A 63173-nucleotide genomic window follows, 5' to 3' on the forward strand; every position below is an offset into this window, starting at 1 on the left:
GTGACACAATAAATTACTAGTTTTAATTACACATTATTTATTTAAGATGAAGACAGACCTGCCTAGTCGATAAATATAGGGGTAGTTCCATTAATTAAGGAGAAAATGCTAAGATTAACAAGATTATTGTCTTTCGTCACGTGCTTATTCTGAGCAGTGTAACCCCCAAACTTTTAACCATATTTTTAGTCCTCTTGTGTTCATGGTCTCGAAGTTAACCTTGTTACATGTACAGCCAGGAGGTAAACGTTGATCATCTGTTGAACTTATATAATACTTTTGTTTCCCGTCATATGCATCATGAAACATGGTTGCTCCCCAGTGGAAAAGCACACGCTCCAGATCCTGTGCCCTCATCCTGTCATCCACAAGGACCACAATATCTCATCTCGCTGAGTTAATTTAAGAGTAAAACCCACAACTTCAAGGAAGTTATGTCATCGATACAATTTACCAGATTTAAGTGTGTCATGATTTACCCAATTTAGGAATTATAATTACTAGATTAAGGATGAAGAGGGATCCTAAGTAAGCCACTCCACGCGTCAGGCCGATGTGGCAAGGAATGCCAGCCTGCAGAGCACGTTGGACATGCACTCTCTCGCCTATCTTTGATGTGGTGGACACGACCCGAGCCGGTAGAATGTAACCCTCATCAACACTATCTCAACTTGTCATCGCCTGCTGTGATGAACCCTATCTCACGGGAACAAGGATAGAGTGGACAAGGGATAAAAAGAGGTTGGGGTTAGACTCCAGTCGCTCGGGTTGGGTCCACCGTGCCAGGGACGGTGTCATACTAGTGGCCCACGGGGTTCCATTGATACGGGACGCGTGAGTCGCGAGTGACAAAATCCCGCCAGGTTGGCCTCCCGGGGATGACAGGCCCGGGAAGCCTGTCCCAAGAAGACGGTCGTCGGCGAAGACGAAGCCAAGAGCAGGAACATGAGAAGCATCCGCTTCGGTGGGTACCTGGGAACTCTGGTTCCGGAAAGTGGAAGTAACGCTACACCAGCAACTGGCCGGGTGCGCTAGCCGGGAAGGGGCTCCCCAGCAACCCGCGCTCGGGCATGCACGTGGGCCCGCAGAACAGTGAAGACAGGACGAGACAGCGGACGCAGTGCATTTAATGCACCGACAGGAGTCACGTCGGCAGGGCTAGTCTTGCGCAGCAAGGGTAGAGCGTCTACCCTATAATACACTTTTTCTACCGTGTACAGTGGCCTGGGCGCTGCATGGCGCCCAGCGTGGATCAACAGTAATGTAATTCCTGCGGCGATGACACGCGTGTAGGAAACGTGTCGCGCTGCATGCATCGGTGACGAGGGGCTACCTCGGCATACCCAAACTAGAGGGTTTTCGACTAGGGAGAGCACGGGTGTGTGTTGGCGATCTCGTCGGCTAACAAGGACACAGGGGACACGATTTACCCAGATTCAGTGCCCTCGAAAGGTAATACCCTATGTCCTGCTTATCTGATCTGTATTTATGGAGAGATTACAAAATTGCCATGGAGGCGTGTATGAGAGATGAGATCTGTGGATCCGTCTAACAGAGAATAGGATGTCCTCCCCGGCTCCCCCTCCTAGTCCTTTATATAGAAGGCTAGGTCTCGAGCGTAGAGTCCGGGTCGGTTACAATTAGAGATAAACCCTGATTTGATTTCCTTAATTATCTGTTCTTATCTTGAGCCGCAAGCCAAGGTAGTTGGGCTTCACGGATTCTAGTGGTCCTTCGAGTGGACCCTCTGTTAGGCTGTAGCAGGTATACCAAAGGTGAGGACCCGAAGGATCATTCCCTCGTCAGTTAGCCCCCGAGTGCCTGGTCGAGTCGTAGACTCGAGTAGGGACTCAAGAAAAAGAAGCTGCAGACTCGGCAATGTGTCAAGCTGAAACCAGTTTGCTTGACTCGGAAGTGCGTCGAGCTATGTCTTAGAGACACAGGATAATTTCGGCGGAATTCAGAAAAGTTTTGTGGGATGGTTGCGTAACACGCCTGGAATACTTGACTGGTCGAGTCCAGTTAATTGCACCGGGGCAAAAACTTTGTTAGCATACATCAGCACTCGAGTCCCCAGGCTTGAGCCTGGATAATTGGCAGTATTCGAGTCAAACCTGTCGGGGGCTTTACAGACTCGAAATCCAGTACTGTAGGGCGATCAACCAACGTGTCCGTTTGGATCTTTCTTCATGCAATGGCATGGATAAACCAGAAATGCCTGAAGGTGCTAATTTTCAGGCCGAATGGAAACCATCGGGTCTTACCTTCACGTTATGAACGTGGCTTCGAGTGTGTTCCGCGGTCTGTGCGACCCGAGAAAACTGTAAAATGCCCACTGTTGTGTATGATTCTGAATTTGTATCGGCGAGTGAGGCTTACCAAGGAGCGGACTCGACTTGGGCTCTGCCGACTGTTGGCGTAGATAATCCTGGTCGACTCTGTTGAGGACCCGAAGGATGGTGAAGCCGGCGGACCCGAAGGGTGGAGGGGTCGACGGACCCGAAGGGCGATGCAGCCGAAGTAACCGGGTGCGTGGCCAGTGCTCCCGGTGGGAGTAGCCCCTGAGTGTCTAGCCGAGTCGCAGACTCGGGTAGAGACTCGAAGTCGCGGGCCACATATCGTGTAGTCGTAGTTGGCGTGTCGGCGGAGTCGCGTCGGACGTAGCCGTGCACCAGATGGCGTCGATGAGCGGCGAGTTGACAAATCAGCGAGTCGAACAGACGCGATGAGCACTCCCGGTGGGAGTAGCCCCTGAGGCTATGGTTGACTGCTGGTAGTCAAGCATAGGCTCAAATCTTCATGACCTTCGTGCCTGCCTTGATGTAAGCTGCAATAATTACAAAACAATTTAAAGTATACAGTCCCGGTAAAATGTCTCATTAGCTTATATTTATTATCTTAACAATTATTTTGTTGTTTGATCGAACTCGACGTGCTATCTCGTACGCAGGCCCTTTCGTTAGTGTGACGCCCGCCGTCTCTGTCCTATGCCAACCTGTCGGTTGGGCTGCAACTAGGTTGGAGTTCATGGGTTCGACTTCGTAGGCAGAATCAGCTACTCAGGTGGCATGTTCGGTAGCACGTGGAGTCGAAGGTGTTTCGACTACGAGGACTCGGAAGTGCATCAAGTCGTCGTAGCCGAAGAGGATCGACTATTCGTAGTCGATGGAGTTTTAGCTGTTTGATCGGAACGTGTCATGTTCGAAATTAGCAAATAAATAACAATACTTATCTGTAGGGTGTAGCCGTAGCTGTGTAGTTTTGCACGGTGCAGCCCCCGAGTGTCGGGTGCGTCGGAAGTCGTTTCGCCCGCGGGACGAAACCTCCGAGTGTCGGGTGCGGCCAAGACGATGTTGCCTGCCCCCGAGTATCGGGCGCAGCTGACAGAGTCGATGAGGCGCGGACGGTGACGGACTGAATCGGCGCGGCGAAGTCACGTGGGACGCTCGGTCGGACGGACTCGACGCGACGGATGGCGTCGACGCGGCAGACGGAGTCGACGGGCACAGGGAGTCGACGTGGTGTTGAGAATCGATGAGACGCACGGAGTCGACGCGGCGGCGTAGTCGGCGTGGCGTAGTAGTCGATGCCGGGTCGGACGAGTCGTCATGGCAGCGGACTAGCGTCGGACACCGGGTCGTGCGGCGGACGGCGTCATGCTGTTTTGTGTGCTCTGCGTATGCAAAACAATAACAAAGAATATTAGTACGTGAAGAAATTAGAGATCGAGCGAGCGAGAGCCAGAAGTTTTTGGTGTTGACGGGATGCGTCTAATTTTCCTGTTGCGCTCTGACGTGAAATCGATGTATTTTCTGTCGTAGACGATCTCAATGCCGTTTGGTACGGAGTATTTGATTGATGTAGAAGTACGGCACGTCGCAGCGTGGGCGGTGATGTAGAGAGACGTGTACGTGCATGCTTGATACGGTCTCAGGCTGGAGCTTTTCGCTTGAATTGGACCTGCACGTATATGGTATGATCGATTAGTTTTTATCTTGATTAGCTGCTAGCCGTGATTCCCTTTTTCTAGCTTGTAGATTTCTGATTGTGTCGAGGCTGTTGGCCGCCTTGGGATCTTTTCCTGCACACAACAAACTAATTAGCCTGTGCATCTTTAATTGATTTCTTTCCCTTCGATGGATCGATCCAATCCCCGACTCTCACGAACTGATTGATTCGGTGGGGCCTTGGTTGCGCATGCGTGCAGGTGTTTGTCATGCTGACTTTTGGGCCCGCTTTTGGCTGCACCTCTGTTCCTGCGTGTAGGCAAACGTGTGCTGTAGATTAACTATAATCAAATCTAAATTAATTTGAAGGCATACTTGTGCATGTCAGATTAAAAAAAAAATCAACAAAGGATAGAGATTTTTCCCTTTTCTGGTTATTGGGACCGAGCGTGAAGCGCAGGCGCCGGTTTGGGGTTGGGCGCACGGGCCGACTTGGTCCTCGAGCAGAACGGACGCTGGGTGATTGGTAGATCTTCGGCTTCCGTTCCGTCTATGGAGATCGCTGGAGGCCGGAGGCAGCGGATCGATCCAGATTTTCTGCCGCAGGTGACCGGGTGAGAGCATGAATCGGGGACAGCAACACGGATCTTCGTCTTGCGCCGCCGCCGACGATGGAGCAGTCGAAATCGTGAATCCAACACACGTTCCCCCACGGTCGGCGTAAATGACAAGGGGCTACCTCGGCATACCCAAACTAGAAGACCAATGTCACCGGTCAAAGGGTTCGAGTTTCAGTTGGAGTCGTTGTAAGTAGTAGCAACGAGTGTTGCTCCTGTACACAGAAAACTCTCTTAGGAGAACAAGTAGCTCTCTCGGGAAGCCCTCGGGACAACCTGTAAGGACACACACATTTTCGTGAATACAACTCCAAACAGGACGTAGGATATTGCACCTCCGGGTGGCCCGAACCTGGGTAAACTCATGCGTCGACACTTCGTGTCTTTCGTCACGCCGGCGATCGCCGGAGCAATAGCCTCGCCCTCCACCGAACCAAAAAAGGGGTGTTCAACATCCCCGGTGCCGGAGTTCCGTGCTCCGACGTCTGGCGCGCCAGGTAGGGGGGCGTGCAGAGAGCTTCGGATGACCGCCGGCGTCACCGTCTTCATCATCGGCCTCGCCATCGTCTTCACCGCCGGCTTCTTCGTCAGCGACATCGTCCACGACTAGCTCGCCATGCCACCCAAGAAGGCATACGAGCCCCGGGTCGACTTGCGCGACACCCTCGCCATGCGCACTCGATCCGACGACGCCGCACGTGCGTCACAAGTTCAAGGGGACCAGGGGTCCCCTCAACGGCAGCAACAACAACCGCAGCTGCCACCCCCACCTCCTCGGACGTCGACGGACAACCGTCCGAGGGGGCCTGCGGCGCCTAGCGCCGGAGCCAGCCGCGCGAGCGACCTCAAAGTCGCACCCGCCAGCCAGCGAGCCCACTCGCGGGCTGAGGACGCGCAGCAATAGCTGCGCTACGACCACAACGCGTCGCGTGCAACGCCAACGGAGTCTCGGCCCTCACATCCGAGGGCACCGGGCGACCTAGCGGAAGGCAGCCGGTCGGAGAACCGACAGCCTCCCGCCCAAACTCCGGCGGAAGCTATCATCGCTGCACGTGTCATGGTGCGCTATGAACCACCGCAAGGCACACCAGCGCATGATGCGTTGAGCGTGGAGCTAGACGCGCTCCTTGCGCTCGTGGCCCAACAGCCGCAAGGTGAGGGCGGCCCGGCCGGTTCGGGCCGGGGACAAAACCCGGGACGCGGAGACGCGCCCCGCGTCTCGGGGCATGGAGAGCACCCTCCACCATCAGGAGGACAAGGTGACGAGGATCCCGAGGGCTACTCAGACTCGTCACCGACCATCACGCCAGGTGACACGCGAGGCGTCCTGAACGCCCGCCAGCAGGAAGATCTCCGCCAATGCTTGCAGCGCCGGCACCGGCGAGAGGTGGAGCGCCAGCGTCCAGAGGAGCAGGAAGACGCTCCCATGGGCGCCGATGACGGCTGCGCCACGTTCACTCACGAGCTGCGACGGATGACATGGCCCCGCATGTCCCAAGCGCCAGCGTTCGGGACGTACGACGTGACCGTGAATACCAAGGACTTCCTCCTGACCTACACGTTGCGCATGCATGCTAGCGGTGCCGAGGACAAGGTCAGGGCCAACTGGTTCCCGATGGTACTAAAAGGATCAGCGAGAACTTGGTTGCTCAACCTGCCCGCCGGGTCCATTGTCTCCTGGGCTGACCCGCGCGAGCAGTTTGTGAACGCGTTTCAGGGCGGCTACAAGCGTCTCGGAACCATGGCGGAACTGCACACGGTAATGCAGAAACCGGGGGAGACGTTGCAGGACTTCACCAACAGGTTCTCCAACCTCTGCTACTCCATCGCAGAGGCGGAAGCGGCCGCCATCATTAACACTTACGCCATCAACGTTCGTGACCCGAAGATGCGTGAGAAGTTGAACACTCACCGGATCCGGACCACAAGGGATCTTTACGCTCTCGAGCACAAGTGCGCGATGGCCGAGGAAGGGCGCTTAGCACCTGAGCTTGCCGCCAAGGTGGCGGCAAGCCCACCCGAGGGCTTTGGGAAGAAGGGCTCCCGAAAGCGCGGAGGGAAGCAAGTGGTTGCCGCGGAACCGGTGGCTCCCCAGAGGCCCACCAAGAAGGCGGTGTCGGTGGTGGCATCGGGTAGCAAGCCGGCGGCAGCCGCGCGCAGTCCCATCCACACCAACGCCACCCACGATGCGCAATACTGCCGCACTCTCCAACTATTAAGGAGAAGCGCGAGCAGCACCACGAGGAGCGCCGCGCTGCCGGGGCCTGCTTTAACTGCTGGGATATTTGGCACCTCTCCCGAGATTGTCTGAACAACCCCTGCAACGGAGCGGGCTGGGGTGCAGCCAGCGGCGACAAGGAAGAACCCGCGGGGGGTCGCGGTCAAGCCCGCAGTGGCAAGGACCGGCCTCCCCGGGGACGCGACAAGCCTCGCGCCGAGCAACGTGAGGACGACTGTAGTGACGACGCCGACGAGCCCGGCTTCCAGCAGCCCCGCGACGTCGCCTGCATCCACGGGGGAGCATACGCTCTCACGTCTCACGCTGCCGTGAAGCGGCTCACGCATGAGGTTTGTGCTCTCCTCCCTAGCGTGGAGGCGCAGCAGCCGTTGAGGTGGTCGCATGTGCCGATCACCTTCAACTCGAACGATCACCCGATTCGTCCCTTGGGATCAGGGGTACTTCCCCTCGTGGTGTCACCGATCGTAAACAATGTGACAGTGACCAAGGTTCTGGTGGACAACAGGGCGAGCCTTAACCTCCTGTCCGCCAAGCTGGTGGAGAAGCTTCAGCTGCCTCTAGAGCAGATGAAGTCCACCGATCCATTCCGGGGAATCGACCCCGGAGTGGTGCAGCCCATGGGGCGAATCACGCTCCCGGTGACCTTCGGGTCTCGGGAGGCGTTTCGGACTGAGCACGTCGTTTTCGACGTAGCTAACACCCCGTTGCCGTCGAATGGGATTATTGGTCGGCCGGCACTGATCAAGTTCATGGCGGCAATCCATTGCGCCTACAGCGTGATGAAGATGCCGTCAACGTTTGGTGTACTCCGCATCAAGTGCGACTTGAAGGACGCTGCTTGGTGCGTGGGCGAGGTCGTAAAGGCCTTCGCAGTGGCGGATCCCGGCGACTACGACGTTGACGGGAGCGAGGATCCTCTTGCAGGTGAACAACCCACACAGAAGAAGGCACGAGCCGCTCCCAGACAGGACACCGGGGGCAGCTCCAGCTCCAACCCACGCGTTAGCAAGGGCACGAAGCTGAAGGAGGAGGGCACCAAGGTCAAGAAGGTGCCCCTGCGGGCCGGCAACGAGGCATGTACCGTTTCCATCGGTGCGAGCCTCGGCGACAAATAGGAAAGCGCCCTCGTCGCCTTCCTCCAACAGAACTCTGACGTGTTCGCTTGGGACCCGTCAGATCTTTCCGAAGTCCCCAGGGAGGTGATCGAGCATCGGCTGGCGGTGCGGCCAGATGCGCGGCCCGTCAAGCAGAAGGTTCGCCGGCAAGCACATGAACGCAAGGACTTCATCCAGCAAGAAGTGGAGAAGCTCAAGAACGCTGGGGCAATCAGGGAAGTGTTGTATCCTACTTGGTTAGCAAATCCTGTTGTAGTCCCTAAGGCTGGAAATAAATTGCGCATGTGTGTAGATTTCACTGATCTCAATCGTGCATGTCCTAAGGACCCCTTCCCTGTACCCCGGATCGATCAAATAGTAGATTTTACAGCAGGTTGTGAGACTTTGTGCTTTCTGGATGCCTTCTCCGGCTACCATCAGATTAAGATGGCGGTCGAAGATGAGGACAAAACAACGTTTATCACCCCGGTTGGCTGCTACTGTTATACGTGCATGCCTTTCGGGCTGAAGAACGCGGGCTCGACATTTCAGCGCGCTTTGCACGAGTGTCTCGGACCCCAGCTAGGCCAGAATATCGAGGCCTACATGGACGATACCGTCATCAAGTCGCGGCGCAGGGACTCGCTCGTCGGCGACCTGCAGGAGACATTCAGCAACCTCCGCAGGATCAAGCTCAAGCTTAACCCTGAGAAGTGCACGTTCGGCGTGGACTCGGGGCACTTGCTGGGCTTCTTGGTGTCTCACCGGGGAATCGAAGCCAATCCATAGAAGATCGAGGCGATCAAGAAGATGGAGGCACCCCGCAAGGTCAGCGACGTCCAGCGCCTCAACGGTTGTGTTGCGGCGCTCGGGCGTTTCATCCAAGGCTGGGCGAGCCCTGCCTTTCTTCAAGGTGATGAAGAAGAAGGGCCCAATCAGTTGGACCTCCTGAGGCGGAAGCGGCGTTCCAGGACTTGAAGCAGTACCTGGAGTCGCCGCCAGTCCTCATCGCCCCCAAGCCGGGCGAGCCGTTGCTGCTATACTTGGCAGCGACGGACTAGGTGGTGAGCTCCGTGCTCGTTGCCGAGAGGGAAGAACAAGTCCTGGGGGATGAGACAGGGGGCCCGGGGGCTCCTGGCGGACCGAAGGAACCCCCGGCTACCACCTCTGCCCCTGGAGCCGAGGGACAGCCCACGCAGGTTGCCCCCCACCGCAAGCGGCTAGTGCAGCATCCCGTGTAGTTCATCAGCACGGTGTTGCGCGACGCCCGGGTACGGTACCTGTAGGTCCATAAGCTTTTGCTTGGGATCCTGCTCGCTTCACGGAAGCTGCGCGATTACTTTCAGGCGCACCACATCACGGTAGTGTCGGGGTTCTGGCTAGAGTGGGCCCTCGTCAACCGTGAAGCCACCGGGAGGGTGGCCGAGTGGAGAATGGAGCTAGCAGAGTTCGGGCTGTGTTTCGCGAATACCAAAAGCATCAAGAGCGCCGCTCTCGCCGACTTTGTCGCGGAGTGGACATCGACAGGGATAGAGGAAGAGGAGCCGAAAGCAAGCCTTCCCGACAGATTTGACGAAGGGTACTGGGTCATGTACTTAGACGGCATCTTTTGCCTGCAGGGCGCCGATGCCAGAGTGGTGATCGAGTCGCCCACTGGAGATCAACTCAAGTTCGTAATACAGCTCGACTTCGCCAACTCCACCAACAACGCAGCAGAATACGAGGGGATGTTGGCCGGGCTACGCGCGACGATCGCCCTCGACATCAAGCGCCTGGTTGTTCGTGGGGACTCACAGCTCATGATAAACCAGGTAAACAAGGACTACAACTGCCCCCAAATGGCAGCATACGTGGAGGAAGTGCGAAAACGGGAGTCCAAGTTCAAGGGACTTCGGTTTGAGCACGTGAAGCGCAAGGACAACTTTGTTGCGGATGAACTGTCCAAGTGGGCAGCGGAACGCAGCAAGGTGCCTCCTGGGGTGTTCGTACAGAGGCAGTCAAAGCCCTTTGTCGATCCCAAGACGGTTGCCGGGGAAGCCCCTCCAGCAACTTAAGGAGACCCCGCAGCTGCGGGGCACCATGCCACCAAGCTTGTGGCATGCACGAGGCGGGAACCGCCACCCTGGGGGGCGGATATTATTCGCTACCTCAGGGACGGGACCCTCCCGGAGAAAGACGTTGCCGCGGAGCGAGTAGCCCGGCAAGCTACAATGTACGCTCTGGTGGACGGGGAACTCTACCGGAGGCGTCCTAACGGAGTTATGCTCCTCTGCGTGCTCCAGGAAGAAGGGCTCATGCTGCTGGAGGATATACATCGAGGCACATGCTCGCACCATGTGGCCTTCAGGGCGCTAGCTAGGAAAGCATTCCAGCACGGCTTCTCCTGGCCAACAGCGTTAGCTGATGCCGAACAACTAGTCAAGACCTGTGAAGCATGCTAGTTTCATGCCAAGAAGAACAACCAGCCAGCGCAAGCCCTGCAAGTCAGCTGTTCGCGGTCTGGGGACTGGACATCGTTGGGAAATTGCCGAGAGCAGTTGGCTGCTACGAGTACTTGCGCGTGGCCATCGACAAGCTCTTAAAGTGGATCGAGGTGGAGCCTGTCCGAGCCGTCACGGCACAGGCGTCCATCAAGTTTTTCAAGAGCATTGTGTGCCGGTTTGGTGTGCCTAACGGCATCATCACCAATAATGGCACACAATTCACTAGTGTGGTGTTCCAAGCTTACTACGAGGACATGGGCACTAAAATCCACTTTGTCTCAGGAGCTCATCCGAGGAGCAACGGGCAAGTGGAGCGAGCCAACGCGGAAGTGCCGCGGGGGCTCAAAACGAGAACCTTTGACAAGCTCAAGGGCCACGGGAAACACTGGGTTGAAGAACTCCAGCCCGTACTGTGGTCACTGCGGACCACACCAAGTCGGGTGACGGGCCAAACTCCGTTTGCCCTCGTCTACGGGGCAGAAGCTGTGTTGCCCCTCGAGCTCAAGCATGGGTCGCCTCGGGTCGCGTACGGCGACAAGAGCCAACACGTGTAGATGATTGATGACCTTACCTTCATCGAGGAGATTCGATGCCGGGCTGCTGTGCGAGCTGCAGGCTAACAGCAGGGATTCTGTCGTTATCATGACAGGAGAGTCCGTCCCTGGGGACTCGACGTTGGAGACCTCGTCCTGCGCCGGATACAAGGAACGAGGCCAGGAACAAGTTGACTCCAATCTGGGAAGGCCCTTTCCGGGTAGTGCAGGTGACCAGACCGGGGGCTGTCCGTCTGGAAACCGAAGAAGGCTTGCCGGTGCCCAATAGCTGGAACATTGAGCACCTGCGCAAGTTCTACCCGTGAAACGATGGGGCCTTACCCACGGGTGACGCTGCTGCAGCGTGTCTGTTTAAGCTAGTGTAGTCGGGCGAGACTCGATTGTAATCCACTATCACAAAGTTGAATAAAGATAAGTGTTGCTTCAGTAATTATTGTGCTTTACTATTAATGTTGCTTCTGTCTCCTGCTCTAGGTGCACAGAATTGACTCCTCATCCATGGCTATGAGCAGGGGGCTGCCTCCTCATCCATGGCTGTGAGCAGGGGGCTGCCGGAACCCTGAAAACCAAGCTCGTTGCCGGGACGCCTCGGAACTAGGCCTAGCAGTTATCGGACCCGTCCGCAACGTGCTACGTGCCAGCAAGGCACCATGAAAATATGAAAATTCTCACACCCAAGTCTGAGGTCGACTCTTCTATGCCCGGGGGCTGGGAGGCAGGAGGTTATCCAGTTTGTGCTGTTTTTCGTGCATTTCGAAAAAAAATTGCTATGCACCTTGGGCATTGCAAGAATCTGACATGAAGGGTAAATATGGGGACGAAGGCACACTGTAATGCTCGTGGGGCGGTCACGGGTGTCGTCGTCTTGCGAGTAAGTTGTACATATATGGCAATTACTTCGAGGCTTGATGCAGGAAACTAAGACAAGGCCAGTGCCTCCACGCGTCCGATGGTGGTACCGCGTGCGCGGCGGCAAGGGCAGCACTTCGGCTATTTAAAGACTGGAGCAAGTGCACCACCAGCAACGGGCAAGAAGGCAAGAGATGTCATAGAGAGGCGATGGTGGTGCATCCCTCTGCGCTTGTTGCTGAGAGTGTTCCCACCATCGCGATCCTGCCACACCTCTTATGAAAGGACACCAGAAATGGCGATGCAAGAAGCGAGAGGCGTCGGAAGATGCGGTGGGGGTGCATGCCTCCGCGTGTGCCGCTGGAGGGTGCACTGCCACCGCGTCCTTGCCATGGCTCTCAACAAGGTGCTCCAAGAGCAAAGAGAACGGAAAGCTAAGTACTTTGTTTTGAGTCCTTGGTTCTTCCTTTAGTAACACTGGTTTGCCGAGGTAAGCTCAGTCCCCGTGTAGCCGGAGTGTAGGAAGGACACTTGCGGGGGGAGGACGCCCCCCACACATGGCTCGCGGGTCTGTCCCGGAGGCATGCACGTTGGGGTATTTAACCTGCGGGCGGAGTGGCTAGCCGCTGTTGTTTGGCCCTAGGTCGGCACCGCGGGTCCGTCCCGGGTCCCTAGTCTGGCTAAGCACGTAGTTGGTGAGCCCCCGGATACACAAGGTTAAAGCACGGGAAGGACAGAGCCTATCCCCGACAAGCTGGTCATAAGCGGAAAAGCAAATAAAATGGCATTGGATAAAATAAAATTTGAACAAATGAGTTCACAAATAGCATTCGAAATGAAAAAAAAAGGCTAACACAAAGAAGTTCTAAGGCGCCTTGCGCCACTTGCAGGAAAGTAAAAACAAAAAACGAGCAGATAACTATGCAGGAGGTGCTCCCGGGGCAGCTACGTCGGCGTCAGGTGCCCCCTCAACGCCGGGGGCTTCTCTTGCGGCCTCCTCATCGACAGCTTCAGCTTCATCGACCTTGCCCTGCATCCGCGCCACCATCTCGTCCACCACGCCCTGCACCGCTTCCCGGTGGGTCTTGACCTCTTCCTCGTCTAACCAGGCGTCGAAGACCGACTCGAACGGGAAGTCAGGATCGGCGGAGTGGACCCGGGTAAGAATTTGCCCGGTGACCTGCTCGGCTGCGAGGCCGACCTGCCGGTCCCCGAAAGCCGTGATGCAGTTCTGCAGGCCGTGCAACCGGCCGACGAAGTCTGCAAAAAAGGAGGTGAAGCTGCCCATGTTCGCCCCGTCGAAGGAGGTCACCGGGATGTCGAACCCCTGCAGCGCCTCCACCGCCGAGTCCGCCAGCTTCTTTAGCCTGGCTACCTCCCCCGTCCTGCGGGCCCGCCGCTCGGTGCACGCGCCACCAGCCTCCTGGGCCTGCAGCTTGTGCTCGCGGCATTCGGACTTCAGCTTGCCGATCTCGGACGCCTTCTTGGTGTTGTCCTCGTCGACGAGCCGAAGCTCCTGCCGCGCCATGTCAAGCTCGCCCTGAAGGGACGAGCTGGCATCCTGGGCGGCTTTGAGCTGCCCCGCAAGCTCGTGCTCCCGGGAGCGAGCCTAGTCTTGCAGCTCCTTCTCCCGGCGCGCCGAGGCTTCGGCTGCCGTCGCAGCCGCCGTCTCCAGCTCTCCGACGTCGCGGCGGAGGCACTGGATCTCCAGGGAGTAAGTCAGTCTTCTCCCGGAGACGCCCCTGGAATGAGTCCAGGGCCTCCTGGTGCTCCTCCTCCCTCTTGGCGTGCGCGGCCTTCACCAGCTCGAGTTCCCGCTGGTGCTCTTGCTGAAGGTCCCACAGTTGCTGGAGGACTTCGGCCTCCGGCACTCCTTGCACAGCGGGCGCCGCCCTATCTTGCTGCGCCTGCTGGAGCTCCCCCCGGAACCGTTGCAGCTCAGTGCGCTGCTCCTCCGCCTCCCGTCGCGCGGTGCCCAATTCCGCCACCACGCGAGCGTGGTGCTGCTGCGCGTCATTGAAAAAATCGACGAATATCCGCTGTTGCTGCTCGATGTTGTCGGTCACCTGGTGCCCCTGCTAGAACACGCCGGGGTCGAAAGTGATCTGACCCCATGACCGCCCGGCGAGCTCCCCTGCTCCCAGGATGAAGGCGGCTCCAGCAGAGGAGGAGGACCCCATCGCAACCGTTTGCGACCCCGAGGCCGCGTCAAGGTTCGATGACGCGCCTCCGCCTTGGGCGAGCTCCGCCGCTCCTTGCCCATCCAAAGGGGCGGGCTGGGGGCTCGAGGGCTTCTCCAGGGCGCCGCTGCTTGCCTCGGTTGGCAGAGGCTGCCCCATGTCACTTGCCACAGATGGCGCCGTCTGTGTGACGTCACCTGCCGCAGTAGTCGCGACCCCGACAGGCGACGAGGCAGGTTGTTGAAGGGCTCCGGCGGAGGCAACCTCCTCTGGAGCATCCTCGTCGACCTCGCCGGTGAGGTCGATTACCCGCACCTCGGCGGGCACCGCTGGAGCATCCACGACAACTGCACGATGAGCATCTGCGTCAGTCTAGGAGATGGCGCAAATGAGTGAAAGAAGTGTTCGAGCTTGCGCGTACCTGCTGCCGGGCCGGTTCCCTGCAAGCTCGAATCGAGGATCCTTGTGTCCCCAGTGGCAGCTGCCACCGCAGTAACAGCCGCATCAGCGGCGTCCTGGTCACGGCCGCCCGACGCCGGGCGGGGCTTCTTGGTCGGGGCCGCCGGCGAAGTGCTGGCCTGCCCCCTCTTCCTCGAAGGCCTGGGAAATGTAAAAGTAAGCTAACAAGATATGTAAAATTCGTGAAAACCAAAATGTTTAGAGCAATGTCAAACTCACCCCGGCGGGTTGAGCTTGAGCACCCTGTCCGCCAGGATGCTCCTCGCCGGGGGGTCGCTTCGTACGGGGAAACTGGCGGAGCCGCCGAGGTAGCCCGCACCGCTGCCGGCGGAGGCCACAGTCCCCGCATCGGCGTGAGGCTCCTGAGGCTGCGGGCTGGCCTCCTGCCTGCTCGCCCGCTCCGCCGCAGACCGCCTCACCAGGGGGACGTCATCTTCATCGTCGTCCTCCTCCGGCGCGACCCTGCTGCCTTCCGGGGGAGCGCTGCCGTCGTCGGAGTCTCCTCCGACGCCCAGCGCGAAATCGTCGGAGTCCGAGTCCTCCGGCCTGGCGGAGCCCTGGTCTTGGCCCCCCTTCCCCGAATCGGCAGTCGGCTCCTTGCCCTTCCGGGGCCTGGGTTGCGGGGGGGGGGGGGGGGGGGCAGGGCGGCGCCAAGGGGTCTTCCACGATCCACCACTCGTCGCAGAGTGGGAGATCCTGGGCTCCTGGGTTCGGGATCTCGACGTGGAGCGGGCGCGCTCCGAGCGGCGGTGACCAGAAGGCTTTGTCCTCGCCGATGATGCCCTTCACCCAGAACCGCACCTCGTCCGGCAAGAGCTCTGTGCACTGCAGCCGGGTTCAGTCGCCCGGCCTAGTGTACATCCATGCCGGATGTGAGCGCCGCTGCAGGGGAGCCACGCGCCTCCTGATGAAGTGGCACGCCACGTCCGTGCCCGTGAGCCCAGTCTCGTGGAGCGCCTTGATCTTGGCGCAGATCGGGGCCAGCTCCTCGTCCTTCTGGTCGCGGAGTGTCCAGTCGTCAGAGCCCTTTGGGGGTCCAAGGGGCTCCTCGTGGAAATCTTGGAGCTCTTCGGTGTGCACCCAGCACCATTCGCGGCGCCACTCGCTCTCAATTTTCCTGTTCCCCAGCCGGATGAACTCCGACTTGAGCTTGTCGCGGAACCGGAACACTACTCCCGAAGACAGGGGAGCCTTCGCCTCCACCCTCGGGTAGTAGTAGTGGCGAAACAGAACCACCGACGGCATCACCCCCACGAATGCTTCACAGAGGTGTTGGAAGACGGCCAATGTGAAGAACGACGTGGGGTGAATTTGAGCCATGATGAGCCCGTAGGTCTCCATGATAGCAGAAAGGAAAAAAGAATGCGGCGGCACGAACCCGGCTAGGATGAACCTTCCGAAAATCCGGAAGTACTGTCGGTCGCACTCTGCGCCGACGGGGAGAACCCGCGTCGGCCCGTGCTCGTTATGCTTGGTGGCGAGCGTCAAGACCAGCTTCTCCACCCCCTCGCCTTTGTACCCGGGGGAGAAGAAGGCGAACTTGGCCCGCATCTCTTCATCCTTCCGAGCTCGGTCCGACAGCTCCTTCTTGCTGGCCTTCTCGCGCTTCTCTCCCTTGCTGGTGCTCCCCTTGGGTCGGTTCTGGCCCTTGGAAGACATCGGCGGGTGTGGGGGAGTGATTTGGCTGGGGTTGGTGCGCAGAGAGCTTGGGAGGCAATGGCGGAAGCAGGAAGTAGTGGGGAGTGCCCGCCACCAGCCACGGGTATTTATCAGGGCTGGCGGGCTGCAACAGACACCCCCACGATCGGCAATAAAGTGCCCTAAAGAATCGGGAATTAAGATGGGGGTGCGCGACGTGGCCTTAACTCTCTGGTGATTATGGGGGATAAGGCACGAAATCGTGCGCCCGACCGTTTCGCTCGGGAGAGTGGACTGTAAATGCGGCCCACAAGGCCGGGTGCCGGGATACTCTCCTCGGGACCCACGCGTCGGATAGGGCGTAGCCCGGCAACCGACCAAGGATAGCACTCACCGGGGGCTCAAGACTGCCAGCCCACGCCCGGGGGCTACTGTCGTACCAGTGGCCCACGGGGTCCCACTGATAGGGACGCGTGGGTCGCGAGTGACAAAGCCCCGCCAGGCTGGCCTCCCGGGGACGATAGGCCCGGGAAAGCCCGCCACAAGGAGACGGTCGTCGATGAAGACGAAGCCAAGGGCCGGAACAGGAGAAGCACCCGCTTCGGTGGGTACCCGGGAACTCTGGTCCCGGGAAGTGGAAGGAACGTTGCACCGGCAACTGGCCGGGTGCGCTAGCCGGGAAGGGGCTCCCTAGCAACCCACGCTCGGGCATGCAGGCGGGGCCTGCAGAACAGAGAAGACAGGACGAGACAGCGGACGCAGTGCATTTAATGCACCGACAGGAGTCACGTCGGCAGGGCTAGTCTTGCACAGCAAGGCTAGGGCGTCTATCCTATAATACACTTTTTCTACCATGTACAGTGGTCTGGGCGATGTGGCGCCCAGCGTGGATCAACAGTGATGTAATTCCTGGGGCGATGACACGCGGGTAGGAAACGTGTCGCGCTGCATGCACCAGCACCTGTGGCATCCCCTTGTCTATAAAAGGAGAACCAGTGCCACCGGTCAAAGGGTTCCAGTTCCAGTTAGAGTCATAGTCAGTAGTAGCAAGGATTGTTTCTCCTGTACACAGAAAACTCTCTTAGGAGAACAAGTAGCTCCCTCGGGACCCCACCGGGCAACCTGTAAGGACACACATTTTCGTGAATACAACTCCAAACAGGACATAGGGTATTGCATCTCCGGGTGGCCCAAACCTAGGTAAACTCAGGTGTCGACACTTCGTGTCTTTCGTCACGCCGGCGATCGCCAGAGCAATCGCCTCGCCTTCCACCGAACCAAAAAGGGGTTGTCCAACATCCCCGGTGCCGGAGTTCCGTGCTCCGACAGACGGACGCAGATTCAGTGAAGTACTGCCCCTGACTTTGGCTGGCTGACATGGGGGCCAACGTGCCGTGGGACTCACGTGTCAGCCTCCCAAAGTCACGTGCAGTTACGTCACTGAATCCTTCTCCGCCAGGGACAATACGTGCACGTGCCACGTCGACTGGAATACGTTGTGGCTTGACATGCAGGACAACCTCGTCAAGATCCCTCCGTGTCCTTAAATCTTATAAATTGAGGAGCCATTGCCCCTAAATGTGGTATGTTGTGAAATATTTCACCGCGACACAAATGGAATTTCCTCTTAATTTAATTATATTCTATAGTAAGTAGTATGGAGTATTCTACAAGGAAATTCAAAGGGTCATGTTCGTACTACTATGGGTTAATTTGATATATGCCACTACAATTCTTGTGTATCCGAAAAATACCAGTGCCATTTTTTTCTTTCCAAAAATGCCACTATAAATTTGCTGCTGCCTTGAAAAATGTCACCACAGTCGGAAGTCGAAAGATGAGAACCGCGGTGGTATTTTTGGAATCAATCCTACTATCATAAGTGAGCCCCCCCTGGCGCCAGTGTTGACTGATCAGCTTGGCCAGGGCTTTGGTGTTTTCTCTATCTTTTTCCTCTTGTTTTTAAGTTGAGCAAAGTCAAGGCCATGGTCCTAAATGAGTGTTTAATCGGCACAGGTTTTTGTCAAATCAATTTAAGGATGCAGATTTGCATCTGTCCAACAGGTGAGTTAAGTACGTGGAGACAGTATGCTTGCACTACACATGGCGTGCTGTGGGTCTTTGTGACTTTTTGAGTGTCAGTTTTTGATAGATATACATATCGGTGTCACTGCAGATATCAAGGACCTGCGGTTGTGGCGTCATAACTGGGAAATGAATCGCCTTGAAGGTAGGGGTTGTTCATGACTCTAGACGGTCGGAATTCGTTGGGAGTTGATCAATTCTGTCATAAATTATGCCCATATTCTCCAGTAGAAAACGATAGGTCTATGGTGTCCATTGTTCACTAGGAGGTAGCGCCATGGAAAGGAAACTTGTTTTCTTTTGCGTGAGAAGGCTGTGCATTTTATGTCTATTATGCCTACAAAAAGATCCGTATGAAATACTACTGTACTTAAGAAGTAAATAAAGATGAAAAAGAGGATGTCAAGGAAATGAGACATGCTGAACATTGATTGGTTCATTCTTCTTCGTGGTCGACATTGACTCACTGTTTACCCACCCCCATCCACTTTAGCAAGCTAACAGTCGCTAGATCGAATCTGCCCCTTTGGGGATACGGTGAATCTTGCAGGGTTACAATAGTTTGATCTAGCCACCAACAGATTGCTTTTGCATTTTTGAATAACAACATGCTAGCGTAATTTAAATGCATGACGCTGTTCCTTCTGGGTTTCTATCGTGAGGCTACTTTTTATCCAGGCCAAGTTTGCGCCATGTGGCAGCTCTTGACCCACCTTCCCTGTCAAAATGAAGATCCTGAACAGTTTGATTTGGGAGAGACACCGTTTCAGAACTTCTTAAATCCAGATAACCAACAGAATGCAAATTATATAACCGAATAAAAACCAGGGGCACGACACCCAGTTTAATTAGCATCGAGATTCGGGGACCGCTGACACCAGCAGTCCGTCCGAAGTTAAGGTAGCGACAAGCGGAGGCCGCTCTTCGACGGCCAATCAGATCGAGATCGACAAGAAGTTTCCTTTCCGAGCGCGCCGGCCGGCTGATACCTGCCATCTCTCTCTCTTCCTCTCCTGCGCATTTGGCGCTTGCCCTGCTCCCCAAAATCGCCAACTAATCCCGCTGCCGCCCATCACCACACCTTCTCCTCCTCCATCTCTCCCTCCCTGCAGTCTCTTCTACTCAAACGCACATCTTTAAAACGGCCACCTCCCCGTGCCACCATAGTTGGCCACCCACCTAGCTCCATCGATCTCCTCCAATCCTCACGCACACAGTAACACAATGGCAAAGCCCCGCAAGAACTCCGCCGCCGCCAACAACAACAACAACGACAACAGCACCAACGCTAACAACGCCGTCGCCGAGGCTGCGGCGGCGGATGTGCGCGCGAAGCCGAAGAAGCGCACCCGGAAGAGCGTGCCGCGGGAGTCCCCCTCGCAGCGCAGCTCCATCTACCGCGGCGTTACACGGTATAAAAGCTTTCGCAAAGCCGACGCCTGCACTGTGCTCCAGCCGCAGCAAGATTAGCTAACGTACAACTAGCTGATGATCGCAGGCACCGGTGGACGGGGCGGTTCGAGGCGCACCTGTGGGACAAGAACAGCTGGAACGAGTCCCAGAACAAGAAGGGCAAGCAAGGTTCGTACATACTAATTCCTTCAACCAAATAAATAAATTCCTTATCCTTTGCTTTGTTGTTGTTGTTGTTGTTGTTAATCGATCAGTTAATCAACTGTATTTTATTTATTTTTGGTCTGATCTTTGTCTACTTGTTTGTTGTTGGTGCATGCAGTTTACCTCGGTGAGGCTCTCGAGTCACGGCCTTGGCATGAGACGGCCGGGCGGGGCTCTCTCTACTCCTCCTCCTCCTCCTCACTCCATATTACAAAGAAAAAGAAAAAAAATACTTTAGCCCACCACGAATAACTAATTATACTTCCCAATATTGATCTGGATGTTGGCGTTGCAGGAGCATACGACGAGGAGGAGGCAGCGGCCCGGGCGTATGACTTGGCGGCATTGAAATACTGGGGCCCCGACACCATCCTCAACTTCCCGGTAGGCCACCGTGTGCCACACAAAATTTACTCACTGTACATTGCAGTCCGGTAGTGTGACACTATAGTTGAGTAGGGCTAACGGAGCAGGAGTTTTCCTATTCCGTTGATCAGAAGAGTCCCCCGCTAGCTTCAATTCTTGGCTCCTCGATCTAGAAATGAATTCGGCCATGTGGCCTCTTGCTCATGGAAATAAAAGCATGATCCGATGCAGCTGAGAAGTTAGTGTAAACATCGCACGATGTGCTTCTGTCCTGCAATCGATGTTTTTTATTTCAAAAAGGGGGATAAACCTCGGTTTTTTCATCGATCGATGCACATAGCCATCTGCAATCGAAAAATGCCTCTTTCTTTTAGTTATTTTGCATTTATCGTGTATTCTTAATTTATTTGCAGCTATCTGTATACGATGATGAGTTGAAAGAAATGGAGGGGCAGTCAAGGGAAGAGTATATTGGGTCCCTGAGGAGGTAACTAATTCTCAGAGCAAAACAAATATTTCTGAACGTAGCTCACTCTTCGTTGAGTTTCTCTGAAAATTCATGAGAAATTAACAAACCAAATATCCTAAACTAGAAGTTGGGAATTAAAGATGAATTATATCCATGTTTCGACAAGAATATTTATGTCCACGTGATTTCTTCGCAGGAAAAGTAGCGGGTTCTCAAGAGGAGTCTCCAAGTACCGCGGTGTCGCCAGGTAAATTGATCGTCCTAACATCCGAACTTCTTCTCTCCAAACCGCCTAAAAGCGTGAAAACTTAACTTAACATATGGATTCAATATTGACAGGCATCACCACAACGGGAGATGGGAGGCCCGGATCGGCCGTGTTTTCGGCAACAAGTATCTCTACCTCGGCACCTACGGTACCTTCAATTTCCTTGACAAAACCATTCATCTTAGACCTACTTAACCACACAACACTAGTGGATTATAGATCAGGAAGACAGAAACCAGCACCCCCAACGACCTCCATAAATCCAGCCGTACGTGATGAGATTGTCCATGAAAGCCAAATCTGAGTCGTAGTACTATTAAGTGCAAGTCGCTCAGGGCAGTGTACTGCAGCCTATACACTCCTACAACTAGCAGTACTGTACCATCAGTGTACGTAAATCGGTAAATGGTTAATTACAGTGAGTCAGTGACGAATATGCCCTCACGTGAAAGCACATTCTGCCTGCCCGGATAAACTCCCAACCAATTGCTGCACAGCTGCACCCAGCGGAGCCCTGTTTCTTCGTTACTGCTGTTAATCAGGAGTAGATTAATTGGACTGCAGCTAATTAATGTTGAGTGCAACACAAGAGTCAATCCTGAATTCTATATCGCTGCGTATATGTACGACTTCTGTGATGGGATAGCATAGCACCAAAGAGGCAGCCGGCTCAAGGAGCCGAGCGCGTGTTAGTTTGTATTTTGCGGCGAGCGAATGTGATGTTGGGGAATCAGAAAAAAGAGATCAGCACCCAAAAATTCTTCGTGTAAATCATAAGGTCATAAACTCCACACGTGAAACGGGAAAGATGCGCCGGGTAAAAATAATCGATTACGGATGCGCCCCCACAATTTCAAGTCCGGTTAGTTGGGGGATTAGATGCCATGACTCCGACACCTGCACCTTCCAACTGTCCCCCCATTGCATTGCACCGGTCGAAGGCGATTAGTGCTCCATTAATATTAATCCAAAGATTAGCTCAGTCCACACGACACACACCACACATGTCGAGGATTATAACGAAAAGCAGCGTGATTTGATCGTGTTCTTGCTTTAATTAATTGATTGATTGAATGAATCTATTGCACACCCGCAGCGACGCAGGAGGAGGCCGCGATGGCGTACGACATGGCGGCGATCGAGTACCGCGGCCTGAACGCCGTCACCAACTTCGACCTCAGCCGCTACATCAAGTGGCTCCGCCCCGGCGGCGGCGTCGACTCGGCTGCCGCCGCCGCCGCCCGCAACCCGCACCCGATGCTGGCCGGCCTGGCGACCCAGGAGGAGTTACCAGCGATCGATCACCTCCTCGACGGCATGGCGTTCCAGCAGCACGGCCTCCATTCTTCTTCGGCGGCGGCGGCAGCAGCGCAGGAGTTCCCCCTGCCGCCGGCGCTCGGCCACGCCCCCACGACGTCGGCGCTGAGCCTCCTGCTGCAGTCGCCCAAGTTCAAGGAGATGATCGAGCGGACGTCCGCCGCGGAGACGACGACGACGGCCACGACGACGTCGTCGTCTTCGTCCCCGCGTCCGGCGGCGTCGCCGCAGTGCAGCTTCCCGGAGGACATCCAGACCTTCTTCGGGTGCGACGACGGCGTGGGCGTGGGAGTCGGTGCAGTGGGATACACCGACGTGGACGGCCTCTTCTTCGGGGACCTCTCCGCGTACGCGTCGTCGACGGCGTTCCATTTCGAGCTCGACTTGTGATGATCGATAGATCGCGGCAGCGCCGCCGCTGGACCATTCATTAATTTATTCCAATTGGGTTGGGAATTTTGTCAATAGGAGGATCACAAGATTCACAAAGAAGAAACAGAATCAGACAAGAGGACAGGACAAGATAACAGAGAATTTTTACGGTGCCAGTGACTGAGGACTGAGAATTTATTTAAAGATTGTATTTTTTGTTCTTTCCTTCTTTCCCTTTGGTACAAGTCAGAAGTAGGGTAAGCTAAGCAGGAGAGATTGTTTGATTTGTTCCCTGAAAGGAAAAAAAACAATAAGGAGCTATCGGATATAGCTATATCCATATATTTTCACATGAAACTCCATGATCGCAGGCAAGCCTGGGTCAACTTTCAGGAGCATGATGGCTTCTGCAAAGTGGTTCACCCCTGGCCCTGCTTCCAGCGTTCTCGAAGCTGCATGTTAATTGCACGCACCTATACGTACATAACACGGCTGCAAGTTGAGGATGAGGAGGAGAGGGTCCTTGCCCAAATGCCCAGCACGTGCCAACACGCGTGGTACTGCACTGTTAGTCCGTGCAACGCCCACCACGGCCACGGCATCAATGTGTTGCTTGCTGTGGATCTCAGGAAGCAGGAACATAAAATGTGCTTGCTGTCACCTGTCAGGGAGAAGACGCTGTGGGTCACCGTGACAGCCTCCCTGGCGTTCTGGCCAATGCATGACGAGGTCGCCGACTCGCCGTGGCAGTGGCAGCTACTCGACCGTTCTGCACCACGGAATGCAGTGGCCGGCGTTTGGTTGGTACGGCGCCCGGCGGGGGCGGGTGTGTTATACTAACTGACGTGTCTCGGACACTCTTGGCTGCTGGGAACATGCTTTGCGTGCAGCCGTGCAGGAGACGTGTTTGTGTTTCGAACGTATCGTCGCTTTGTCGGTACTGGTTTGGTGCTCTGCTCTAGCAGCTGAAGGACGATGGGCTGCTTTTGTCTCTTTGCCGCTGCCTTGTGTAGTTGTGGGCGTGCGCGGCGGAGGGAGCGAAGCGAGAGTCGAGTCAGAAACGTTTGTCTCTTCTCGTTCTCGCGCTGGGAACTTGGGAAAGAAACATGAAGCCAAACCGAGAGAAATCCGTGCCGTTCGCAAAAAGAAAGAGCAATCCGTGCTACGATATATGGCTGACTGGGCCATTTCTCAAGTGTTGGGCCGGGCCGGGCCTCACGATATGACATCCACCCAATTCTTGTCGAAAATTCTTGTGTTTACCCTTTGTAAGGCAAAATATTAGGAGAAAACGCCCAACAGGTGAAAACCTGGAAACTTGCAACGGCAGCCGTTGGATCCGATTTGTACGGCTCAGATCGGACGTGGGAATGCAACCTGCCACTTAAACGCAGTTTTACGGAAAACCCTCTGACATTTGCGCTAATGCTGAAACTAGGAGGTCAGGGCCCTGTGAACTGCTCGTCTCCCCCGATTCGATTTGGTCAAACTCCCCCGATTCGATCCCCACCGGCGCCAGCGACCTGGAGACCCAACCCTCGGCGGACGGCGACCAACGGCGGCCCTGCTCCCGTAGCGCGCGACGACGACCGGACTCCTCGGTGGCGTCCTGCGTCGCGCTGGAGGCGGCAACGCTGACCGCACGCGTTGGCGGCGGCGGCGGCGGCGGCGGGAGGGACCACACGTGGCGGTGGCGGTGGCGGCTACCTACGCGGCTCCTCGGCCTGTCCTGTGCGACAGAAACTCTGCTACTCGGCGACCCGACGCTGCACCACGCCCCTGTTGTTTGCTGAATCTACTGTCTGCTTGATGTTATCTGAAGCCATGATGTTTGAAGCTGTGTTATCTAAAGTTTATGATGTGCTGAAGCTGTACATAATTTTTTTGTGACATTGTTTGGTAGCTGAATCAATTCTCTTAGATGCTTTTCTGTACACTGAAGCAATTTGGATGCAAAGAATATTTGCAAGAAGAACTCTTGCAAGAATGTGATTGTAAGGGAATTTTTTTGCTGTACACTGAATCATTTTGGATGTAAAAATTTGTAATTGCAGATTTGTTTAGTGAAATCAATGTGACTGTACAAGGATTACTTGAATGAGTGTGAACAGGGAATGTTTGCTGTTTTACTCATTTGCTATTGTCGCCAAAATCTGTGGATTACTTGAATGAATGAATAATGTGCATCTACAGGGACTGTTTGCTGTTTTACTGATTTGCTATTGTTGCCAGAATCTGTGGATTACTTGGATGTAAAGATCTGTTAATAGTGAGGCATGATGCATAGCTGAAAACTAAAATATTTGTTCAGTTCTGAAACAGTTTCATGCAACACCAGAAAAGATGGGCAAAATATAGTTGAATTCTTCATCTTCTTCCATGGTTTCAGATAACACACAGCTAGATAACACACAACTAGGCATGAATGATACACAGAATGTGAATCTACTGGAATTTTTTGTTCTGTTGCTAAAACACGTAAGCTCTTGGACAGGTTGACACTTCTGACATGAGCTCCTGGATATGTTGGAGCTTAAAAAAAAACCTATAGTTCGACATGAATTGATTAGCATTGTGTGTGAGCATACGTTTGGAGAGAAAAATAAATTTTGTGCATATGACAAATACCTGTATTTCTTAATTTTTGTTAGGACAATTAGGGCTGTCATGGAAGGCAACTTGCTTACACTTCTTGCACATTCTAGGCACTTTATATTTCTGTCCACCAACATCTTTCTTCCCGTTTCCATTCTTTTTTCGAGTCCCTTCTCCATCCTTATTTTGGTGTCCACCCTTGTCTAAGTGTCCCTTAATTTTTTTGCATCTACCCTTTGTACGGACATCAGTTGGAGGATGAATCTCAACTTGGTTAGGAATACTACAACCAATGTATGCCTCGAATTCATCTTCTCTACTAGGACAATTTGCAGCAACCCGTTGAGACATGTTTCTTTTCATGTCAAGAAGAGTGTTTCTCAATGCTTCCAATTCTTCAGGAGATTGTTCAGCCAACCTGATTGTGTCATCTAGTGTTTGGTGTATTTCAGAAACCATTTTCCTTTTTTTCAGATATAAGGAACTACTTTCATTCTCTTCAAGCAAGTTGCCATAGCTATAATATAGTTCCCTCCTGTTGACCGTTTTCTTCCACCTATCCAGAATAAAATGGCTAGGGAGCTCATTCACCTTTGCACCTCTCAAAGCCACTATGATATGTCAACATGGAATTCCACGTGTTTCAAATAACATGCAAGAGCATTGACCACTCATGGATGTTGTGTTAAATTGAACTTGACGAGACTTGGAAGAATGGTCATGACCTATAATCGTGGTTCTCACATCACCTTCACATGATATGTTTTCAATCAAGTAATGATCTCTAGCTGCACACACCTCCTTCTGAAAAGATTTGAAAACAGCATGGGTGAATAACAAACAAGAATGCTTCTCAATCTCCCAGGATGTAATCAATGGAGGCGTAGAATTGAAGCATTCATGGTCAGCCTTGAGTTCATTCTGACGTTGTTCTTCTAAGGCTGTACCAATCCTAATCCAGAACTCCACCAAAGCATGTTTGAAACCAATGAAGTGGTTGAAAAAAGAGTTAGCACTCTCTGACCTTGAAGTGGTCCTTAGAATCTCAGCCAAGAATACACCTCTGAAGTATGCTGGTATCCATGATTCACATATTTCATATCTCCTAGCAAACCATGTGTGGTCCTGGAGTCCAAATTCAGAAATCATGGAAGACCATTTTGCCTCAAATTCATCTGGATTTTCAGAGCCCCATACACATGAGTTAACAGTACTGTAGAAATGTTCATCATCTCTCAGTGGAGGGCCAACCTTTTCTGGGAGCTTTCTCATTATGTGCCACATGCATAACCTATGGACAGTGTTAGGCATAACTTCTTCTAATGTAATCTTCATGCTTTGGTCTTCATCAGTTACTATGAGCCTTGGTGCAACCCCATCCATTGCTTTCAAAAATGTTTCAAACACCCATTTATATGACTCTACCTTCTCACTAACAATCAAGGCGGCACCATAAAAGACAGATGCCATGTGGTGGTTTATTCCCGTGAATGGGCAAAAAATCATGTTGTATTGGTTGGTGCTATAAGTAGAGTCAAAAGACACCATCTCTCCAAACAAAGCATAATTCTTCCTACATATAGCATCAGCCCAGAACACATGTGTGAGCCGTTTCTTATCATCAAGAACGTACTCAAAGAAGAACCCTGGGTTCAACTACTTCCTCTTCATGAGGTTGTCAAGGAACATTTGAGCATCCGAATCCTTGAAAGCACTTCTCATGTCACGATGATAATTCTGCATATCTCTCTTTGTGCACCCCACAAACTCAAATCCACCCTCACCAACACGAAGCAATCGAAAGGCCCCAGATGTGCCAATGCTAGCTGCGTGACATGTGAATAGTGTGCTTTTGGCCTTTCTACTGACTTGTCTGTTAGACCTGATTAAATGCTACTTCCTTGGTGTGACAAATTCATGAGTGTGCTTTTCGTGAAAGTATGATATTTGATATTTGTCATCCTTCGTACGCTTCACGGTTATCATGGCCTCACACCCACATCTAGTGATTTTCCTAACATGTTTTTTTTTTCTTCTCTCCATTCAAACTCAGCTTACGTTCCTCCTCTTTCTTTGATCGGATGCCTGATTTTGCGCAAAGAAAGCGCCTCCAGACTACCCCATTATCAATGGTCTCCTTCTTCTGCCCAATTCGAACCGAAAATCCAACATTATGTGCATAAGCCTTGTAAAACTCTTCAACTGCTTCCATACTATCGAATTCCATACCTACAGCTGGCTTTAATTTTTCATCACATTCCGGTGTACACGATGAACCCTAAAAATTACAACTCCTGTTAGTCATACAAGCTGATAATTATTAGAGAAATTTGTGATAATGATACTCACACAAATTGGGCCACTGGAAGCTCTCTTTTTTGGTGTACTAAAGCTATCCAAAATGATCGGGGGAGGATGCATTTCTGTATCATGGCCTCCTTCCTCGTTGCTATCAGGGGTTTCGAAAACCACATTGCAGCCAAGCTAATAAGAAAACAACCATTGCAGTGAGCAATTTGAATCAACTAATGAAGAAGAAAAGCACCATCAAAGAATTCCAATGCTTACCTGTGCACTAGTACCAGGAGTCAGGAGCGTGGAAGGGGACAAAGGCTCATTGATGGTTTTGCTTATGACGAGTGGTAGTGAAGCGCGCTCAGAAGGGTGAGTCACGACCGGCGTAGCGCAATGGCTCATGGCCAGGGCCAATGGACGTCGGGGGATCACGGACGGGGCCGGTGGAGGTCGGGGGATCATGGCCGGCGTCCAGTGAGTGCTCCCAAACATGGACGGAGGAGGTCCAGTGCTCCCGTATGTGGATGGCGGAAGGACAGTGCCATATGGGACCGGCGGAGGGCGAGGGATGGAGGTAGGCAATCGGCGGGCGCTCCCGAAGGTGGTTGGTGAAGGGACGACGGTCACGTAGGAGGCCTGCTGAGGGCGGGGGATCACGGCTGTAGTACGGAGAGCGCTCCCATCGGTTTCCAGCGAAAGCCTAGAGCGCCGAAACATGGCCGGTGGAGTTCCAGCGCCGGCGGTTGGAGCTTGAGGCTCCATGGCGATCTCACGATCGATCTGGAAGACGGATCGTTTTCCAATGGCAAATCGTTACCAGCATTAGCGCAAATGTCAGGGGTTTTTCCGTAAAACTGCGTTTAAGTGGCAGGTTGCATTCCCACGTCCGATCTGAGCCATACAAATCGGATCCAACGGCTGATCCAACGGCTGCCGTTGCAAGTTTCCAGGTTTTCACATGTTGGGCGTTTTCACATGATATTTTGCCTTGTTGTAAAATCAAACATTTTTTTCTTGCTTGCTCATATGTTTTCGAATCTCGTGGGAAACGAAATGCTATGACATCTAACTCTTGTGTTTTTACTATTCACGCACCGAAAAATCCCGCGAGTCAAAGCAGGGGTCTAGGCCTTTAGGGTTCATCTTTCCAAACATCTTCTTCCTCCTAAACTCCTTCCCCTTATCCTTTCTCACAAGCTCCTCTGCTCTTGTCAATCCTTCTGCCATATTTGGTAGTGCTCGAGCGTTCGCCCCCACTAAAACTCAGGACCGAAACGTCTGGCCTGAAGTTTTCCATTAAATGGTTAATTATACTAAATAATTGAAAAAAAACATATGCATGCATTGTGTTGAGTCGAGGACATACAGCGGAACACATAGGGTAGTATGATCACCATCGTAACTCTCATCTAGGTTCAATCAACCTTGTTAATTTCTCTAGTATCGACTATATAGATGACCATTTCTCAAGTGGAACAGTTCAGAGCATATAGGATATAGCATGTGTCCTGTGTACAAATGGGAGACGTACACTAGAGTGGAATATATTGATGCATGCATAGTGCTTGTTCCGGAATCGACCAGCCCATAAAATACGAACAGTAATTAAAGTAAGGGCAAAACCGACTGACGTTGATCGCTACTGGCACGAGCGCACGCAAGTCGCTGGTGAACGCAGGCAGCATATATACGTACAGTTTGTTCCTTGTTTCAAGTGGTACCAGCTAGCTAGAGCCGCTGCGGTCTGTCTTTCGTGAGTTGTCTTCGAGAATGATATTTAGGTGAGTTACGTATATTTACTCGATGGCGTGGGAGAGAGGTACCCGCAGTCATCAACTAATTTTATCAGTGGTTTTCGATCTATTAGCAAGTTGGCAGAATTAATATTTTCTTCAGATTGACGTAGTTATTTTATTTGTAAAAAGTGTAATTAATAGAGAAAAAGTTTTACTAATTTATTCCTCAAATTATTGGACGATTCTGGATTCAGTATCTTGACTAACTTATAAATTGAACAAATTTAGTCTTTTTGTTTAGTCAAAGTGGTATAACGGATAACATGAAGATAGTTTTCCTTAGTCTCTCCAGGAAAAAAAAGGTGACGACATAGTGGGCAAAATAAATAGAGGAAAAGAAATTTTAAAATCTATACAAAAAAGTTAGTTCAGATAAATAAGAGGAAATATATTTCTTAAATAACTGAAATCTAGTAAAAAATACTGATTCTTTTTTTCAAAAACAAAATGTTTAATTTTTTTTATTGGGAATCATGTATTTGTAAAAGAGAAGTAAAAACACAAGTATTAGAGAAGGAAAATCGAGAAAACAACAACCAATTCAGGAACAACAAGGTGATTTTTCATTGTTCATTAATTATTTGTTAGTTTTATCAGATTTTTCTCATAATACATTTAAGTCTAATTTTCCAAAAAAAACATCTGAACATTTGAATTGGTTTGTTTTGCAAAATATTGTTTATTGCTTAACTCAGATTGCGTATCTAGTTTTTCACAGATTTCTACTTTCTGGCTTAACCATATTTCTCAAAGTTTTTTGCCTTGATTTTAAACGATTTTTCTAAACAGAAATTGATTCTTTTTGGTGACCAGGCTAGCTACTACTTGTGGTCTGCCACTTTTACTAATTCGGGATGCAAACAATTTTACCTGATTTTCAAAAGAATAGAGTCTGAGATGCTTAGTCTTGAGGCTCTAAAACTAGACTAAATCGATCCATATAAAATTGGGAATCTGAGAAATGTATATTTCGTCCCTCAACTTGTCAAAAAATACGCAAATGGTCACTCAACTTTTCTTTCGCGTGCTGTTCATCCCAGACTGTTATGTTAAAACTGGATATTAATGGTCCCTCGAGCTCGGCCCATCCAAAACAGTATTATTGTCGAAATATCTTGGTTTTGGCCTTCATAATTATATGTCAGCCTGGCAAGATATAGCATGACTTCTCTTTTAGCCACCGCTTCAATTTATTTTCGCCAGAAAGACAAAAAAACTAAGTCTGTGGCAATTTCGAGGCGAAAACGATGACACATCAGCACCTGTACCACTTCACTTTGGGCGAGCGATCATTTTTGTCCAGTCTCAACAATCGAGGGACGAAAAATATCACAAATAAGTTGAGAAATCATTTGCGTACTTTTCGGCAATTTAGAGGACAAAAACAGACGTTTTGTAACAAAAGAAAAACTTCTTCCTATACAGTTTTGAGACGTGTACTACTGTTTGACGAAAACAAAACAAATAGATGACAAACACACAGTATATACGAGAACCCTGTATCTTTATTGATCATTGTATTGAATACAAAGTACATGGTACATGCTCCTGCAGGAGTTTGCCTTCTGCGACTATGCTTAAGGAGTATCTGACTAGCAGATTGCGTGTGGTCCGCTGATTCCTGGCGCGTTTGCAAGCAGCCGGTTAATTACATCTGCAGGATCAAGTTAATTACATCTGCAGGATCAAGTTAATTACATCTGCAGGATCAAGCCTGCAGAATACGCCCGATTAAGCTGCGCTGATGGTCGTCGTTGAATTTTGGGTTGCTCGTCCAGATGCATATGATTTTTATAAATATGGTGCGGGTGTCCGGCTTTGTTTTGCCGATACCTGGTCACGTGTATATATTGGCATGTTGGTATTGCCAATAGGATTTGTTGTTGATGAAGGGGATGACTTTCGCCTCGTTTGTGCCCAGTCGTGTATCCACCTTGACTTCATCGAGTCCGGACATGTGTATGTTGCTTTTGCCTCGTCGGTGCCCAGCAACGGAGTGTCCAATCCTATAAATTTATGACATGTCGATATATTCATGACCTGGCCTCGGCAGGTCAGGATCTCATCCAACCTCGTCGGTCCTAAATGTGATCGATTATTTTGTAGTTTAGATGTTTGATGAAGCATGCCTTTTATATCCATGGCCAACATGATGAGGCAATTGGTCCATGGTCGTATTAGCGTGTAGCTGGTTCAATCTAGCATCTGTTTTTGGATGATCTAAATTAACAGCTTTGCACGCTATACTCTTTTCACAAATTCTGCATGGCCGACGTGATGAAGCGGTCGCGCCATGGTCATAGGTATATATTGAGATACTTTTAACACTTGGTGTGTTGTTTTTCATATGCTTCGCAAAGCCGACATTGATGAGGCTGTCGCGTTATGGTCGTATAAATGCATAGCTGATTCTAACACCCATCTTGGATGGTCCAGAGAAGCAGCCATGTATGCTATTGATTTTCTCTTCCATCAAGTAAAACCATGATTTGGCCTGATCTATAATATCTTACCATGAACGGACACGAGCTGGAGCACCATCTTGGTGAAACGTAGTCTTGTTGAAGATGTGTTGTCGTTGCCGCCGCCGGCTCGCGGCTGGCCGATCTTGTTAGGAGCTTGGTGAATTTTTAATGGCTAGATGAAAGATGAGGCAGGGGCGTGCGTGTGCGTCGAGCGTCCGCCTCCTCTCTCCAACCTCTAAAACCTTTTCTTATTTGTGGAGATGCATTTGGTAGATTGATTTTGGTCTCATGGCTTCGTCTCCCGGCGAGCTCCTCGGGTGCACTTACGTGCGCCGGCCGGAGCTTCCTGCCTGTTTTTCTCTTCCTCTCTAAGGCCTGCCCTTATGCGTGATGATGGTGTGCTCCTTTATATAGCCAGGAGAACGCCGCCGAAGGTCGTTGGCGATCAGCCGAGTATCTCGTGGAAGTTGGGCCAGCTGCGAACCATTTTTCTCATCTCGTTGCACCTGAATCAATATCTAAACTGCATGGAGGTCTGCACCGCTGCACGTCAGGTGGATAAGCATGACATGAGCTAGGCAAGCAGTCGACTGAAAGATAACAACGGCCATCAGGCTATGCGTGCTGATGCCTTGACGTACGAACTGGGCTTGATTAGGCCAGCCCATTAAGCCTAGGTAATTAATCAGCTTAATCCCTTTTAAAATATCATGCACGTGCAAGCAGCCCATTGAGGCTAGGCGAGTACCATGCATGTGCAAGCTCTTGTGCAATCGATGATGGCAAAAATACAACATCCCTTTATTAATTTATTCCTTTATTTTTTATGGCATATTGGCCTCATAAATAAAAGGTGACAAAATATCATCTCACAACTACAGTACCCTAATAAATATAAATTTGATTCTGTGGCTTCAAAAAAATAAAACAATTGCGCCGTAAATGTGCATATCCATGCATGTTGTGTGCATTACGTCGGTTTCGATGAATCGTTCATTATGCGGGTCGAACAAGAATTACTGCTTGATAACGTGTGTTAGGAGGCTTGGAGCATATACGAGCAGTATTGGTATCCATGCAAGCAGCCGCATCAAATAAATTCTGACCGGATTCTGTCAGAATATTATATACACAGGGTGTCGATCTCGTTTCTGCTTGGCTCAAGCTGCTGCGCAGCATCGCGCAAACTCCAAATCTGGGCCAAGTCATTCTTTTGTTCTTTCTTTCTGATAGGGCCAGATCATTCTTTTGGAACTAAGGAAATGGTAGTGGAGTAGTACCAAATAAAGAGCTCCTAAAGGATGGAAACAGTAGAATTTTCTCTGTCCAATAAAAGATGTCTTAAGTTTGTCAAAATTTGCATGTATCTAGACATGACTTAGTGTATAGATACATTCAAATTTGGTCAAACTTGAGACATTCTTTGTTAGACGGAGGAGATAGGAATGATCCATCTTTTTATGCAGTGTTCTTCCTAACTGCAGGGAGAGGCCAGGATCTATTCCTTAGTGACACTATGTTTTGGAGGTGAAACTTTTTTTTTGCGGGGAGGAGATGACACTTGTTGAAGATGAAACAAAGGAATATTCTACACGCACCTACTTGGTTTCGTGACAGAATCGACGAACCTCGATGGACCTAGCTAGAGTCTTGGTTCCAGCGCGTCCAGATTCGCGAGCAACGGACATGCCGTAACGTGCATATATATCCACGCATGCTTCATCGTACGTACGTTTTGGCCATTGCATGCATGCGTCAGTTTCAATTCCAAGTCGTTCTCATTTCTCAGGCTGCTACCAAAAATTACAAAAGTTTAAGCAAATTTCATTTCTTCTATCACGGGGAGCGAAAAAAGGAAAAAAAAAAGGTGCACCGATCTAGAGATGTTGAATGGTTCTCTCAAACAATTAGTCTCCTCTATCGGCACCATCAGATACGGCTGCTAATGGTGATCAGCATGACCACCCCACCTGATGGGCTCTGAAAACCAAAAGCTCAACAGCTGGTCATGCCATCCTGGTCAACCAGGAAAAGAGATTAAGATTACTTCTTCACGTACATGCATGATCCCGGTCAACGGGTCAACATCCATTTCAAACATCCCGGATGCAAAATATATTCCTGCGTGGTGAAGCTTCCAGAGTGGCGGACGAATCGACCAAGTAAGTTAACCGCATACACGAATGCAATGTGAATCGATCAGGAAAAGCACAGTAGGGCTGCCGATGGATGTACGTTCGTCTAATTGACGGACCAAGAGAATTTGTGCCATATATGCATGGTCGTCCCTTCAAAAAGAAGTCTTTAATTCCATTCCATGGCGCGCACGCTCTACGTACCATCGATCTCGTGTTCTTTATAGTCCTCATCATCTCCCGCTTCCCGCCTCTATAAATGGCAGCACTTGTCGCCAACTGATCCCACACACAAATTACTACGTACTCATTCGCAAAGCTAAGCTAGAATTAACCGATCGAATCCGGCCAGCCAGCCAGCCGCCATGAAGGTAGTCGTGGCCGACTCAGCTGATGAGGCGACCAGGAGGAGCAGCAGGAGGTACGCGCTGCTTCTGGCGGCGCAGGACTCGGAGTACGTGCTCAAGGCGTACGGCGGCTACTTCAACGTCTTCGTGAGCGCCTTCGGCGGCGGCGAGTGCAAGGAGGAGGAGGCGTGGGACATGTTCCGGGCGGTGGACGGCGAGCTCCCGGCTGCGGAGGCCCTGGCGGGCTACGACGGGTTCGTGATCAGCGGCAGCCCGCACGACGCGTACGCGGACGAGCTGTGGATCCTGCGGCTGTGCCTCCTCGTCCGGGACCTCGTCGCCGCCCGGAAGCGAGTCCTCGGCATCTGCTTCGGCCACCAAGTAAGCACGTCGTTAATTGAAGTAGCAAAGCATCAAAAAGAGAGAAGGTCTTCTTAGCTAATGATTCTTGCCAGGTGATATGCCGCGCTTTGGGGGGCCGCGTGGGGAAGGCGAGGACCGGCGGCTGGGACATCGGCATCAGGGAGGTGACCATGGCGCCCACGCTGCCGCCCTGTGGCTTCCTCCACGGCCTGCCCCCTTACGCCAAGATCACCGAGTGCCACCAGGATGAGGTTTCCTTCTCGTTTTCACTGTGTTCCCTACTAATTTGCACTGCTCAAACAATGTCCAAGGGCACTTGACATATTATGCATGAATCGAATGCAGGTCTGGGAGGCGCCGGAGGGCGCGGACGTGCTGGCGTGGTCGGACAAGACCGGCGTGGAGATGTTCTGCGTGGGCGACCGCGTGCTCGGCATCCAGGGACACCCGGAGTACACCGGCGACATACTCCTCAGCCTCATCGACCGCCTCGCCTCCAGCGACTCCATCACCGTGAGTACTGATCGATCGAGTATAACCATCTCTCTCAAGAATCTCAACGTACTCAAGCGCGCGCCGTCCATTCTTCTTGCGCGAGAACATCATCCGCACTCATCACCAAAGGCTCTGTCGGCCCTGTAATTTAGTAGCAGGAGTAACTGTTTTCTCTGTGTTGATTAATTTGAGCGTTGCAGATGTCATTTGCGGAGGCCGTCAAGAGGCAGCTGGAGGCTACTGGCCCTGACAGAGAGTTCTGGCTCAAGCTCTGCAAGAGTTTCCTCAAGACTGAAGAAGCATGATGCACATATATATCTATCATCATAAATAAACTTCTGGCAATTGAAGATCTAGCATACAATTTTGTTGCGGGGAATCGGGATTAGCGTGTGCCAATGTTCTACGATAGCGCACAAAGCTGTAATAAACCAAGCTTGGTTGTCAACTTTATGTACAGGCTCATGCAAAGGGAAAAAAAAGATTGTACGGAAGAGGGCCTCCACGGCTCCTCTTCCCAAGTGAGGCCACTTCTCCTAAATAAACTTCTACAAATTTTTGATGGAATCCGAATAAAAAGTTAGTAAAAACAGAATCAAATCTAAATGAAATTTGTCATTTTGTGAAACCGGAACGAAACAATAATGAAATTTTAATAAAATTTGTCTTGTGACCAAACTTTTATTGGAATTGGAAAAATAAATGGATGAGGTGGACCGAAGATGTTAGTCTAAGCAATCTGAGAAGAGGCCTTGCCTGTCGCACATAACTCTTTTTTCCCATGCAAATCATTGTTGTTTTTCGAAAACCAATGTTTAAGTTTAAGTTTTTGGCAGAGCAAAAAGGAGTCTGGATGTAAACTTTCATGTCAAATAAATACCTGATCATCTTCAAAGCATGCAGAACGGATGCTGGTCGACATCCCCCATGGGCCTCAGAATCTAGTGTTTGGTGACGACTGCATGTGATACTTAATTTCTAGTACTTCAGACTTCCAGAGTGAAATCATGTCATGGTCATAAAAGTAGGACTACTAATATCGGTCCAAACCTGTACGGCGATATCTGAAATATGATTACGGAGTACTTCTTTAGTCTAAGGCTGCTATCCATCTGCAGAAATGCAGAGTCAACCGTGCATTTTTCTTTTGTAGCCTTGTGGAACTTCTGCTCAGCAGGTACTAAATAAATCAGTATACTCGTATCAAGATAACTCGATATACCCTCTATCAAGACCGTCTGAACCCTTCTTCCAAGCTCCAGTGTTTTTTTTTCTGTGTTTTTTTTCTGTTCCGTTTTTCGGTCCAGTTTTTCTTATAAACGGGGCCACTTCTTCCGCGGTCGAAATTCTTTTTCGACCGTTCTTTGACAATAAATAACCTGCTGATGGTCAAAAAAAAAGATAACTTGATAGTGCCGCAAACTCTGAATCAACGGGTCATAGCTGTCGTGTACTTGTGTTAAGCTTGGGGGCGTGAGTATATTACTGCAAACAATTGTACTACAGCGGGTTATTTTTACCATTTTGACAAGACCCAGGTGATAATACTGCCCTAAGGTGGAAATTGTAGATACGAGGTAAAAAAAAAGGCACGCATCCAAGTTCTGAAATATGTGGAAGAAGCCATATGATCTGATAAGTGAGAAAAAAAAAAAGCTGACGAACTGTTACTAAATAGATCAGTACACTGATATTAAGACAACTAAAGAGGTTTGTTCGTATCATTATACTGACCTGTGTACGTGGACGAGTTCTTTCGCTGAGTCTTTCCCTTCTCCGCCGGCCGTCGACCGGCGCCGGCGTCCAGCCTCGCCCCCATCGCCCCGGCAGGGCCACCCCTGCAATCTGCCCTGGTCTCCCTGTCCGGGCCATGGGTTAGCTCCCAAGGCCACCACCGCTGCCGGCCACTCCGGTGGCAGCGGCCACCAAACATCTCGGTCCTCTTGCTCTGCTGCCGGCCATTCCGGTGGCAGCGGCCACCAAACATCTCCGGCCGGGTTCCGCCACCGGGCCGCGCTCCATCCCTCCGTCCAGTTCCCTGTTGAAGCTCGATTGGCATGGCACCTCGTGCCTCTTCGCTGCCCATTCGGGCCGGCTTCCTCTCTCCTTCGACTTCGAAGATTCTGCGTCGTCTGCCGTCGTCCCGTGAAGCTCCTGCCATGCGCACTCCGGGAGAGGCTCTGCTCCACCTCGCGCTTTCGGACTTCGCCTCGCCGGTCTGCTTCCCTCTGGCTCCGCTTTCCCCGTGCTGCTCTCCCATGTCGGTCTGGATCTCACAGCTTCAAGCGGATCACCCGCTGCCGCAAGGTACGATCGCGGAACTGCTCAACTACTGGATCGGTTCTTCCTTTCAATTCCCCGTTGTGCGTTCGTTTGGTTCGGGTAGATTCTCGATTTCAGTAGCAAATTTGCAAGTCGCCAAGTTCATTATTTCGCTGCAAGGGATTCGCCATGGGTCGACCGTTCTGGGCTTCCACGAGGCTCCCCCTCGGTTGAACGTTCAAATTTCAAATTCTGTTGCGCTTTCCGGTTTCCCGCACACGAACGCCTTGGATCCTCATGGGGCCGCGTCAACGGGTTCCCCGCTCGTCCGCTTCTGCCTCTAGCGGCCTCTTTGCTGGGTCTTGTCCTCTTGCCGCCGTCGGCTTGCAGGAGCTTTTGGCCGGTTCTGTCGTGCCTGAAATCTCTGTCGATAAGGCTGTTGGGCCTGCACCTTTTGACTACGACGCCTCCTTGGGCCGCGATCTTGTCCTTTCCGCAGTGAATTCTTTTTCTTCTGGCCCGGCTATTTCGAGCTGGCTCTCGCCCTTGCAGCGCCAGTCAGGCCCTTCGGCCGCCGTGCCCTTGCATGGATCCGGAACTTCGCGCGCGCCCATGCATCGTAAGAGTCCCCTCACCCTTGACGTCCTCACGCCAGGAATCCTGCCGGCTCCCCACGGACCGGTGTCATGATTGTCTCACTGCGTCTCCTCCGCGCTCATCCCCATGGCCGATTCGTCCATCACGGGACACGATCCTCTTCTGCTGCCGCCTGCTCCCTTTGGACCGGCCCTTCCCGTGTCTCCCCCCACCAAGTCCTTTGCTCAGGCGCTCCTCTCCCCCGTCCGCTATTAAAGCAGCCATTCCGCTAGTCGCTTCTCAGCCACTCCACCATCAAACCCTAGTTGGCTGCATCGCTGCCATCGTTGCTTGGCGTCCGACCACCTTGTAGACGTCTGCTGCGATCTGGTTCGCTGCCGGCGCTGCTGGGGCTTTGGACATAGGCAATCTTCTTGCCGTCAATCAGGCTCTCCATCTTCTAGTTCCGTCTCTTCCCCTTCTTCCTCGTTTTCTTCTGTTGCGTGCCAATCCTCATCTACTGTTCTCTCTGTCTCCATCTCTCAGGTCCCAGACTCCTTTGCGCCTGCTGCCATGTCAGACTTCATCCCCATCGACGACGCTGTGGAGATCATCTCCTTTGACACCAAGTCCGACGCCTCCTTCACGGACAAATTCATGGTTCATGACCTGTCGCTGGTCGTGGACACCGAGGAGGACCCCGAGGAGGTCGAGTTCGAGCCGGCCAGTGGGGGGGGGGGGGGGGGGGGGGCGCCCCGCCGCCCCGCCTTCTCTCAGCTCCCCCCCCCCCCCCCCCCCCCCCCGCCGGCCGCAGGCGACGGCGACCCCGACCAGTACGAGGAGTTCTACTCCGACGAGTTCGACACCGACTCCGGCCACGACACCGTCTATGGCAACCCTACGTCTCCCAACGCTTACCCTGACTGCCTCGATGTTTTCATGCCCTATGTTCCACTAGAGCACTACAACAACCTCGCCTTCGCCTTCGTTGAACCACCCGCCCATTCCCCAGCTTTTTTCATCCGTTGAGCCCTTCAGTCCCGCAAGTTCCATCCCTCCGCCTCCCGTCGCCCTTCTTCTTAAGGCGCCACTTTAGTTTGCTTTGGCTCCCACTATGAAAGAGAGTTCTCTGTCCGGAACGGCCTTACATCGGCCGAGAACACAATGTCTATCTTGTGCGATATGATGAAACCAAGTCCCGCTTCCTCTTCAACCACCTTGACCTCGCTGCTCTCTCCATCGATGATTACCCTTTAGAACACTGGTTCCCGAGCCACATCCTCACCTCCACTGCCCTATACGCCAACCCTCATGAAATCGACCCCATTTGTATCTCAGGTGTGGATTACTCGGCCGTCCTCGTCACTGTCAAAGCCCGTTCTCTTGTCGTCATTCCCAGGCAGATTGCCATCCACGGTTACTCCGGCGACGGCACCATTGCCAACATCTCCATCATCCACTCCCAGCGCCTCCAAGCCGTCCACGACAACCCCTTTCCGCCGCCTCACCGCCGTGGCTCCTCGGGTGGCCGCTCCGATGACAGTGATAGCAGCGGGGGTGGGGGCGGATTCCCAGCATTCATGGATGCCGAGCTCGCTCCACCGCCGCCGCCACCTTCTGCGTTTGGCTCGGCCCCCGCCTTTGAAGGCCGGGTCGCCCGGTGGCTTCATCAGGGCCACCCCCATGCCCTTCGTCCGGGCCTCGCCCCTTGCCGCGAAGCCAAAGGAGGTGCAGGTCTGCCTCTTCCTGGGCTACTACGACGTCCACATCACCGGCGTTAACGGTGAAAAAGGTTTATACCGCCTCCCCATGAAGATCGCCGGCAAGAACGGGATGCTCGTGGCCAACCTCGCTACCTGCTCCGTCGGCCACCTCACCAAGGTCTCCACCGTCGGCCATGCAAAGTCTCCTATGCTGTCTGTCAATGTCATCTGCCGCGATGAGCAGGTGGCGCCACTCTGTCTTGAGGCACCGCTCTCCCTCGCTGACGCAACAAAGCTGCTGCAGCTCAATGACCCAGCTAGTCCGGAGGTGCCCACTGCTCCTTCCCCTCTGTGCCGCAGCCCTTGTCTCGCCGCGCTCGAGGCTCCCAGCTTCATCTCCATCCTGGACAAGGCCACCGAACGCAAGAAGCTCAAACTTGAAGGAGGCTCCGGGAAGCGCCCCTTAAAAGGGGAGCTGCCTGGTGCCGAGCTCCTCGAGATCGCGACGGAAGGTTGCGACCCCCTGGCCCCCAACGACATCTCTCAGCTGGCGATCGCTTGCGGCGTGGATCCGGCTGCTGTTCTCTCGGAGGTGCCCACCGGTCGCTAGATGGTAGCGCTCAGTCCGCTATCGACTTGGATCCCCGCTGTCCCGCTAAGACGAACCCCATGTTCCCAGGGCTTTCAGTTGTACCCCCCTTTTTTTGCTTTCTTTTTTTTTTCTTTTTAGCTTGTATCCGGCTGCTCCAGCCTTGTATCCCGTAAGCGCTTCTTTTTCGGTTTTTATTTCCCTCTCCTGTTTCCTTATGCTTTGTAACCTGCTCTACCGTTATCAATCTATCTTATGCCTTTCCATTCTTGGTCGCGTCTTTTTTGGTGCCCAGCCCTGTTTTAATGAGTAGAGGCTTCCCTATCATCTTGTGGAATGTTCGCGGGCTGGGACGTGCGGCCAAATGCACGGACGTGAAGGCGGCCCTTGCCGTAGCCCCCCCCTCCATTATTTGCCTCCAAGAAACAAAACTCGTGGAGATCTCCTCCTTCAAAGCTGCCTCCTTCCTCCCCCCCCCCCCCCCCGTGTCGTTCCTTCTTGTTTTGCGCTTCTGCCGGTGCCTCCGGAGGTATTCTTACCGCCTGGAATGACTCGGACTGGGAATGCTCGCTCATCACCAGGCTAGATTTCTCGCTCTCCTGCCTTTTCTCCTCGCGGGCCTCCAGCCTCTCCTTTTGTGTCTCCAATGTGTATGGGCCTTGCGAGGCAAACGACAAGCAGGCTTTTTCTGATGAGTTAGCTAACATTTCCCTCCAATCTGTCGGGCCTTGGGCCGTTCTCGGTGACTTCAACCTGACCCTGCGCCCGTCCAACCGCTCGAATGCCAACTTCAACGCTTCCGAGGCCGCTCGCTTCGCTTCTTGCCTAAGCTCACTTCAGCTCCTCGAAATTGCTCTTCTCGGCCGTTCTTTCACTTGGTCGAATCAGCAAGAATCTCCCATCCTAGTTCGTTTAGACCGGATGTTCGTCAACCTTGACTCGAGCTCTTGCTTCCCAAACTCCACTCTCTCCTTTCTCCCTCGCTCCACCTCCGATCATGTGCCCTTGGTCCTTTTTGTGTCTTCCGACATTCCGATTCTCTCGGTTTTCAGGCTGAACAATGATCTTTTGGGAAGCGGGTCCTTCCGTTGCTTGGTCGATCGTTTGTGGTGCAGTTTCGGCCCCTCTCACCTTCTCCGTGGCCAACCTGGTCTGATCTGCCGCCGGCTCAAGCGCATCAGGGAGGAGACAAAGAAATGGATGCGTCACACTAGATCACCTGCCATTATAGCCAAAAAATGCCTTTCCGTTATCTCCTTTATCGACAAAATCAAGGAACTGCGCGTCCTGTCTCCCTTGGAATTTTGGTTGCGCACTCAGGTGAAACTTTATCTACATCAGATCAATGCCAATCAGGCCAGCTACTGGAGGCAACGCGCTAAGATCAAAGACTGCACCCTTGGCGATGAAAACTCGAATTACTTCCACACCTGCGCCTCTGTACGGCTTAGGAAAAATCAGATCAAACTCCTTGACATTGATGGCACTTTGGTCTTCCCCCATGCCGAGAAGCAAGCTATCCTCACTGACTTCTTCTCCTCCATCTTAGGTATCCGCGGTCTTTCGTCCTTCCATTTCGACCTTGACAGGCTCTTCGCATCTTCAAGTCTATCCCACCATCAGGCCCTCTCCTTGGTCTCCCCTTTCTCTTCCGCCGAGGTTAAAGCTTGTCTCCTCGCAATGGACGACAACTCCAACCCAGGGCCTGACGGTTTTGGACCGTCTTTTTACAAGATTTTTTGGAACCTGGTCAAGCAGGACGTCCTTGACTTCACAAATTCCTTTTTCTTCCACTCCGCCGATCTTAAGCGGATCAATAAAGCCTTCATTGTTTTGTTACCTAAGAAGCAGGGGCCCTCCTCTCCCGGTCATTTCCGGCCCGTCTCCCTGCAAAACACCTGTCTCAAATTCATCTCCAAGTGCCTTGCCTTGCGCCTACGCCCTCTCATCCCTTCCTTAGTTCACCATGATCAAACATGTTTTATTCAAGGACGGTGCATCTCTGAAAATATTATTTATGCCTCCGAGATCATCCAGATTTGCCATCGTCGGAAGCTGCCCTCCATTGCGTTAAAGCTAGATTTTCATAAAGCCTTCGACTCCATCTCTTGGGAGGCTCTCAACCGGATCCTTCGTGCCAAGGGTTTTCCGGATCGATGGTGCACCTGGATCTCAGACCTCAACTCCTCTAGTCAGTCTGCGGTTCTGCTCAACGGATCGCCCGGCCCCTGGATTCAGTTTTGCCGCGGACTCAAACAACACGATCCGTTATCCCCCTTTCTTTTTATTATCGCTGCTGATGTTGTTCAACGCCTCCTGCTTTCGGCCTACAGCCGCGGGCTGATCACCCATCCTATCGACGATTCCTTGCCATGCCCCATCCTTCAATACGCAGACGACACCCTCATCATCCTTCGTGCGGACCGCGACCATCTTCTCCATCGTCGCGACGTCCTTTCCTCCTTCTCCGCTGCCACAGGTCTACAGGTTAACTTTCTTAAAAGTACTTTCGCTCCGATCCATGTTCCTCCCCATGAAGCTTCCTCCCTTGCCAACATCTTAGGCTGCCAAGTCTCGTCCTTCCCTCAGTCTTACCTTGGCCTTCCTCTCTCCACCCACAAGCTCAACCTCTCCGCGTTCCGGCCGATCATCGACAAGGTCGACCGCCGGCTCTCCGGGTGGCGTGGGAAGCTTCTCTCAATTGGCGGCCGCGCCATCCTTGTCCGGGCGGCCCTTCGGGCCATGCCTACCTATGCCATGGGTGCCATCCTTCTCCCGGCCGGGACCATCCTCGAAATTGATAAGCGTTGTCGGGCCTTCTTCTGGACCGGTGACGACCACGCAAACGAGGGGAATTGCAAAGTTGCTTGGGACGAGGTCTGTGCCCCTTTTGAAAAAGGAGGGTTGGGCTTCCGCTGCCTTCGCACGCATAACACGTGTCTTCTTCTTAAACACCTTGCAAAAATTCACTGCCCCGGCACGTCCCCTTGGGAGCAGCGTTTCGCCAGCACCTATGGTTGGTCCTCTTTCCATGATCTCTGCGACACTCACGCGCTCAACTCCCCGGTTTGGAAAGACATCTCCAGCGGCCTTGATCTCTTCAGGTCGATCTCCAAAGTGTCGGTCGGGAACGGGCTCTCCTCTGCTTTTTGGCTCGATCTCTGGATTGGAAACGATACGCTGGCCTCCCGCTTCCCTGCCTTATTCTCACACTCTCTGAGACCAAACATCTCGGTCTCCACTGCCCTTGGTTCTTTAGCCAGCCTCGTGACCTTCCGGCCTACGCTGTCCACTGCGGCGTTATGCGAACTTGGCGACTTGCAAATTTTGGTGTCTACTGTTGTCTTGAATTTGCAGGACGATGACGTTCGTGTCGGGCATTCTGATGGGAAGCCTCTTTCCACCAAGTTGGCATACTCGGCTTGCTTTGCGGCCAAAGCAAACGACCCATGTGCCACCCCCACCTGGAAGAACTTCGCTACTAATCGATGCAGGATTTTCTTGTGGCTCTCCTCCAAGGACCGCATCTACTCCAACGATCGACGCTTCAGGCGCGGCATCGCCACCTCCGCCAAGTGCCCCTTTTGCGACCTCAACGAGACTACCCCTCATATGCTACTTCACTGTGAATCGGTTCAACCAATCTGGGATGCCCTCAATACTCTCCATCCGTTTGCGATATCCTGTCATGATTTGAAGGAACTACTCATCCTCCGGCCATCCAACATGGTTCATGCCACGGTCCTCCTTGCGGTGCTTTGGAATATCTAGAAACGGAGAAATGCCATGGTCTTCAACAACATCTTGGAAGCCCCTCACATTGTTATTCAGAGATGCGCAATGGACATCTCCCTTTGGTCCTCTCACTGTAAGTTACATCCTAAAAAAGAGGTCCTCTCTGATTGGGGAATTATGTTGTCTCACCTCGACCAACACTTGTAATCTTCTCCCGCCTTGTCTCCCACCCCCCTCTCTCTTTGTAAAGTTACTTTGTTTTTAATAAAGTTGTGCAGGCTGGCTGTTGCCCGCCGTAGTTCGGGTCAAAAAAATAAATTATATTGACCTGTTGCAATCAAAGATGACAAATAAACAAAATCAATCCATCAAATCTAAAAGCTTAATCATATACGATAAGTCCGATAAGAATGTGTTTGCCTTTACAGAGCACTCCATAACTGCTGTAAACATGACCAAAGATGGATAAAAACTTCGACATATGAATTATAATTGAAGATAGTCGTGTTACAAATTACAATATCGTTCTCCCCAACAGAGCTTTGGCAATTGAAACAAATACTACTATCAACCTGACTTCTGCTCACTATGGCAGACGCAGCAAACCATCTAGAGCACTTATTGGGCAGGTAAATATGAAAAGAGAAAAACAGTATACAGCTTTGCCGGCAACCTAGGCAGCTGCGGAACTTCTTAGAAACCTCAGCTTCAGCTTGCCACAATTTGAGGCAAGAGCTCCTAAAGTTTTCTCAGACGACAACATCTTTTTTGACAACCTTCTTCTCCACCTCCCAGTCAATGCACATCTCCTCACCCTTCGCAGTCGTCTCCATTCCTTCGTTGTTCCAGACATCCAAGGTCGACCTAGGCGACACCGCGCCCGGGGTTACAGCAGTAAAACTCTGGTACACCAGCAGGCCACCGCCAGGAAGTACCTGCTCCACGAGATCATCGCACATGTAGGAACCAACCTCCGCACCAGTTGCCCATGTCTGGGCGAATCCACGCCCACCGAAGATGGTGACGGCCACCGAGAAGTCTGAGGGACAGAAACAGGCCAGCACCCTCTTGATCAGGTCACTGTAAACAACAGAGCCAGGATTGACCTTTATTACTTCATAACTTGCATAGCTGAAACCTTCCTCAGGAGTGACGTGGATTGTGGAGGCCGCGGGCCCACAGATGCCATTCATCGAGTACCCACACGGGTCAAAATCAAAGTCGCAGATCTCCATCTCAGGGATGATGCCAGAAATCCCTGAGGCCTTTGTCATCTCCTTCGCTGATGAGCAACCACCATCGGCAGAATTCTTGAAGAACACTGCAGCCTTCTTAGTATCCAGCCCGGTCATGCACATCTCAAGGGTGACCATAGGCTGCTCAGGCTCCTCCGTGGCATAGTAGACATGCCACATCTTCCTGGGCCTGAACGAGTCACCCGTCACATATGCATTGCCACCTGACTTGAGGCCACCAAAGAAGCCGTTCAGCACAGATACCTCCTCCGAGAAGCTGCGGTGCGGCGATGGCTGGGCACTGGGGAAGATGAACGTCCCACGAGAATATTTCACCGAGAGAACAGGCAGGGACAGCTCTGCAGCAAGCTCAAGGACGCGCGGAATCGACAGCAGAAGTTTTGTTGTTCCACAGGTCTTCAGTACAACCTTGTGAGAGTACACAAACAGGCTTGACTCTGACAGCACATACGAGTCAAACTGCCTGTTTGAAAGCTGGGACACAATGGTGCACCGTGCAAGATCAAGGAACGAGTCGATCTGCTCGCGAGAGAGGGCGCGGAGGCCACGGCCGGAGGGGTCCACAAAGACGGGGGCATCGGAGAATGTTATCTCAAGGCGCTTCTCGTACCCCTCAAACCCAATAGGGGAGGCAGGGGAAGAGCCCCAACAATCAGCCAAAGACATTTCCATCGGATGGAGTGTTGCAAGGACGAACAGAGGATGATGACAGAGGGCACGAGGGTTTGGAGAGGACAAGGGAAGTGGCAGAGAAAGCAGCCAGCCAAGGGAGAATTATTGCAAAAAAATTAGGGAAAATTGCAGTTAAATTGCTACTCTACGTCGAAAGGCATGTGTAGGAATATCAGGATGGCTTGCGAGCGCACTGAAAACAGAACATCAAGAAAACGAGCATTAGAAACCAGAGTATGAAATGCATCAATGAGCACACTAATACACCATAGTTATTGAATCTTTTGGAGCTTACGTTGGAGTAAGCAGCAGACTGGAACTTTTTGATTCCTCCGGCAGGGCGAACGTCCTCAATCTTGTAACCGAGGGGAGCTTCGTACATGGAACTACTACTACTAGATTTCTTGCCAGCTTTTGACTCCATTTAGAACATTCACAGTTGATCCCTTGTACTGATCATCAGAGCAGAAGTGTTAGCATTCAAATAATATGGTAGTAAGATGGCAAACTTCGTATACTAAAATAATTCCTCGTGGAGTTGAAATAGCTTAAGTAAATACGTAACTCATTTGTCAGGATTTGGCCTAACGTGTAAGTATTACTTTACAGCTATAAGAGAGGTTTAATGATCTTTGTTTACATGAAGAGACCATATTTAACATAATGAGGGACGATTCATCATCTTTTCTTATTAAGGGCGTATACAATTGGTGACGTGAGCTTTTTATTAAGGATGCCACGGAGGATGTGGAAAAGAAAAGAGTGAAGAAATGCATAAGTCTTCTTTTTAACTAAGAGAAGATCTTTTCACAAAAAGAATAAGTCAAATTCCTCATATATTGTACTCCGTACTACAAGATTTCACCTTTTTTAGATTTATTTAATTAATTGTAAGATACCTATTGTACAACGTGTTTTGTTGTATTTTCTAAATTACATAGAACACATAAATGAAGGCAATTTTATCGACCATTGTACATGTCCTATGTAGAAAAACGTTCACATGCATGATTAAGAAATGACGCCAAGTAGGAACACCTGGAGAGGGCTACGCACGGGAAACTAGTACCTCAATTATAAGAAAATTAAGCTAAATACTGTATATACTAAGCGCCAAAATGTTGCTTGTCAATTTTTTAATACAGGATAAGGCATGGTTTAATATGCGTAAATAGTTTTTTCTAAAACAACACGGTTAAATGTCAAACAATTGGATCCGGATCCTCTAACTTTCTAACTTGAAGAAGTGAAGTCACAAGGTAACTTTGCTTCAGCGAACGGACATCCCCCCGTCCCCCCCCCCCCCCCCCCCCCCCCCCGCAAAAAAAAGAAATGGGTGCGCCAGACGGACGGCGCCGGCGGCGCGGTCGAGTCGATGGATGAGACGAAGGCGAGGCGTGGGCACAAACGAGCCGCCGGCGACGAGTGGATGGAGCTCCGTCGTCGACCAAAACGACGAAGTGGCGCCTACGTCGGTGGCGACGACGTACAGCCGGCAGGCAGAACAGCTTGGGGATTCTGTGCAGAAGGAGCACCGTGTAGTTTGCTTGATTGCTGTGTTGGGGAAGATGAGGAACAGAGCATCGATTTCCACAACTTCCAATCCAATGTCCTTCGCATATTCATCCTCGGTCGTTGCATCGTCTGGTGGCCTTGTCGACGTGATTCCTTGCAGCGGGAGATGGAGCGTGGTGACTGAGAGCGGCGCCTGGAGCACAGCGCCCGCGCGCGAGGTCCTCGAGCACGTAGGCGGCGGAGGCCTAGATAGACGGGTCCTGACCGAGTCCGGAGCTCGCGCAGCTCCGTCAACGGCGGCGTGGTACATGGCGCTGATTCCGTGGCCAAGCAGGCCTGCGATTTTCTTTTTCTTTTTTTTTTTGCCGAAATGTTCGTTTGCTAAGCAAAGTCACCTTCTGACTTCTCTTCTTCAAGTTAGAGGATCCAGATCCCAGACAATTCTCCCATCATAAAGATCATTCAAACCACAGGCTAGCGATAATCAACGCAAGAACTGAAGACATCTTGTCGGAAATTCCCACAAACTAAGTAGAGTATGGAAAATAGGCAGCTTTGGGGGCATTGCAGCCTGCGAAGGTTTGACTATGATAAACAAAGACAACACATACGACAAAAGCAAGGCGCTGCTAAAATTCACAACATGAGGGTGTGACTAGCGACTGAACATCAACAACAGATGAACAGAAGAGACGATTTCTCGAATTACAGGCGGCGCGCGAGCAATTCCCAACAGCCCTACCAAGATCGAACGCACCAAAAGTAACAAATAAAATAGTAAGAACTAAGCGCATCTCATAAACAGAACCGAACGCCATCCAAATCGTCCCCCGATCGAGAACCTAAATCGAGATTCAGACCAACGCGTTACGGACGGGACACCGTGCGCTGTTTCCTAAAGGGGAAACACAACGCATCCAGAATCGCACAGCATACTTGAGGGAACATAACAATTAACACAGGCGAGGAAGGGGACTCACGATTGTTCGAGAAGGAACGTCGGAGGACGCGCCGGTGTTGCTGGCTTGGGTGCGTGCGGATCGATAGAGCAGAAAATTAGGAACGCGAGACACAGACGGAACGGGTTGTTCTTGGAGGCGATCGGCTCGAAAAGGTTTGGACGGGTTGGAGTTTGGGGAGATATGGCTGCCACCGTCGCTATTTATAGGGAGGCTGGTGGTGCCCAAGCCCTAACCTGAGATCATGTACAATGCAAGGTGCTAAGACAGGTGCTTACGAAAATAAACCAAACACTTTTTTAAGCACCAGGGCTTATTTGTACAGAGGAGGTGCCAAGTTAGGCATCTACTTAGTCTAAATAAGCATCAGTGCTTAACAAAAACCGGTTAATTTTTCTAAGCATCCAACTAGGCATCTTGCATTGTACATGCTCTGAGACGGTGGCCGTGGGATCGGAGAGGCCGCAGGGAAACGGCTACAAGTTTAGACCTCAGTTTGCTTCTCTGTTTTTTTAGAGGTGTTTGCTTCGCTGTTTCTTACTCTTCTAAATATGCTAAAAAAACTTACTCTTCTAAATCTAAATATAAAAACTATATTTTCCTGAAAAAAAATACTACTCGGCGCTTTTGTTTTAAAGTTAGACTTCTTCAAATTAACCAAGTTTTGTAAAAAAAATCTATTAAAATGGAAAATATTAAATAAAATCTGTGAAAATATATACATGATGGATTTAATAAAAGTATTTTGAAGCTGTAGAGGTTGGTAAGTTTTTTATAACTTGGTCAAACTTGAAGAAAAATTGATTTAAAATAAAGATAGGACTTCTTACATATTTCGGAACGGAAGTTGTTTGGTAAAAAACTAAAAACCGTCCCATGGGTAAACAACTAAAAACCCAAAACTCACGTGGAAAACCTCCTGAGAAATGTACTCAATGACCACGTAGTTAATGTAATTTGTGATATAAAAATATGAGTTCCTTGTGTTTGGTGTTAGAGCTGCTCGTTGCATCAAGATTAAGATACAGTAACTTTATGTTTTCTCATAAAATAGGGACTATCTTTAGAGTATAGCAGAAATCTCTGTTTTTATGAATAACCTTTCTCTATGTTGACACATGACTTTATTTATGTTAAATTGTGCCTTGGATCTTCAGTTTTTAAATTGCTAGCCATGCCTCCAGTTGACACTGCCATAAGTTCTCTAAATGATAAATTTTAGAGGTGGGGTAAGTTTTTCTTTTATCCTACTATTCACAAAAGTTACTTCTAGTTCTACTATTTTTGTTGTACCTTTGGCCTTTAATCTTCTGAAATTGGGCAAGTTTGGTCCGTCGTCTCTTCAAGTTCTCTTGTTGACATGGCTTGGTTTTCAACTTCATTTGTCACGCATCCTCTAAGGTCTCATGGTCAGAGAACAAACAGACACCACACCCCACTTCATGCTCTCTCCAAAAGGACATGATGCCTCTCGCATATTGGATGAAACACCATTGGCCCTCTATGAGTAAGAAATACCCAAAAGCAAATGATTTAGTATCCACTTTGATGCGAGAGTGCAAAAGAGTACCCAACGGGTGGTTACGATAGAAAATTCCACTAAAAGGCATGGAAAATTTGGCTTACATGCAATTAATTATTTGAGTGGTGTATCATTTTAGATAACACCACCGGTTGAACAAAGACAATATTTTGTTGACATTCCTTTTTGTGAGGGAGATCCCTTTCTTATCATGAAGCTGCCACAAAGTTAAAATATATCATTAAACGTGCGCTTTTTGTTAGACATATCTCAACAACTTGTAGTGCCTACACATATTTTTGTTTCAGGGTGCAAGAGGGATCCCGCGAATGACTCACTTCTAGTTCATCTCTGAAATCTTCTATTCAATTTTTGGTTCAACATTTAAATAGGAGATTTGAGAATTGAATTATAAGTAGGCCATTCGCGGCATCTCACTTGCATCACTGTTTTTGCCTCCTTTAGGTTGGAGTTAAGAACAGCTGCGGTTAGCAGGTCTTGTACTAATGCACTGAATTTCGGTTTTCTTTCTTTCCATTCCCAAGGCATGCATTACTTTTTGCCATTCTCTCCGTTTTCAATCGGTACATTTGAGGTTGTGCTAAGTCAAACTTCATCGATTTTGACCTATCCTGTAGATAAAGATACCAAAATATGTAATGTCAAACAAATGCAATATGAAAAATATATTTAATAGTACTCCTAGTGATACTAGTTTTGGTGATCCATATATTGGTGTTTTCCTACAAAGTTAGTCGAAGTTGACAAAGTTTGATTTAAGACAACTCTAAATGTACGTACATATATTTAGAAATTTAGAAACATAAAGAGTATGTGTTTATATGTAATAAAAATAGTGTTTTGTTGTGAAATTAACCTCTTTCTTCACCATCTGGTAAAAATATACACCACTAAGATTACGTGGGAACCCGACCTTTTTTCTTTGACACTGTAACAAATTGTTTTTATTTAGTTAACCATCCTTAGGGGATGCACAATAGTGTAGACAACTCCTGTATACAGTATTCACCCATGTCATCCATAGACAACACTAAAGATAGCTTGTACATTAGCTTGTCTTTTAATCGTGTACAAAATCCGAAATTGCACGAAACGCCACCGATCATCCATTGAGCTAAATGAGGAAAGAAAACATACAAGAAGTAGCAGACACCCAATACAACCCGATTTTCCAGGGTCCAGATCATCTATATTCCTACCCACGGATTCATTATCTCTCTTCGCTGTTTTTCTCCACCTCAGACAAAATCCTAGCCGGCACCTGTTATAGAAAGCTAATGGAGGACTATTGTACGTGCCCTTAACTGTAAGCTGACATTAACAATACAACGGTTAATCAGGTACAAGCGCCTTACAAGCGCCTCTTCCAAGAAACATCTTTCTGCAAGGAGGACACTGTTTTACATGCCCTTAGCTGTAAGCTGTTGATAACAATACAACAGTTAATCAGGTACAAGCGCCTTGCGGACAGAACCATCCGTGCGGACGACTCTTCCAGGAAACAACTACTTTCTGCAACACGCAGCTCTTCAAGATAAAGACGTCCTAAATCCTTGTATAAAATGTTGTTCGCCGATAAAATCACTCGATTCACTTTTCTACAACAGAAACAAGAAACCCCAAAATTTAGCACATGTCCCTTTCCCCTATGCTCCACCCCGGCTTGACTCAGAAAGATTAATACAACTATACAGTTGGAGCTTATCCCCGGCATCTTCCACGAGACATTCCAGTAACTTGCAAGCTTACCTTTGACAATCCTCCTCTTCTAGTGGCAAAACCACTGAATGAAGTCATTAACTACACTAAAATATGGCGGGATTTCCAACTATTGGCCAATCATGGTAAGCTAATTCGTGCGGTTAGCGAGGAGTCTTCCCGATCGAGGCTGAGCTGGTCACCACGCGCTACTACAAAACGGTCTATATCTCACGGCACATCAGTAACGGGTCCGGCGCGACCGTTACTGATGAAAAACATCAGTGTCGGTCGCGGCCGCGACCGTTACTGATGAACAGAGCGGGGTCTGCCCGTCCCCGCCCAGCCATACATCAGTGGTGGTCGCGCGCGGCGACCGCCGCTGATGTACCATCATTCCTCGCGACCGCCACTGATGTACCATCATTCTTCGCGAGAGACATCAGTGGCGGTCGATTAAGAGACGACCGTTACTGATGAGAGATACATCAGTAACGGTCGCCCTAACATGCCTGCCACTGATGTGTGGCACATATCAGTAACGGTCGCTCTCGACCCGACCGTTACTGATGTGTGGTACATCAGTAACGGGCCGAATTAAAGCGACCGTTACTGATGTATCCCCTATTATCAGTAACGGTCGCCCATGTCCCGACCGCCACTGATGATTGTCGCGGTTTAAATGCGCTGGGCAGAGCCACGGCTGGTCGCGCTGCGCGTCGTAATGGACCAGCTGCAGCCCCTTCTTCTCCGGCGAAGCGCTGCCCAAATCGGCCGCCATGGCCGCCGGCGAGCCCAGGTAGCCCCTTCTCCTCCCTCTCTCCCCCGGCCGGCGGCGCCCATCTCCATGGCTGGTCGGCGAGTTCCATTTTTGGAGCTCCGGCAGCGGTGAGCTCCATTTTTCGAGCCCGAAGCTTCCCTCTCACTTGCGAGCTCTCTCTCCCTCCCGATCTTTCTCGCCGGCCTCCAATTTTTCTCCGAAGTTCCCCAATTTCAAATTTTTGAGCTCCGGCCATCGGCCAAAATGCGGCCTCCTTGTCATCGCCCGGAGCTTCCCTCTCCCTTGCGAGCTCTCTCTCCCTCCCGATCTTTCTCGCCAGCCTCCAATTTCTCTCCGAATGTCCCTAATTTCAAATTTTTAGTTAGCCCCTTAACCCCAGTTAATTGACACCTTAATCCCCTTGTTAATTATTAGGCTAACTATTTTGCTTTGTGTTTTCATGTGTATTGTGTTGTAGATCGAATGACCGTTTTTGGATGTACGCCACGGAAAGAATCAATGCTCGATGGATAACCGAATGGACGGTATTTTTTGAAGTCGCGAAATGTGATATGGAACGAAAAGGACTTGTGATGATGTGTTGTCCATGTCCAAATGTGGAAACACATGCATGATGAACCCTAAAGATGTTCAGATGCACGTGCTGGCATCAGGTTTTGTGGAAGGTTATTCACGCTGGACTTGTCACGGGTAGGATGCGGTTGATGTTGGTAGCGGTAGCGAAGATGATGATGTCCTGCAGTATGATCTGGCGAATGATTCCGAGGAAGAAACAAGGGTCGATGAGGAGCCTAATGTGGAAGGTGAAGGAGCTCCACGTGGCAGGATTGCCGAAATGCTAGATGACCCGTACCTACGGGATTAGCTGGAGGACTCCGAAGATGAGGCAGAGTCTGCTTAGTTCAAATAATTATTGGAGGACGCAAACACACCATTGTATGATGGAGCTGGCGAAGAAAATAACGTGCTCGAAGTGACACTCGAACTTTTGAGGCTGAAGCAGCATCATGCTGGTCAGACAAGGGCTTCACGGACTTGTTGAGTTACCTTGCTTCGGTTTTTCCACAACCAACCAAGTTGAACAAGAGCACATACGAGGCGAAGAAGATTACATGCCCGCTTGGATTAGATTGCGTGAAACATCATTCATGTCCAAACGACTGCATGGTAACATTGGAGAGTACGAGTACCATGAGAGCTGCCACATATGCGGTGCATCGAGATACAAGAAGAAAAATGCCAGAGCTAGCGAAGACGATGGGGAAGAAGTGATTAAGGGTAGGCTGGCAAAGACTGTCTGGTATCTTACGGCAGGTGGCCGAGTTGAGCGTTGGATGCAGAACATTAAGGACGCGAGGTATCTCGTCCATCACGATCCGGCGCAGGCAGCATTCGATCCTGATGGGCACTACCGTGTGGAGGAACCTGGGGTCCTAAGACACCCTGCCGATGGGACTTAGTAGAGGAACTTCGACACGGCATTTCCAATTTCGGGGCAGATCCCAGAAACCTGAGGCTCGGTCTCAGCACTGACGGGATAAATCCTTTCGGAAACATGAACAACAATCACATTACATGGCCAGTGATCTTGTTTGTCTACAACCTTCCTCCATGGTTAATAATGAAGAGAAAGTACATCCACATGTGCATGCTCATACCGGTTCCAAAGAAGCCAGGAGCTGACCTGAATGTGTATCTGCAGCTAGTGAAGGATGAGATGAAGCAGCTTTGGAACCCTGGCAGAGTGGTTTGGGATGCAAACAGGAGGGAGTACTTCACGATGAGAGCAGCGCTTCTGACCTGCGTGCATGACTACCCCGCGAATGGAAATACTTCATGCCAGGTGACACATGGCTACAAGGCCTGTACAAAGTGCGGGGAAAACACGAGATCAGAGAAGTTGTCTGCTTCATCCAAAATTGTTTACATGGGCCACCGAAAGTGTTTGGATGCTAAAGACCCTTGGAGGGATGACAAGTGTCGCACCAGTGGCACCCGGGGTACCACCATTGCTCAACGCGTGGGTCGCTTCACTTGCTTCCTGCAAGGACGACACCCTAGGCAGCACGGTGCGAGCTGCCCGGGAAGGCACCAGCCTGGCAGGAGCCTGGGAAGGAGGTTGCCGTGGACCAGGACTAGCCGGGCTGCGGGGTTTACCTCGAAAGACAGCGTGAAGATCCCCGTCAAGACGCCCCCCGGGAAGCCCACTTGCCGGGGCGAGTGTTCCCTGGCGTAGGCGTTTACAACAGGGCCGATGCCCAGCAAGCAGAGTATCGACACCACGTGGCTGCCCGACAGCCTCCTTTTGTGCAGGGCTGGTCAGAACGTGGAGTGTGGCACAAGCCGAGCATTAAATGCTCCGACAGGGAGGAGGTTACCTGTCTAGTCAACCTACAGTGAGTAGCTTGCAGTGAGTAGCCCGCAGTGAATCTAGGGCACGTGTGGCCCGAGCTACAGTGCGTCTCACTGTGCATTCATGCCAGCGCAGCGAAGGCAGCTGCCTTGGGCCTCTGTTCGATGCGTGTCCTAGGGCGCGTCCCCCATGCAGACTGTGGCACTTGTGGTATCCCCTTGAGTATAAAAGGAGAACCTGCGCCACCGGTCAAGGGGTTCCGATTTCCAAAGGTTAGACTGGAGCGTAGATTGCAATCCCAAGAGATTTAGTACAGAAGTAGCAAGTAGCCACTTAGCATAAAGGGAAGAGAGCGCTCGGGGGCTCCCCCGGCAACCTTGTAAACGCTCATTGGCTAATAAACACTCAGAAGCAGGACGTAGGGTTTTACACCTCTGGGTGGCCCGAACCTGAGTAAACCGACTTGTGCATTGCAGCGCCTGCCATTGGCCTCGCCGACGATCGCCGGAGCGATCCCCAACGCCCACTGCCGAACCAAAAAGAGGGTTCCTCGCATCCCCGGTGTCTAAGCCCCGGGCTACGACATCTGGTGCGCCAGGCAGGGGGCGTGCGGAGAGCTCGCCAGTGACCGCTGGCGTCAACGTCTACAACTACATCATCTTCGTCTCCTCTGACGGCAACTCGTCGCTATGCCTCCCAAGCGGGCTGGCGACTCTCGGATCGATCCGCAAGATGCCCCAGCGGCGCACACGCATTCACACGACGTGCAGCCCACGTCGCAGGATCAGGAGAACCCTGAGCCTGCCCGGGTGCAGTAGCCACAGTCACAACTGCCGCCGCCACCTCCTCAGCTGTCGGCAGAGAACTGGCTGACGGGGCCTGCGGCTCCCAGCACCAGAGCAAGTCGCGCGAGCGGCCTTGATGCCGCACGCGCCGGCCAGCGAGTCCACTCGCGGGCTGAAGACGCGCAGCGGCAGCTGCGCCAAGAGCACAACGCGTCACGTACGACGTCGACGGAATCTCGCCCCACTCAAACAAGGGCACCGGGGGACAGGGCGGAGGGCAGCCGGTCAGAGAGTCGGTAGCCTCCCCCCCCAAACCCCGGCGGAGGCCATCATAGCTGCGCGTGTCATGGAGCGCTACAAGCCACCGCAAGGCACGCCGGCGCATGAAGCGTGGAGTACTTTTATTTGAATTTGGCCCTTGTTCTTGCTTTTAGGGATTTAATGCATATATATAGCTATCCCATAATTTGGCTTTTGAAATTGTTTTGAAAAACAAATTATTTTGATAGTCTAAAAGGTCTTAAAGGCTAATTTTATAGGCAAAGGTATTTTTAAGTATTTTATTTTGAGGGAATTCTTGTCCTGAAAGTTAGATCATATGAAATATGATTTTACAAATTTTTTTGCAATTTATCTGGAGTGATTTGGAGCTTTGAATCAATTTTGGTGTTCAAAAAACAGAAAATAGAAAACTAAAAAAGAAAACCGCGGCCGGCCCGGCCAAATGGGCCGAATCGGCCTGCTAACCGACCGAATCGGACCAAACCGGCCCCGCCCCGCGCGCCCGAGCCGCCTGTGCCGCTGACATGCGGGCCCCGCCCGTCATCTTCTCCAACCGCCCGGCCGAAATCTCCGGCCACGCCCCGCGAGCACGCCCTCGACTCCGCGCCGTTTCTTCCACGCACGAGCCCCCTTCCTCAAACCTGTGCGCGTCACCCCGAAGCCCCCTCTTTTCCCTCACTTTTCCCCCAACTCCCACGCTCAATTTTGCCCTCGCTTCATCGCAATTCCTCGCCGGAGAAAGCTCTCTGCCGCCGCCATCTCCTCGTAGTCGCTGTCGTCCCGGTGAGCTTTTCGCACGGCCGAACCCCTCTTCCTTCTTCTCTCTCTCTCACGCATCGTGTGACGCGGTCGTTTTCTATTTTGGACCGCCGCAGATCAGAGGCCGTCGCTGCCCGAGCCCGTTGCCGCCGGCCGCCGCCCTTCGTCATCCTTGAAGGTGCGTCCGAGCTCCCCGAGCGAAGCCGCGACCACCGCCGGGACCGCTTCGCCGAGCCGCACCCGTTCCCCTACTTCCCCGAGCCGAACCGCCGCCCGAGTCGCCGCGCCTGTCGCACCAGTGGCACCCGGGGTACCACCGCTGCGTGACGCGTGGGCCCCTCTCCTGGGTTCTCGGGAAGGTCTCATCCCGGGGAGCGTCTGTGAGATCCCCGGCAAGCTACCGGCCCGAAAGGGGCTAGCGGGGCTTCGGGGAATATTCCCGCTTGGGCACCTCCCGGGAAGCTGCTCCCCGAGAAGAGGTTCCCGGGTGCGCTGGGCCCGGGTGCTTCCCGGGGTCGACTTGCGGGGACTGGAGGTTCCCGGGCGCGTGCCCCTGCCTCGCGCGTGGGGCCGATGGACAGCGCCGCGCGGGCGCGTGGCGAGCGCGGGACGCTCGGTCCCACCAAGGGAAGGAGTAAGGCGCGCGGCTCAATAAACGAGCTGACCGACGGGTAGTTACCCGTCCGATCCAAGGAACAGTGGTTGTCTAATCCTACCCTAGGGTCTTAGGCCCCTAGCAGCGGAGGTGGCACCCATGCATGCCACCAGCTCACCGGGGGGAGTTGCATGCCTCCCCGTTGGACACTTGTAGCTCATGCACCGTGGCACATGTGGCATCCCCTTGTGTATAAAAGGAGGACCCATGCCAACGGTCAAAGGGGTTAGACGGTTAGGAAATTAGACAGTGGATAGGTTAGTGAGTGGGTCAGTTGGTTCCGGTAGACAGCCAACAGAGGGTAGTAAGGAGTACTTAGACATTGAGAGGAAGCCCGGGAACTGCCCCGACGGTTTGTAAACGTTTCATCCGCAATCAATATCAGTTTAGACAGACAGGACGTAGGGTTTTACACCTCCGGGTGGCCCGAACCTGGGTAAAAAACGTGTGTGCACTTGTTCTTGTACTAGAGCGCACCCTTAGCACTTGGTCTCCAGGAGCAAGTGCTAACGGGTTGAGTCGCGGCCCGAGGACGCCCCGGGGCAGCAACACCAGGAGCACGCCGCGTTATGAGCGACCCCTGGAGGTTCGCACCCTCCACACCTGGAGGCGTCCGGGGCCAGGGCGGGAAGCAGCCGTTCAGGAAACCGGTGGCCCCCCGTGCGAACCTCGGCTGAAGCCATCATCGCCGCGCGCGTTGTGGTGCGGTACAAGCCGCAGCAGGGCACGCCGGCGCACGAAACATGGGGCGAGGAGTTGGAAGCGCTTCTCGCCCTGGCCGCCCAGCAGCCGCAAGGCGAGGGCGCCCCGGTAGGCTCCGGCCACGGGCAGAACCTGGAGCGCGAAGACGCGCCACCCGCCTCGCGACAGGGGGAGAACCCTCCCCCTTCTCAGCGGGGCCAGGTAGACGGGGGCCCGTTGGGGTCCTCGAACTCATCGCCCACCGTCCCGCGGGGCGATGCACATGGCATCTTGAATGCCCGCCAACAGGAGGATCTGTGCCAGCGCTTGGAGTGCCGGCGCAGGCAAGAGGTGGAGCGCCAGCGCCCACAAGAGTAGGAAGACGCTCCCATGGGCCCCGAGGACGGCTGCACCGTGTTCACGGGCGAGCTGCGGCGGGTGGCGTGGCCCCGTAAGTTCCGAGCGCTTGCGCTCAGAACGTACGACGGGACCGCTAACCCCAAAGATTTCCTCCTGAACTACATGTTGGGCATGCATGCCATCGGCGCCGACGACAAGGTCAGGGCGAACTGGTTCCCGTTGGTCCTGAAGGGATCAGCACGAACCTGGTTGCTCAACCTGCCGCTGGGTCCGTCGCCACTTGGGCAGACCTGCGCGAGCAGTTCGTGAGCGCGTTCTAGGGCGGCTATAAGTGCCCGGGAACCATGGCGGAGCTGCACACTATCGTGCAAAAACCAGGAGAGACGTTGCGGGCCTTCGTCAACCGCTTCTCCAACCTCTCCTATTCCATCCCGGAGGCGGAGGCGGCCGCCATTATCAACACCTTCACCATCAACGTCCGCGATCCCAAGATGTGCGAGAAGCTGAGCACGCATCGGATCCAGACGACGCAGGACTTGTACGCCTTGGCGCACAAATGCGCCATGGCCGAGGAAGGGCGCCTAGTGCCCGAGCTGGCGGCCCAGGCTGCCGCGAGCCCTGGCGAGGGCTCGCAGAAGAAGGGTTCCCGCAAGCGTAGCGGGAAGCAAGTCCTCGCTGCGGACTCGGGGGCTCCTGCCGCGAGGCCCGCGAAGAAGGCATCACCGGGTGGAGAGTCTGGCGGGAAGCAGGGCGACGCGCCCCGCTGCCCCATCCACAACAACTCCACCCACGACACGCAGAGTTGCCGCGTTCTGCAAGGGATCAAGCAGCGCTATGAGGAGCGCCGCGCCGCCAGCGCCTGCTTCAATTGTGGCGACATCGGGCATCTCTCCCGAGATTGCCCGAACGACCCCAGAGCGGGTCTGAGGCCGGCCGGCGGTGGTGCCGGCAGGGGTGAACCCCAAGGGGGGCACGGCCAGCCCCTCGCTGGGCGGGAACGCCCTCCTCGGGAACGCGACAGGGCGTGCGCTGAGGAGCAGCGCGAATCCGACTGTACCGGCAGCAATGAACCGGGCTTCCAGGAGCCTCGTGGCGTCACCTGCATTCATGGGGGAGCTTACGCTCTCCCATCGCACGCCGCGGTGAAGCACCTCACCCGCGACGTGTGCGCGCTGTTGCCGGATGCGGAGCCGCAGCAGCCGCTGAGGTGGTCGCACGTGCCGAGCACCTTCAGCGCCGACGATCACCCAGCGCGACAGTTGGGTTCCGGGGTAATACCCTTCGTCGTCTCACCGATCACTAGCAATATGACGGTGACCAAGGTGCTGGTGGACAACGGAACGGGGCTTAACCTCCTGTCCGCCAGGCTGGTGGAAAAGCTCTAGCTGCCGATGGAGCAGATGAAGCCCACCGAACCGTTTCGGGGGGTGAACCCCGGGATCGTGCGCCCGCTGGGACGCATCACGCTGCTGGTCACCTTCGGGTCCCGGGAAGCGTTCAGAACCGAGCACATAGTGTTCGACATGGCGCATACCCCGTTGCCCTACAACGGGATCCTTGGTCGGCCGGCGCTGATCAAGTTTATGGCGGCTACGCATTGCGCCTATGGCGTGATGAAGATGCCGTCCATCTACGGAGTCCTCTCCATCGAGTGCGATCTCAAAGACGCAGCTTGATGCGTTGGCGAGGTCGTCCGGGCCGCTGCTGCAGCTGACGCCGGCGACGAGGGTGTTGTCGAAGACGACGCCTTGCCGGGTGATGCCCCGGCAACGAAGAAGGCCCGCGCCACCCTGCAAGGGCTTGACGGGGGAGGCGCAGGCTCGAGCTCGTGCCCCGGCAAGGGGCAGGGGCTCCGGGAGGAGGCCGCCAAAGTGAAGAAGCTGCCCCTCCAAGTCGGCGACAAGGAGCGCACCGTTACTGTCGGTGCGAATCTGACCGCCGAATAGGAAAGCCCCCTCGTCACCTTCCTCCGGGATAGCGCCGACGTGTTCGCCTGGGAACCGTTGGACCTTCGCGGAGTCCCCAGGGAGGTGATTAAGCATCGGCTCGCGGTGCGCCCGGATGCGCACCCCGTCAAGCAGAAGATCCGGCGGCAAGCACAAGAGCGGAAAGATTTCATCAAGCAAGAGGTGGACAAGCTCAGGGCTGTCGGGGCGATCAGGGAAGTTTTGTACCCCACCTGGCTGGCTAACCCTGTAGTAGTGCCCAAAGCAGGGAATAAGCTTCGCATGTGCGTAGATTTTACCGATCTTAATCGTGCATGCCCCAAGGATCCCTTCCCTGTACCCCGTATCGACCAGATAGTTGATTCTACCGCTGGTTGTGATTTGCTGAGTTTTCTGGATGCTTTCTCCGGCTACCATCAAATCAAGATGGCGGTTGAGGATGAGGAAAAAACAACGTTTATCACCCCGGTCGGCTGCTATTGCTATACATGCATGCCTTTCGGGTTGAAGAATGCGGGCTCCACATTCCAGCGCACCCTGCGTGAATGTTTGGGGCCCCAGCTAGGCCGCAACGTGGAGGCCTACATGGACGACATCGTCATCAAATCGAAGCGTAGGGACTCGCGGATAATGACCTGCGGGAGACGTTTGACAACCTCTGCAGGATCAATCCCAAGCTGAACCCCGATAAGTGCACCTTCGGTGTCAACTCCGAGTAGCTTCTGGGTTTCTTGGTTTCACACCGGGGGATACAGGGCAACCTGACCAAAATAGAAGCCATCAAAAAGATGGAGGCCCCCCGCAAGGTGAAAGATGACCAGCGCCTCAACGGCTGTGTGGCCGCGCTGGGACGTTTCATCTCCAGGCTCGGCGAGCGTGCCTTGCCTTTCTTCCGGGTAATGAAGAAGAAGGGTCCAGTCGACTGGACCCCCGAGGCCGAGGCGGCGTTCCAAGAACTCAAGCAGTACCTGAGGTCGCCACCCATCCTCATCGCCCCCAAGTTGGGCAAGCCGCTGCTACTCTACCTAGCGGCGACTGACCAGGTGGTCAGCTCGGTGCTGGTTGCCGATAGGGAGGAGGATGTCCCGGGGACTGGGGCGGTGGCGCAGTGGGCTGAGGGGCCTCCGGCAACCTTGGCACCGCGGAAGAGGTCGGTGCAGCGCCCGGTGTACTTCGTTAGTACGGTGCGGCGCGACGCGCGGACAAGGTACCCGCAAGTACAGTAGCTCCTTCTGGCGATTCTCCTTGCGTCCCGCAAGTTGCGCCACTACTTCCAGGCGTACCGTGTCACGGTGGTGTCCGGGTTCTTCCTCGAGCGGGCCCTCACCAACCGTGAAGCCACCGGGATGGTGGCCGAATGGAGGATGGAGCTGTCGGAGTTCGACCTCCGCTTCGCCAACTCCAAAAGCATGAAGAGCACGGCCCTGGCGGACTTCGTCGCGGAAAGGACGTCCACGGGCGTAGAAGAAAGTGAGCCAGAGACCAGCCTTCCCGGCAAGCTGGATGAGGACCACTGGGTCCTCTACTTCGACGGTGCGTTCAATCTTCAGGGAGCGGGCGCCGGAGTCATCATCGAGTCACCAACAGGGGACCAGTTGAGGTTCGCTGTTCAACTCGACTTCGCCAACTCCACCAACAACACGGCGGAGTATGAGGGCTTGTTTGCCGGGTTGCGGGCAGCGGTCGCCCTCGACATCAAGTGCCTAGTTGTTCGCGGCGATTCCCAGCTCGTGATCAACCAGGTAAACAAGAACTACGACTGCCCTCAAATGGCGCCGTACGTGGAGGAGGTCCGCAAGCTGGAACGAAAGTTCAAGGGTTTGCGCTTCGAGCACGTCAAGCGGAAGGATAACTTCGCTACTGACGAGCTGGCTAAGATGGCAGCAGAGCGCCGGAAGCCTCCGGCGGGGGTGTTCTGTCAGAAGCAAGTGGCTCCTTCAGTCGCCCCCCAGCCGGCTGCCGGGGACACCCCTCCGGCAACCGAAGGAACCCCTGCAGCAGCAGGGGTCCATGCCGCTGATATGGCGGCATGCGTTGGCAAGGATATTCCCCCCTGGGTGGAAGAATTGCACGCTATTTGAAAGGGGAGGCTCTCCCGGAAGATGACGTCGCCGCGGAGAGTATAGCGCGGCAAGCCAAGATGTACAATGTGGTAGATGGTAACATCTACCGCAGGCGTGCGAATGATGTCAAACTCATCTGCTTGCCGTGGGAAGAAGGGTGCGCACTGTTGGAGGACATACACCGAGGCACATGTTCACACCATGTGGCCTCCCGGGCTCTAGCCGGCAAGGCTTTCCGGCATGGCTTCTACTGGCCCACGGCCCTGGCCGACGCAGAGTGGCTGGTGAAGACGTGCGAGGCGTGCCCGTTCCACTCAAAGAAGAGCAACCAACCAGCCCAGGCCCTGCATGCCATCCCGTCCTCGTGGCCGTTCGCGGTCTGGGGGCTCGACATCGTCGGCAAGCTACCAAGGGCGGTTGGCGGTTACGAATATTTGTTCGTGGCCATCGACAAGTTCTCCAAATGGGCGGAGGTGGAACCAGTGCGGAAGGTGACCACCCAGGCGGCCATCAAGTTCTTCAAGGGCATTGTGTGCCGGTTGGGTGTTCCGAACAGCATCATCACCGATAACGGCACACAATTCACGAGCGCACGTTTCAAGCCTACTACGAAGACATGGGCACTAAGCCGCGCTTCGCGTCCGTCGCTCACCCGAGGAGCAACGGACATGCAGAGCGAGCCAACGCAGAGGTGCTGCGGAGGCTCAAGACGAGAACCTTTGACAAGCTCAAAGGCCACGGGAAGCACTGGATCGAAGAACTCCAGCCCGTGCTGTGGTCCATCCGGACCACACCTAGTCGGGCAACGGGCGAAACTCCTTTCGCCCTTGTCTACGGGGCAGAAGCGGTGCTGCCCCTCGAGCTCAAGTACGGATCTCCCCGAGTACGCGCGTACGGCGACACCAGCCAACACAAGCAAAGGGTCGATGATCTAAACTTCATCGAGGAGCTTCGA

At 52.6% G+C, this 63173-nt stretch overlaps 3 protein-coding genes across 3 annotated transcripts; 2 read left to right on the forward strand and 1 right to left on the reverse strand.

Annotated features, from left to right (window-relative positions):
- The first annotated feature begins 19051 nt into the window (after window positions 1-19051).
- On the forward strand, window positions 19052-22906 carry LOC100845338 (AP2-like ethylene-responsive transcription factor At1g16060). The gene is made up of 8 exons (XM_003578094.4): window positions 19052-19557; window positions 19644-19726; window positions 19881-19889; window positions 20058-20146; window positions 20542-20615; window positions 20794-20844; window positions 20937-21013; window positions 21962-22906. The coding sequence occupies exons 1-8, from the start codon at window positions 19370-19372 to the stop codon at window positions 22570-22572; spliced, it is 1182 nt and encodes a 393-aa protein (XP_003578142.1). The 5' UTR covers window positions 19052-19369; the 3' UTR covers window positions 22573-22906.
- Window positions 22907-34114: 11208 nt separating this feature from the next.
- Window positions 34115-35589, forward strand: LOC100831672 (gamma-glutamyl peptidase 5). Its single transcript, XM_003576490.2, has 4 exons — window positions 34115-34568; window positions 34643-34801; window positions 34896-35063; window positions 35246-35589. The coding sequence occupies exons 1-4, from the start codon at window positions 34206-34208 to the stop codon at window positions 35348-35350; spliced, it is 795 nt and encodes a 264-aa protein (XP_003576538.1). The 5' UTR covers window positions 34115-34205; the 3' UTR covers window positions 35351-35589.
- An 8783-nt stretch (window positions 35590-44372) lies between these two features.
- Window positions 44373-48484, reverse strand: LOC100845637 (S-adenosylmethionine decarboxylase proenzyme). Its single transcript, XM_024455260.1, has 3 exons — window positions 48334-48484; window positions 46134-46290; window positions 44373-46031 (listed from the first exon to the last, which is right to left on the reverse strand). Exon 3 carries the CDS (start codon window positions 45836-45838, stop codon window positions 44660-44662), a length of 1179 nt encoding a protein of 392 aa, XP_024311028.1. The 5' UTR covers window positions 45839-46031; window positions 46134-46290; window positions 48334-48484; the 3' UTR covers window positions 44373-44659.
- Window positions 48485-63173: the final 14689 nt, after the last annotated feature.

This window comes from Brachypodium distachyon, chromosome 4 (assembly GCF_000005505.3).
Source record: "Brachypodium distachyon strain Bd21 chromosome 4, Brachypodium_distachyon_v3.0, whole genome shotgun sequence".
Lineage (NCBI taxonomy): Eukaryota > Viridiplantae > Streptophyta > Magnoliopsida > Poales > Poaceae > Brachypodium > Brachypodium distachyon.

What these genes read in the sequence shown, in the direction of transcription:
- LOC100845637 (XM_024455260.1), bottom strand. Translation starts at nt 45,838, where the DNA reads ATGGAAATGTCTTTGGCTGATTGTTGGGGCTCTTCCCCTGCCTCCCCT.
- LOC100845338 (XM_003578094.4), top strand. Translation starts at nt 19,370, where the DNA reads ATGGCAAAGCCCCGCAAGAACTCCGCCGCCGCCAACAACAACAACAAC. An exon ending in ATCTACCGCGGCGTTACACG is followed by an intron (nt 19,558 to 19,643) that starts GTATAAAAGCTT and finishes TGATGATCGCAG; the next exon opens with GCACCGGTGGACGGGGCGGT. An exon ending in TCTCTACCTCGGCACCTACG is followed by an intron (nt 21,014 to 21,961) that starts GTACCTTCAATT and finishes GCACACCCGCAG; the next exon opens with CGACGCAGGAGGAGGCCGCG.
- LOC100831672 (XM_003576490.2), top strand. Translation starts at nt 34,206, where the DNA reads ATGAAGGTAGTCGTGGCCGACTCAGCTGATGAGGCGACCAGGAGGAGC. An exon ending in CCGAGTGCCACCAGGATGAG is followed by an intron (nt 34,802 to 34,895) that starts GTTTCCTTCTCG and finishes AATCGAATGCAG; the next exon opens with GTCTGGGAGGCGCCGGAGGG. An exon ending in CCTCCAGCGACTCCATCACC is followed by an intron (nt 35,064 to 35,245) that starts GTGAGTACTGAT and finishes TGAGCGTTGCAG; the next exon opens with ATGTCATTTGCGGAGGCCGT.